The sequence below is a fragment of the Aplidium turbinatum genome, chromosome 11, assembly GCF_918807975.1.
Source record: "Aplidium turbinatum chromosome 11, kaAplTurb1.1, whole genome shotgun sequence".
Classification (NCBI taxonomy): domain Eukaryota; kingdom Metazoa; phylum Chordata; class Ascidiacea; order Aplousobranchia; family Polyclinidae; genus Aplidium; species Aplidium turbinatum.
The window spans coordinates 21929494-22001582 of record NC_137482.1 but is presented as its reverse complement, the minus strand read 5'-3'; the positions used below and the strand labels follow the sequence as shown (position 1 = coordinate 22001582).

General features: G+C 38.5%; 3 protein-coding genes across 4 annotated transcripts in view; 1 reads left to right on the top strand and 2 right to left on the bottom strand.

Annotated features, from left to right (window-relative positions):
- The window catches only part of LOC145780323 (uncharacterized), an 8045-nt gene extending 6154 nt beyond the window's left edge, over positions 1–1891 (top strand). The window contains exon 2 of the mRNA XM_082592025.1: positions 1–1891. This exon is cut by the window's left edge and continues 3197 nt beyond it. The gene's annotated coding sequence lies outside the window, so the exon portion shown is untranslated.
- Positions 1892–27182: 25291 nt separating this feature from the next.
- On the bottom strand, positions 27183–56645 carry LOC145779615 (uncharacterized). Of its 2 annotated transcripts, XM_082591252.1 has the most exons (30): positions 56496–56645; positions 55300–55381; positions 52641–52756; positions 50615–50743; positions 50038–50144; positions 49226–49373; positions 48988–49086; positions 48498–48668; positions 47993–48139; positions 47545–47619; positions 45731–45844; positions 42752–42898; positions 41559–42581; positions 41063–41296; positions 40155–40301; positions 39534–39845; positions 38813–38968; positions 37997–38144; positions 37521–37603; positions 35826–36095; positions 35191–35253; positions 33713–33905; positions 33158–33267; positions 32860–32971; positions 32253–32461; positions 31720–31853; positions 30792–30921; positions 29756–29935; positions 29121–29195; positions 27183–28087 (listed from the first exon to the last, which is right to left on the bottom strand). In XM_082591252.1, the coding sequence occupies exons 1-30, from the start codon at positions 56583–56585 to the stop codon at positions 28082–28084; spliced, it is 5010 nt and encodes a 1669-aa protein (XP_082447378.1). In that variant the 5' UTR covers positions 56586–56645; the 3' UTR covers positions 27183–28081. The 2 variants fall into 2 exon arrangements, with proteins under 2 accessions (XP_082447378.1, XP_082447379.1); XM_082591253.1 differs by lacking the exon at positions 47545–47619.
- An 11-nt stretch (positions 56646–56656) lies between these two features.
- LOC145779616 (kynurenine--oxoglutarate transaminase 3-like) lies at positions 56657–58836 on the bottom strand. Its single transcript, XM_082591255.1, has one exon. The coding sequence runs from the start codon at positions 58814–58816 to the stop codon at positions 57389–57391; it is 1428 nt and encodes a 475-aa protein (XP_082447381.1). The 5' UTR covers positions 58817–58836; the 3' UTR covers positions 56657–57388.
- Positions 58837–72089: the final 13253 nt, after the last annotated feature.

Here is a 72089-nt window from a genome sequence, read left to right as displayed (position 1 = left end):
AATCATCAACTCATAAATATAATAATGCTATTATTCATTTACCTATCCACTGCGACAGCTAATTCGTTTAATATTTGTGTGTTTGTCCAATCTTTATTTTGGAATCACCCTCTTAGGTAGGCCTAATCACGAACTATCCTCATCACAACATCCTCAACCACTGACAGACATGCAATCTGTATCTTTTTGTCATCTGCTATAACTTCGACAGGAATCGTATTAAAGCCTTCTAGAAGCTGTTGTGAAAATACAAACTACTCAACAGCTCAGCGGGTTTTTGACCCGGTTGCTGTACTGAGATTGTCCATGCTCGCGTAATTTCTAGGGCGACTTTTTTGTCACTAAAGTTACTTTTTTTGGTTGCCCCAATTAACAGAAGAAATGTAGAACCAAAATTTCATGGTTGTGAGGTCAATATTTAAGAAGTTATTAAGTTATCAGAAGTCACGTTTTTTGTTTTTAGGTTACTTTGGTCACTCTATTTGGCATACTTTTTTTGCCTAATTGCCCTATTTATTTATATTTCATTGCTACTGGGAAAATGAATTGACATTCTATGTAGCCTAATGTTAAGACTTTTAAGTTAATATATCTTCTACTATGGTAGGCTACGCAGGGGCGCCGGAACTGTTTTTGACTGGGGAGGGGGACAGGATAATGAAAAAAGGGCACTTTTATTGCTGAAAGGTCAATTGTTTTTAAAGTTTAAAGATGAGACATAGCAATAATGCTCATCCATCAGCTCATCATCGAGTAATGATACAAGTGTCCCCTATACAAAAACAATGGCACGGGAGGGTGTCATGTTATGTTGTGTAGGCTAATTAGGCTACCTACTGTGATACAGAATTTTGTGTTGTGAATATTATTTTGAGGCAGAAATGAAAGACTATAACTAGGCTAACAGCTGAAATTTTTATGTCGTATTGCAAAATGTGCAGAAGCTTACATGACCTTAAAAGGGCACCATCGCCCCCCTGCTGCCATCCACAAAAAAATTGAATGCAAGGAGCTACGTATTTTAGGTTTGCACGAGCCCATGCTTGTTTGTATCGCGTGTATTCCAGAAAACTCGTAAAGTAATTTTTTTGATGAAACAAATTGTGTTAGCTATATTTAACCATTTGCTTTCCCTGTAACAGCTAAAGTGAGTGTTAGATTGACAGAAACTTCCTACCAGAGAATGTAAAACACCTTCATATAATTTGAATGTGTAATTATCATTTGAGCTAAAATTGAAACTAATTTGGATGTTTTTTATGTTGAATATTGCTGCCATTTCTTTCGCTTTCTTGCTTTTGTTGAATAAAGTTACTTTTTGGTTACTTTTTGCAAAATTAAAGTCACCTTTTTGAGTTTTTTAGGTTACCAAAAATCGCCCTAGCTATTTCAAATCTTGTCCACCTTTTTTAAAAGTAACTCAAGTAGCTTTACCCGCATAAGCCTAACAGCGAAACCCGCATATTCTTCAAGCAATTCATTCAATAGGGTAATGTCTGTTGATTTTGGTGTGACTTTTATTATTATTATGGTGCTTGTGTTTTTGTCAATTTTTCATTTTTAGTGACAATAGTGGCGTAGCTTGACTCATTTGCTTTTTTGGACCTCTTCTATATTTGTCATATATTGCTTTTTTTCGTTGTGATGGTCAGATATAAAAACAAACTGAACTGAGCTTATCACCCGTGCAAACGTCACTTCAAAAGAGGCTGCTTGATTTTCTTTTCCAGACTGCATGTCTCCTTCAAACTTTTATCTATAACCATGCCACGAAGTGATACTTTGTATGGCTAATTAGTTATTCTATGCTACATATCAGAAAAATTATCTGATTTCATCGATTAATTGTTTAAAAAAATGATGTTTTCAACGACAATAAACCATTACAGAAAGCTTACAAAGCGTAGTCACTCGCCAACCTGGCGTATTTTAAGGTTAAAAATCAGCTCATCAAAATCATATCTCATTGAAAAGAGTCGGTTATTTTAAAATTAAAGTGAGTATTCCAAATACATTTATCTGCAATCATTTCACATCTTCTGACAGCTTTGCATTGCTTCTTTCTGTTCCAACACATCAATCGTTGTGTACACTAGCGTACGCAGGGGGGAGGGGCATTGGGCCATGCCCCCCCCCCCCCCCTTAAAAATGTTTTAGTAGTTAACGACGTAGATTAAGGCATTTAATATGTTTTGCATGGCTCTGTCAAAGCAATTAACGATATAGACTAAGCCAATATGAAATAGCCTACATGGCCCAATCCACCTACACCACCCCAGGTATGCCAATGTAGCATAGTGTTCTGTAAGCCTATTATAGTGAGAAAGAAATGGGCACGCGTGTGACGTCACGACATTGAGAATGATCCTTTCAGTCTCTGTATGCTTGGGAATGATGCTTCAGTCTAAAAAAACTTGCCTAATTTTAAACAACACTGCATTAAAAGAGCGAGTTTTGCCAATACCAAACATTCAAACATCTCATTCAGAAATTAATAACAAGAAAACATAGAGACTTATAGCTTTATTTCCGAAAAATGCCCAAGAAAACATGATTTTATCCTTTTGCTATACCACCTGACAGCATCATTTTACAGGAATATTCATATTAGATTCATACCCACATTTTTGTTGAAAATGCTCTCAGAATGCTCCAAATTCAAAGTAATTTTTCAAAATTTTATGGGGGAGGTCCCCCAGACCCCCCGCCGCTGGGTGACGTCTTGGGCAAAAACGCCGTCGGGCTTCACTCGCCGGTCGTCAACCCCCCTTTCAAAGTTCCTGGCTACACTACTCTCAATGCCCCCCCCCCCCTTGAGAAATTCCTGCGTAGGCCTACGCAACTGGTTGTGTAGATCTTGAGCAAGCCAGGACTGTGGAGTCAAAAAGATTTAAAGTCGACGAAGTTGGTAGAAAAGCTCGACTCCAATTCCGGGTTGGTACAAAACGAGGAACAATAAATTATTTAGCTCTTTGTTCACTCATTTCTCATATGTTTCAAAGCTACAGACTTTCCTTCTAACGGTTTTTTCCCAATTTAAATAATTGTATGCTTAGTGACAGATCGGAACTGGTGAAGTATTTCAAAATATTTGGTTCCATTTTGGCATAAAGTTCTTTGTTTTGGTTTCAGTTCAATAAAATAAAGAATGATTTGAACAGACATAGGCCGTCATGTGCCTTGCTGAAATAGAAAATATTCAACACAAACCAATTACCAACATTTGTGGGCCGAAACTACAGTCGCCCCAAAGTCTTGTTCCCTCATCCGCTATCGAGTAGATTAATATATTTTTTGATCAAATGACAATGAATTGAATCTTCACAGGGAATTACAAGTTTTGAAAAGACTGAGGGTTCATTTTTTCGTTACGGTTTATGCGCTTTTATTGTATGTTGCCACAACTGACTGCACTGACAGAAGAGCTGTTGATTTATTTGCTTGTAGAAAATAATACCTACAATACGCAGAAGTAGGCTAGTAGCCTAGGCAGAGAGGAGATGCCCAATGGAGATGTTAGCCTACTATATCTTCTGTAGCAGCTTATTTATTTTTTAAATAGCAGAAAAATAGTAAGCAAACTAAAATGAGTGGTCCCTAAACAACCGTGCCCTTCTGATGCCGGGGAGCGGTTAACACGGCTCTGGCCATCAAGCATTAGGCCTATTTTCATAATGAAGTCAGTACAGTGGCATTCGCAATCAAACTGCAAGAACTTATACCATTTTCAAAACGAAACACTTTCCTTTATTAAAGTAAACTTCACTTTCAAGAGAAATCTGTGATAAAAGGCCACATTTTGAATGGAATAATTTTCCTGCTAGTGCAGGCCCTTAGGGGAATCTTTAGGCTAAACGTGTTACACGTTGTTTTTTTGCATATTTTTGCAGTTGATCAACCAACTTTGATTTTAGTGGGTGCCGCAACTTTTTGGGTCACTTGATCACCCCCAAATCGGGGATTTTCCCAGAAATCACGTTTCAGCTCTTTTTACGTCATTTTTGTGCAATTACATATTTGATTTTTGTATATTTTAACTTAAAAAGCACATACAAATAAGTGAGACAAAATAAACACAAAATAATTTGATTGATGACGTCATTGTGACGTCATCACATATATTTTTTTGCTTTTTTAACCTATTTTGGTCGTTTGCTGTTGGTTTTAGTTGGAGTACCGGTTACTAAAACCATTTCACAATTCCTAAAAGTAGTTTCGTCATGATTGCATCTTTTATGACGTCATCATTACATTATTAAAACTAGACAACTTCAAATTCAGGAACCAAAGGAAAAGTTTATTCCGAAAAAAGCGATCAAATACTCTCATTATAAGTTTTGCAAATGCTTAAAATTTTACAATTGCAAGCAATAACAATAATTCCAGTACAGTATGACGCAATAACGACGTCATCAAGGGAATAACCAGAAGAGCAGCTACCAGGGGTGAATTTCCCTTTTGGTCATGCCACTTTAAAATTTAAAATAATATGTAGGCCTAATTATGATCTACAAATCAAATTAATACACGACCCCAGATGATGCAATGTCAGAGTCTTAAAGGGGTACTACAGGAAAAACCTGACTTGGCGGTTTTCCATGTTCTTTGTGTTTAACATGCTACCATAAAACGATTTTCAATAAAATTTTGCCCCATTGCGGTCTGATCAGCATTCCGCGCGTGCTTTTGTCAGAGCTGTCAAAACGGGAATTTTCGTGAGCAGCGAAGCGTGCGACTGTGCAGCCTACGTCATAAAGGCCAAGCAATCAGTTGATCGAGCAATATTTCTTACTGTGGGCGATTTAACTGTATGTATTCTCTCATTAACCAGAGTTTCTATGATTACAATCGGTAGTTTTTATACTTGAAGAATGAAATAATGTTTTGTCTAGTTCAAATACTGCATTCAAAGAAATGGCATAGGCCTACACATGATTTTGCACAACCAACCAACTCTACATAGGCTACTGTGTAAATTCACGCTAGTCTGATCACATAGGCTACTTTCTTGGACCAACAAAATGAGCGATTTTATGTAGATTTAACAGGACATTGAATTGCTTTTCATAGTTTAGTGCATTTTTCATTCGGTGCAGACTTACATATTACTAAGGCCATTTTAATTTAACCTAAAAAAATTCTTTTTTACTTTATTTTTACTGAACGGAATTGATAACTTGGAAACAAGTAAGACGATAGCAAGTCAAGTCAATTTATTTTGTTTCAACAGCGCCATATATTAACAAGCAAGCAGAGTGAATGTAATCATGCATGTCAATTGTCCATCTAGCATGTCTTTCATCCGTGCTGTATCTATCTCACAGTAGCACAAAGCTTAATGTTGCTCAACCATTGCCACACAGTGACAACATGAACACCTGTTGATATAAAATTGGTAATAATTAGGGTGATTACTTTTTTACTTGTCAAAAAAAGTCAAAAATTCATCAAAATTGTAGCGTTAAATCAAAAATTGTTCTCAAAGTCAAAATTGTTTACAAACTGCATTGTCGTGGTGTCGTAGAGGTTGCACTGTCAGTGAATTTTTCATTTTCCACCTTGTAGCCTACTTTGGCGCAGAGGGATGGTGTAACGGATGAGAATTGGACTCACCGAATAGACCCTCGTCTACATGTACAAGTATGCGAAACTACAGTACCAGGAATAACCTATCAAGGCTTTGTTAGTCCGAGGATAAAGATTCAAAACCAACCAAACTTGGTTCGAGTCCCAGCTTAAGCTGGTTGTTGAAAACACCGCTCACCTCTAGCTAGGGTGTAATAAATTTGGTAGGCATAATCGCTGCAGGAAAGGCGGCTGAGAGAAAGGAACTGGAACTGGCCACCCTACTTTCTTAGTGCCAAAGGCTTAGTACAATGAGTACCTATCTTCTCATACCCAACACTTGAATCAAGTATGGGATCACATCACTTACTTCTTCAACCACCGTACTATCTTCCTCTTCGTATTGGAAACCAAGAGTCAGAAATTCTCCAATATGACACAAAAAATTTATAGTAACCTACAGCACCTAAAAATTGACAACTATATAAACCACGCATACAATAATGATGTTATAATTAAAGTAACTTGCGTTCTTTTGGTGACTATAGTGTAGCGATCCATTATTTTGTGATATAAGTTTCCCTTTCTTTTACTAAAGTGAGCTACTTTAACTTAACCCTTACGAGGTTGGGCTCCCTGGAGTCTTGCTCAGTTTGGGGGGGGGCTGTCGATTCTTCTTATGCTTTAGGAGTGATATCTCTGTTATTTTTTAAGGCACGGCTTCAAACTTTGGGATTCACTTTGTAAAATTATTTACGCTGAGCATATCCGAAAATTAAACCTATGTGAATTTTAGAACTGCTCATAGACGTTGAAATGTTGAGGTGACTTATGACTTTTGGATTATTTTGCGATTAAAGCAATTGTAGCGTGAGTTTACACATTATTTTTTGGTAGAGTAATGAAGAACATGCATTGCCATGTTGTGATTAAATTTTTTTTACATAATCTCAATTTGAATCTATATTTTTCATGCAAAATAATAACTTTTCCCACGCTCAAAATAAAGCTCGCTTCTTGACTAAAAGAACAATGCTTCATCAATTACATGCAGTAATGAGATTTCTGAACGCGTGTCACACCAATTTGGATTATGATCTTGTGACCTCGGTTCCAAGAACAGCAACTCCTACGCTTTATTAACAAATGTAGACCAGCTGAAGAAGCAGGGTGGCGTTTATCAAATACTATTATGTAATCCACGAAACGAATGGAAGATCATGCAACAAAAAAAGCGGTTTAAATGCAATGCATTGTAGTTGCAACAGCGTCTCTCAATGTAAGTTCAATGTGAACTCGGCTACATACAAGGCTAGTACTAGGAGTAAGATTAACCGATAAAGTCGATGATGCTTTACATAAACAGAAGTCAGAAAGAAATTCAAAATAAAACAGTTACGGTTCATTAATTAACAGAACGTCACAACGCTTTTCATCAAAAGGAAAATCTGTAATGCCTCGGGTCATTTTCTTGTGGATTCAATAAGCTCTCTAAGATTCATATGCCACACACTAAAATCCAAACAATATTTAGATTTATTCAAAGTAGTATTTATTATGCGTCAAATCATTGTGAACCTGGAGAAATACTTTACAAAGAATTAGCTGCCTTTTTTTTTTTGCCTAATGGGCGTTTATGCGATAAAAATGTCAGTTTGGCAGCAAAATATTGATAAGTATTTTGATTTGGTTACAGCAATACCGGACTGCAGCAATTGGCACAAGGCTCTTGCAGCAACGTTTTTCAACTTGATTCAATGGTAAAGCAACCTGTGTTCTGTCAGGTTATGTACACACAAATTCAGAAATATTTAAGAATATGCAATGAGGCACATTGAAATTACAAGTGGCTGCACATTTACAGTTCGATAATACGAGAAATTGAATGCAACGCTAATACAATCATTTCGACGTGGATTCAACATTGCAAGACGATGTAAACATGCGCGGGTTTGCAATTAGATTACTTCTCTTCTGTCCTTGTTTGTATAAAAGTCATAAAATCAGTCGTTGTATCCGTGCTAAAATTCAGCTATGCTCAAACCGCATTATATTGATATTTTCTAAATAGAAAATGGATTTATAAAATATGAATACAATACTGTTTCAGCATATAAAAATGCTGAATTTTACATCGAATATTACGATTAGTTTTATGACCCACTTTTTATACAAAAAAGGATAGATGATTTTGATAAGCAATCTAATTGCAAAACCGCACATGTTTACAAGTATTCAACGTCTTGATATGTTGAATCAACGTAAAAATAGCTATCTGTCTAATAAAAGGAAAAAAGGAAAATCTCTCATTGAGCTCCGCGTTTTATTTAGGCTGTGGTTGAAGCCAAAGTTTATAAAACCGCAATCATTCAAATAGTTTATTCTGCGCAAAAGCAAACTTGACATACTCGTATGGAATGTGCAGGGCATAAAGGCTTTTCACAGCATTGACATTGGCCACGGTTTTTTGGTAGTTTATTTTTTGTGGCTTTGGCACCTTCTCAATAAGCAAACGCAGTAGTTGTCCACCGTGGGGACTTCGCTTTGCACGTGAATGAACCAACCCATCCTTTGGTCGATGATATCGGTGCCACCCTTTGTGAAGTCGTAAAGCTTATACAAGCCTGGCTTCTTTTTGCCGTCATCCTTGGTAATCCCCAATAGAGGTTGCATGGTCGTCAACATCAACACATTCCGCATGCCAGAATTCTTCGTTTTTACTACATAAGAATGTAGGCTGAGATCAGCCTCACTCGTCTGCCAATAAATTTCGTACGAAGATTTCTCCCTACCACTCACTTGCTTCACTTCCAGGGGTATTCCTCTACGTATAGCGTTGAGGGTTCCAGCTGACGTTATACCCCTGTCAAGCAACCACTGCGCGAGTGGTATGGAGGTGTAAAAGCGGTCATACAAAATATTCCGACCTTGAAGGTCACCGTGTTGTTCCAGGCTCATCACCATTCCTTTTACCAGTTCTTCTGTTCCACGAACGTAAAAATTAAATGGCTCTTCCTTCGGTTTACCTGAATAGACCGATGCCGCAAATGTGTATGGGAATCTGCTGGCGTTTACCGACTTGAACAGAAGGCCATATTTCGCAGGCTTGTTTGGATTATATTGCTTGAAGGCAATTTGTGTCCTCATGGGGTATAGCGTTTTGTCCAACGACAAGTAGTCACCTGGAATGACATGTTTGCCGCAGTTTTCGTTAAACATTTCGAAAACGACTCGAAATGCGGCCAACCGGTCATTCTTCCAACGATGCGGCCTAGTATTTTGGTCGTCGAACGAAATGTTCGAAAATAAAAATTTAAAGCGGTTCTTACTCATTGTTGCACTAAACACGGGATGTCCTTGCAGTTGATTGAACAATACATCCGTGGAATGACCAGCCTGTCCTAAAAGCCCCCGAAAATACTCCAATTCAACAAAGGCCAGCATCTCCTCGTTGTTGGTTGGGCCAAAATAGCAGTACCTGCTGTCATCTAAAATTCTCTCTGGCAATTGAGAAATGAGTGTGGCAATTTTTCTATTTGTTTCTTGAACAATAATGTTCAAATTGTTTAAAGAAAAAAATAGTTCCCACGCTTGCCGAGGGGTCTTGGCTTCTTTGGCTTCTCCTCTAACACCAATCGGGCCAGATATAATGTTAGCCCGGCCCCTTCTCCCATTGTGCACCGGTCTCGCATTAGACCAAGTAATGCTGACGCCGCCCTCTTGTCTGTTCTTTGGCTTTTCTACAAAAGTTGTATAAGACTTCAGTGTGTCAGGAAAACTCAACAGCATCGTAGTTGTTCATGTCGAGATAGGAATCTATGCTGTTCACCAGTCTTTTCGATGTTATAATCCGTCCTGATGGCGCAAACTCCGGTTGAACATCGCCCATGGAAGGTAACTGGTCGTCAATCTCGATCGGAATCGCTGTTGCGGAAGTTGACGGAGAAGAATCCGCTTCTTCATCTGAATCGGAGTGCCATAAATCCTCCAAATCATCCACCTGGCTTTCGTCGTCAGAATCCAGTAAAACATGTTGCAATATTTCTTCAGCACTGAATCCTTGCCTTGCCATGTTTTATTTAAAAGTGAAAAGGACGTAATTTTTTTAATAATGGCGTTGAAATACTAAAGAAAATGTATAATGAAACAAATTGTTAGTCCCATAGAAACTAGTTAGAAAAAAACTGTTACACAGAATTATAAAAATCGAGAATAAATCAAAACTTTGCAATATAATAAATTGTCAGACCGTTGTTAAAAATTGTTAAATATTTACTGATGATGAAACTATATGAATGCTATGGTTATCTATGGTGATTCAGATTAGCTTTTCGAGCAATGCTTCACGATTATGATAAACTACACGTAGAAGGGAAATCCAACAGGCGTTTGCACAATATCGTCGTTTAGCGACGTAGATTCGACGAAAGCGGCGTAATAATTAGTAGGCCTACCTGGTATCAATATTGGCTGTTTCTGCAATGTTGCGTTATGACCATGAACGCCACGTGGCTTGAAAAACAACATTATAACGCTGAATGAAACCATGTGCATGAAACTGATAATCTATCTAATAAAATTATCTCTGATGTAAATTCAACGATTGGGCAATGGCAAAGGCAAAATTACCAAATATTCCATCATTTTGACGGATAGAATGCATTGTTGAACCTAAACCGAAAAATATAGATGCGCTGTTCATTCAAAATTTTTGATATTTGTTTATATGTTTAATGAAAATAAGCTGTCATTCTTGTTATTATATTGAAAACGAAAAGAGCAGTTTGCAAAACGTCTATATTACCATGAATGCGGTTTCATCTATTTTGATTGTCCCTTGCTGTAGGCCTACTCAGGCAAGTTGTAATTATCACTTCACATGAGACAACTTGACAAGTAAATACACAAGTTTTCACAATTTATGACGAGTTATAGCACATGGAAATGTTACGCTACAATTGCTTTGCGAGGTACTGCATCGCGGTTTAGTTTATCAGTGACAGTGAACCTGGTACAAGAAGCCTCGAATATATTGATTCAACTAAGCTGCATCACGTATAAACGTGGTGGAACGATCGTCCTTTTCACAAAAGCGTGATGTTCTGGTTTATCCTACACAAATGAGAAGCGTATTGCATTTCAAATCTTTACATGTCGACTTGGAAATAAATGTTTACAAGTATATGTGAGAAGCTTTGGGAACATCGACGCCTTTTCTGCTTTTGATAGTGTGTCGGACAAAAGGAAAGATTTGAAACCAAAATCATAATATGTTACAGAGCAGCTTCTATAGTAGGCAATAACGTTGTAGCCTATGCTTTGTTTGATTGAAAGGACATAATTGTCTGCGAAAAACTATTCTCGCTCTAGATGCATTGGCACCAAGTCTTATGTTTAATTTTACGCAATTTCAACCGCAAGCGACGGTAACTCATCGTATCAAAGTTGAAGCTTTTCTTGTATCGACGTCGCTTATAAGCCGTGGTGAGAACAAAAGGTCCACGCATACTGTCAATTTCCTTCACGCTGTGAAGCAGTTAGGATTAACGAGACATGGGCCAAATTAATTACTTTCATCCAGCTGGTGGGAAAATTTTGAACAATAGAATATGAAATATTTCAGAGGATGTGCTGAGAAATGCCTTATATCTCTCAATTTATAACCTTTATTCGCTCAAAATTTCAGCTCAATAGAGGTGAATGAAAGTTAGGAAAAGTCAAGAAATCTCATAGTCGCAGCCTCAGTGGTTTTAGAGATACAACTGTTGATGCAAAAAAGTTGAATTGACAGCCCCCCCCCAACCTTCAAACAGTTAAATTTATTTCCTAGTGTTTCTGTAATTTTCCATGTAATCTGCTCCCGAAGTCAATAAGAAAAAGGGGACTGACAATAAAATGATTTGTTCGCATTTGGCGAGAGCTCAGTTAGACCAGTTCAGCTCTCAGAAAACATTAAATTGATTGTTTACTTAAAATGTAATAATTCGTGATAATGTTCTACTGTTCTGCAATTTCACTATTGTGTAATGTTTAAATTCAATTTGTGTTATAGACCTACAACATTATATGAACACCTGATAACTTAAAATTATAATTCGAATAACAATTGTGTGGAAATTAGTTCATGGAGTCAGATAGCTAAATTAGATAGATAGAACTTTCACCAGGTAGTCAGAAAGCCTTAATATCAATTCAAATATAAACAAACATTCTTATACGTTAAATATAGCCTAAATAAATATAACCACATTGGTGACCCCGCACGTCAGTAGGTTTTACAAAAGAAAACGTCAGAATATTGGTAAGTACTTGTATTCCTTATTTTTGTATTACGATCGCCGCAATATCTCTTGTTGTAGATCTCACAATTTAATTGTAGTTTTAGCCTTATATAATCTATATTATGGCCCCAAGAAAATCTCGACCCGAAAGCGAATATCGCGAACCCTCTACTCAAAAAATTAAAATCTCTCCTGGCGAAAAGTTTTGCGACACTTTTTGGAGAGATACCCCTAGGTTGTGGTTTACCATTTTGGAAAATAGATTCACCACATATCAGATTGATTGCCAACGTCTGAAAACAGACAAACTTGTATCGTGTCTGCCTTATGATATAATCGTAAACGTACAAGATTTAATTAGCGCCGGGGCAGACTATGATAAATTAAAGGAACGCTTACTTCAGCGTTTCGAACCGACGTTGAACGAACGTATCGCTGACGTCATGTCACTGTCTGAAATCGGCGATCGACTGCCGTCCGAAGTGCTTGCCGAGATGCGAGCAAAACTTCCTCAAAATGTCGCATCGACGGAATTAATTCGGAAATTGTTTGTAAATAAACTCCCGAATCAAATCAAACTTGTGTTGGCCGGCAACCTCGAAATGTCATTAAACGAATTAGCAAAAGCTGCGGATCAAATGTCAAAACTAACAAACGTTTCCCATGCCACAGTAAACGCAGTGCAGCATGCCACAGAACAAAATCCCAATGCCCAACTAATGCAACAGATTGATCGCTTACAACATCAAATGGAACACTTGTCGGCAAGTGTGTCTAATCTTCAATCTGACCGAAGCCGTCAACCTGTTAATTCCTTCCCAAACCGACATCGCACATCATTTCAGGCGCCCAGACCCAACGTTCCCCAAAGACAACAAACAACTTGCTTTTATCATCAAAGGTGTGGCCACGCCGCCTTGCCATGGCAACCAAAAATAAATACAAAAACATAGTTTTGTGCGCAATTAACATTAGAACATATTCTGCAAGTTTGGTGCCTGTAGCTTAATTGGTTTTTGAGTTAAGCTTGTTATTATTTTTTGTTACTAAGGCCCCCCCGTTGGTTACCATGGCAACCAAATGATTATGAACAATATTTTTCAAATGTACTTACCTTGTTGGTCACAGCGGTAAACCATAATCTCTTCGTGGGAAAATTGTAACGTAAGATTCCCAAATCCGTTCGTCTGCATGCAATGACCCAAAAATAAACACACTTTCGAAACGTCTATTCAAACAGTGTATTCCAGTAAAATTAGCCCGAGGCTATCGAAAATAGGTGTAACGCCTACACCTCTAAAAAAACTGTCACTACAATACAGATTAATTGGATAAAAGACGGAACTTTTGTCCAGCTAGCAAGCACTAAGCCAACAGTTAAATGTGCGGCCAACTTTCAAGCAATCATTTTACGAATGACCAGAATAGATATCAATATCTCAAATTCACGTAGAAAGTAACTGTGACGCAATAAATGAAAGACAATTATGAAGTCATTCCAACAGGTGTTTAAGCTGATGTAATATTTCCTGTTTAAACAGGCCCAAACAGGTCCAAACAGGTCTTATGAACGATGGTGCAATTTTGGCACATGCTTTAGGAATTTCCATGACGTAATATTCAGTAGACTTGAACGGTTTTATATGACGTTTGATTTGTACAGAGATTGGCCGTAACATAGCGGCCCCTAGTTATGACAGTCTAACATGGCATAACTAAAAAAGAATTGAAGGACAATCGTGAGCCAATGAATAAAACACACGATACACAAATTTTTTGAATCACTCACGTTTAAGTTAATACGCAAATACAAAGGGCATGCAAAGAATGAACAGCAATAAGAATAAACACGACGATACATGAAATTGGTACCATAGGTACACGCTAAATGACGCTATATACAATAGTTGCGATAATAACCGACTGTTCCGGGCTCAGACAAGTATCGGCCACCGCAGACAAAACCAGGCTCAAACCCTAACACTTAGGTGTTCTTTACGGGGGCGAGGCACGAAATATCCCTCAACACGTAGTCTACTTTTACTTTCCCCGTACTCTCATCATAGTTGCAGACGGCAACTTTGGCTCTACGAACCACAGGCTTCCCTTTCCTAATTTGTGGAACTACCTCATGCACCCTCCCAAGTTGATACTTCCCACGTTTACCAATGTCTTGGAGAGAACCTACCACTACAAGTTGACCAGGCTCCAAATTCTCGGCCATTTTTAGCCATTTTTTCCGGCCCTGAAGACCTGGCAAGTAAAAATCGATCCATTTACTCCAAAACTGCTGAGAAAGTGACAAATTGAACCGATAATCCCTTCTTAATTGGTCACGATCATGTGGTTGCCCAACAGCACAGTATGGGTCTAAGTATGGGGTCAAAAGTGAGGCAGGGGTGATGACAGTAAAATCCCTAGGGTCGTCACTCAAAGGTACCAAAGGGCGTTCGTTCACGATCCGAACGGCACTGCTGGTGTACATAAGCAGTTCAATAAAATTGGGCTTACGAATTGAAGAGTCCAAAATGTGAAAAAAGTATTTGGTCACATCAGCCATGAAACCAAATCTTTCAAGCCGAAATCTAGCCAAGACATCTGCCAGAGGGTTTAACAAGTCAGACAATTCAGGACAAGAAGACATTACATCATTTACACAAGTTCCTCGGAATTCAGATTGTTTTAAAGCCTTCTTCTTTAAATCAGCAGCTCTATCTGACGCCAACACAAAATTGTTAGGTAAATCAATATCTTCCTTCAACGGAACAGGTATCTCAAATCGACCATCTTTCAACTCAATATTCGGTTCGACAAGTTCTCTAGCCAAAATATCATTGCGAGACAATTCACAGGTTTCATTTTGCAAAGTCAAATCCTGAATGACTTTATTCAGGTCTGCTATTTCCATATCGCGAGACTCAATTTTACGCTGAAAGCCAGAGATGACATCCGACTCTGAAGACGTCTGCACTCTGCACACTTTAGCAACGCTTTCAACTAAGGGTGACTTACCACCACAAGCCAACCAACCGAGAGGAGTGAGCAAAGCATGCGGTTCACTACGATTGTCACCAACACGCTCTTCTTTTGCACACATCAAATAAGCGTTGTCGTTGCCAATCAGTACATCTACAGTACTACAATCATTCAATTGAAACATATTCACGTCATGAAAATGACGGAAACCACTTAAATCTTGTTTATGGGGTAAAGTTTTAACATCGTCAGCCCAAGCTGGGTTAACCACCGAGGTTATATCACAAAACAGTTCATCAGTCTCTAACGACTGGATGTTGAGTTTAACAAGGTCAGCACAAGTAGGTTTCTGACCAGCCAGAGTATCCATTTTAAACGACGCTTTATCATACGGTTTAAGACCAAGTTCGCACACCAAGTCACTCGAAACAAAGGTCAACTGCGAACCAGGATCATGCTGACAATACACCAACTTCGATTTGCCAGTCATTGGATTCAAAACACGAGCAGCAGTAACGCGGTTAAAGGCTGCTTTAACATTTCCAATCTTAACATTACGCACAGGAACTCTGGCACCAGCCTCATCTTTACCGACCAAATCCAGAGAATCACGTGACGTCACATAAAAATCATGCAGAAGAAAATAGTGTTTCCTATCGTTGGTAGGTCCACACTTACGACAGTTATTTGCATGATTACAGTCTCTAACCATATGCTGGCGCAAACAATTCAAGCATTTGCCAGCTTTCACAATGACATCTCTCCGATCTTTAGGTGTCAAGCGCAAAAATTCTTTACAATTAGACAAAAAATGATATTCAACTTGACCACGTGACGAACAACAAAAACACGCCGGTATGTCACTATGTCTGGCCACACCGCCGCGCGGTGCGCCAACAGCAGTCGAGTACTGCGAACTCCCTGAAATCACATTATCATGGGGTTTTACCGACGTCTGCCTAACCGGACATGAAGGCAATTTTCCTTTGCCAAACTTTTTAAAATGCTGCGACTCACCAGAATCGCCCATTAGCATAATGCTAAAATCAGTCGACTTGCGCGTTTCCTCCCGTACTACAAAATCAAACAAACTCTGAAAGGTAGGTTCCTCAGTGCTACCATACTGATCACCTAAAAAGTCAAGATAACGCTGCTTAGCGTCAAACGGGAGTCGCTTAGCCAAATCCAAAACAAAACGTCCTTCTAATTTATCACGCTGACCATAAGCTTTCGCATAAAGCAAACACTGCGACAATTCATCTTTAAACTCTTTCAAATCACTGGAAGAGATAGAAGTCAATTTGCTACCATAGCGATACTTTCTAATTTCTGGTTCTGCGAAAAGACCTCCACGAACTCCAAAACGTTGGGACAAGCGAGCTAACGACATTTCTATCCTGTCTTCCTCTGACAAGCCAGGAGTGTCAGAAACCAAATTAGCAATCGTTTGTGCAGCTGTTCTAACACAAGCTGCTTGCAACAAAGTCAAACGAGTTCCCTTAAAGGGCGAAGCTGCCATCAAGGCCATAACACGATTTTTAAAGAAGACAAATGGCATATTATTACCATCGTAACCAATCAAGGCCGCCTTATCGAAGAACGTCCTACTATTTTGGTATTCAAAAAAGCAATCCTGCTGTTGAGAACTCGATTTAGCGGGAGAAGACAAGCTATATCCCTTAAGGGGCTGAGTGGGCTCAGTCACATGCACAGCCTGATCACGATCCTCAAACACGTTAAAATCAGGAGACACGATACGCCTCTCACAACCACCTAAATTACGTGTAGCTGGGCGATCAGCAACTAGCGGCGCAGAAAACTTTGAAGGGGGCAAAGCATTACTGCTAATGGCGGCCCCGTGACCTGTACGCTCTGGGGGAGGAGTTCGGTTGTAATTTGCAGACCTTGGCTCTACAGCCTTCGGAAGACCCTTAGCCGCGGCCCCGAGACCTCCTGAAACAGCTGGAAAACATGTGGATTGTACAGGTCCACTTACAGATTGAACAGGCGTCTGGAAAAGGTTAGGTAAATTAAACTGCGATTGATGTTCACTTCTGGAATGCCTAGAAGAGCCCTTCCTAGAGCTACGCCGGGAGCCCAACTCAGAACGATATTCAGCTAAAGCTACCTCCTTACGTTGTTCAGCCCTCAACTGTGCGTCTTTGAGTGCGAACTCAGCAGCTCTCGCTTCGGCTTTCGCGGCAGCCTCAGCTCGTACGGCCTCAGCTCTCGCGGCGGCCTCAGCAGCTCTCGCTTCGGCCTCAACTCGTATGGTCTCAGCTCTCGCGGCGGCCTCAGCAGCTCTCGCTTCGGCCTCAGCAGCTCTTGCTTCGGCCTCGGCTTGGATCTGGAGCTCCTCTCGTCTTAGCTGTAGGTTAATTTGTGCAACTATCCGTGACGAGCTCTCAGACATCCTAGTGCTTACATTTGAGGTGCTATCCTCAGGATGTATGTCAGCATCTAACCTATCTGAGAAATCACTTTCTTTTTGTTCGAAGTTATTTTTTAACGAGTTAAATTCGGGATCTACCCTATCACGAAGTTCTGCCAAGATTGCAGAGTTAACAATTTTACTCAAAAGAGCATGGAAATGCCGTAATTCCTCTTCTAAAGTAGATAAGTTAGATCGAAAAATTAGCAGTTCCTGCTTATCACTCAAAGAACCTAGGGCCACAGAAAGTTTCCCAATTTGAGTCAAAATATCCCGTCTAAGATGCCGGGCCTCTCGAACTGACTTAGCCTCATCGTTAATGGGTCCCTCCCCAGAATGGCCTGCCCGACCGCAAAGAACATCATCAGGCTTAAACTCAGTCGAGTCGACGGCGGTCGAGTCCCTGTCACCACCGAGTGTAGACATATTAAATGTTAGGGCTAAATTTAACAATTAAAAAATTAAGTTACACAAACACACAAAATTTAAGTTATAAAAAACTTAACTGTAAAGACCGTAAAAATACAAAAAAGAATTTAAATGCACGATACCGTAGCTGTACGAGTATGAAGTCCTAAAGTCCACAAAACTTGCTTGGATTCTTCCACTTGAATCTTCAAGCACAGATGGATTGCCTTTAATCTTCTTTCTTGCCAATGAATGTCAAAGTTATTTTTCTTCTGTACCAAACTGAGAAGAAATGTCTTTACTTTTTAGCTTAAAGTTCTTCAGTTGCCTACCGAGAAGAAATGTCTTTAATTTTCTTTGCTTCTTTAGACTACCAACCAATAAGATCTTCTTTTATTATTTCTTTGCTTAAGTGCTTCTTGGCCTACCAACTAACTAACTTCGTCTTTTATTTTTTTTTTGCCTCTAAGTGCTTCTGTGCAAAACACTAGACAGAGAATCGTCTTTTATTTTTTTTTGCTTCTAAGTGCTTCTGTGCCAAACACTAGACAGAGAATCGTCTTTTATTTTTTTATGCTGCCTGTGCTTCCGTACAAACACTAGCCAGAGAATCGTCTTTTATTTTTTATGGTCACAGCGGTAAACCATAATCTCTTCGTGGGAAAATTGTAACGTAAGATTCCCAAATCCGTTCGTCTGCATGCAATGACCCAAAAATAAACACACTTTCGAAACGTCTATTCAAACAGTGTATTCCAGTAAAATTAGCCCGAGGCTATCGAAAATAGGTGTAACGCCTACACCTCTAAAAAAACTGTCACTACAATACAGATTAATTGGATAAAAGACGGAACTTTTGTCCAGCTAGCAAGCACTAAGCCAACAGTTAAATGTGCGGCCAACTTTCAAACAATCATTTTACGAATGACCAGAATAGATATCAATATCTCAAATTCACGTAGAAAGTAACTGTGACGCAATAAATGAAAGACAATTATGAAGTCATTCCAACAGGTGTTTAAGCTGATGTAATATTTCCTGTTTAAACAGGCCCAAACAGGTCCAAACAGGTCTTATGAACGATGGTGCAATTTTGGCACATGCTTTAGGAATTTCCATGACGTAATATTCAGTAGACTTGAACGGTTTTATATGACGTTTGATTTGTACAGAGATTGGCCGTAACACTTGTGTTATAATAATATGCATAGCAAACGAATGTCCATTTTCTTATAGTCTCAAAATTACGCCATTGAAATATGTCAAAATTAAGGCACATTACCCCCTTAAGTGTCAATGGCCATGCTCATGGAACACAGCACGTCCTAACAATCCCCATCCGTTGCAAAACAACAGACAGAAACCAAAAAACGAGGTGTCGGCCCTAAGGTAGGTATATCACACTTAGGGCCAGGTTTCAAAAACAACATGCTATTTCTTGAAGATCTAAATTCCCAACAGCTATTTCTTTGCGATACCGGTGCTGCTGTAAGCTGCGTTCAACCTACTCGATTAGAAAAAAATTCTATTTCATTTTCCAACGACATCTTGTATGCAGCTAATAATACTAAAATACCGACTTACGGCAGACGTACCATGGACATCAAAATTGGGTACGATCAAATAAAGACTTGGACATTTATAATCGCCGACGTAAAACAAAATATTATTGGTCTAGATTTTTTACAGCATTTCAATTTGTCAATTAACCCGAAGAATAAATGCATTATTGATGAAACCACAAAACAACGTCACGCACTGCAACATTTACGCAAACAAGCTAGTATCGCACCTATATCACTGACAAAGTACAACGAGTTTTCAGCAATATTGGACAAGTTCCCCGAGCTGACAGCACCACGTACCGCTGAATATGCCGCCCGCGTTCCGGTGAAGCACAAAATTATCACGTTGGGGTCACCAATGTAGTTATATTTATTTAGGCTATATTTAACGTATAAGAATGTTTGTTTATATTTAAATTGATATTAAGGCTTTCTGACTACCTGGTGAAAGTTCTATCTATCTAATTTAGCTATCTGACTCCATGAACTAATTTCCACACAATTGTTATTCGAATTATAATTTTAAGTTATCAGGTGTTCATATAATGTTGTAGGTCTATAACACAAATTGAATTTAAACATTACACAATAGTGAAATTGCAGAACAGTAGAACATTATCACGAATTATTACATTTTAAGTAAACAATCAATTTAATGTTTTCTGAGAGCTGAACTGGTCTAACTGAGCTCTCGCCAAATGCGAACAAATCATTTTATTGTCAGTCCCCTTTTTCTTATTGACTTCGGGAGCAGATTACATGGAAAATTACAGAAACACTAGGAAATAAATTTAAGTTAAAGTAGCTCACTTTAGTAAAAGAAAGGGAGACTTATATCACAAAATAATGGATCGCTACAATAGGCTACCACACTAGGTTGCGTTCTTCTGGTAACCCAGTAGCCTATAGTCACCAGAAGAACGCAAGTTACTTCAAATTATCAAATGCCTGGTAAACCGTTTCACTCTGTTTTTAACGATGTTATAGGCCTAAAGTGAATTCAATTCATTCAATTTTATTTTTTGCTGCTGGCGCAAAAATGTACAGAATGACAAAGTAAACATACAAATTTGACACCAAGCAATTTTGTGAAGTTGGTTTTTGTCGCCGAAAAGTGCTTCAAACTGTGTTTTAGATTTTTGATTAAAAAAATGTTTTTAATTCATCACGAAGATCAAAAACACGTTTCCAAACTTTGCCTCTGGACAACCATCTCACACTAGTGTGAAATGTGTTAATTCAAGATGAAAATCTAGCGGTTTTCGATGTTAAATTCCTACCATACGTAATTTGATTAAAAAAATTAGTGTACGACAAGTTTTTTCAAGTTACAAGATAGAGTTTAGAAAGCCAAAAGCATTTCTTGAATGATCAGTGTGGATTGGAGATGAAACGTCAATGTGGATTGAAGATGAAACATCAGAGAGGATTGGATATTTTGTGGTCGAATTGCATGTTTCGTACTCGCATGAACAAAGACTTGTGTATTTTATGGATTTTTTCTTACAGGAACATCGAGAGCCACAAGTAGACTGACAAAACGGAACAAGCTGATTTGCATCATTATGTTTCCAACCCCAAGCTAAAGGAGAAGGTAGTTGCTGAACATTTACGAGGCTTGATTTCCGTATTTCAGCTTGATGTATCGCTCTGCGTGTATGTTGCATCAGAGCAGCTGACGTTGGTGGCAGCTTTTCAATAGTGCAACCATTGGTAAACATCATATAACGGCATTCGTCTACATCCGTGATAGTAGGACCCCTGGTAGGACCATTGCCATAAAGAGCTATGACATACTTTTGTATGTCATTTATAGAACTAGGTGAGCTTGAGAAATTCAGAGAGTTAAATAAGCCACACATTGCGGTAAGATTAAGCATCCAACAATCCCAAGCCTTTTTTTCCAGAGACGAAACAGTACCACAGATTGTGATAGCATAAAACAAAGGTAAAGAAGTGCAAATCATCGGAGATTGAGGTAAAGATGAAACAATATCATGGATTGGAATGAAGCGAGTTTTTTCTCCAACTCCAAATTCAACCCATAGTTTACAGATTTCTAACTTGTCAAAACACGAAATTGCAATAATTACCACATTAGTATCTATTGTTTTGACTATAGCATCGGATTTTCCATGTTTCACATGGAGAAACATACGGGTGTCTGCCTCTTCGTGATCACATTGGGAAACCTCAGACATGTCCAATGTTTGATTGTTAAGAGCTGTATCTAACGATGTTACAACAATCGTAAACAAGTTTGGATCGACTGAAGTTATCACAGCTTGTTGAACCAGTTGATATAACGCAGTTTTGTTGCTGTCATTTCCCAAAAACTCAGACTAGTTGAGAGGAAGACGAGTATTACTTGTGACAGCCACGTAACATCCAGACCCTGTTTCTTGCAGAAGATAAGCCTCAAATAGCTACTGCCATCACAGAACATGCCAGCAGTGTGATGTCAGCCAATTATGAAGTAGTGAAAGAATCTGCCTCGAAAACCGATCACTACGTCCTTGATGGAGGGTTCTTGTTGCATCGAGTGCCATTGAAACTGGAGACAGTTATGGGTCTATTGCACAGTCGTATGCAGATTTTACCATTCGTCATTATCGCTTAGCAACGGTGGTCTTTGGTGGATATGGTGGTCCGTCTATCAAAGACAATACCAATCAAAGACGCGGCTTGAACGTCCACCCGGTTGTTCACTTTACTGTAGACACCAAGTTCATTGGAAAAAAGGAGCAGTTCTTGCCTCGAGCTTCCAACAAGGAAGGATTAACTTCTGCTCAACTGAGGAATAGAAACTGCAATGTGAGGAACGCTCCAGGTGATGCAGATGTTGACATCGTCAAGACGGCAGATGGACAGCCCTCATCAACATAGTACGACTTTAATTGGTGAAGACACGGACCTTTTAACTCTTTCGCGCCCAGCGATTTTGCACGGTTTGACCGCAAAACCCAGACATTTTTGCTATTATTTCTCTGACTTTAACGAGTTGACACGCGTGACACCGATTGTGTATTTTGACATGGAATATCTCATTGGAAAGATAATTTCAAGTTCTGACTATGAATGTTAGAACCTACTTTCCTAATACAACATATTTGAAGATGCAGTATTTTCAAAATGTGTACTTTTTTAACTTTTTTTTTTGTTAAAAATTTTGTGAAAATGAAGCATCTTACAAAAAAAATACTCCCACCTTTTGTGTAGAACCTAAAAAGATTTTTTTTCTTCAGTGGACTTCCTAATGATATAAAGTGTCAAGGAAAAATCAAACATGCCTTGTTCCTTTAGTACACACTTTTCTTTTAACTGTTGGCTAAAGTAACCACACTTTGTCAAATTTGAGCGAATTTTTTTTTTTTGAAAAACACGAGAATATCAATAAAATAAGCATTTTACAAGTGACCAGTAAATTTATAGATATTTTGCTTCAAAGACAAAGTTTTATATCACGCATCAAACAGCATCATTTTAAAATGATGCTGGGCCTTTCGCATTAAACCTCAAATCATTTTAAAATGATGCTGGGCGTTTAGCATTAAACCGCAAATCATTTTAAAATGATGCTGGGCGCGAAAGAGTTAATATTGATACTACGCTATGCTGACACTGACCCAGACATTAAAGACCTCTACTTCCGCTCCGAAAAGGCTTACGCAACCAAGATACACGACATCAACAAACTTAAAGCAATCATCGGACCAGACATAATTATGCTCACAACTCCTCTTCATTCATGCATTCACCGGTTGTGATTCAACGTCAAGGATATTTGGTATCGGGAAGAAGACGCTTTCAAGAAACTAGTGAAAAGTCAACCAATAATCAAAGAATGTGCAAATTGCTTTATTCTCCCAAATCAGACAGACCACATCATTAAGGATCTTGGAAACAAAGCTATGACCGTTATGTTTGGCAACGATGGCAGTAGTAACCTAGAAACACAGCGATACAATACATTGGTCAAGAAAATTAAAACAGCCAAATCCTGTGTTCACCCTGAACTTTTGCCACCTACATCATCCTATACCAAATTCCACTGCCTCAGAGTTTACTACCAGATTATGGTCAGGATGGGTAGGCTACTGAATATGGTATGGATGCTCTAGACTGGGGATGGAAAGTAGACAATAATCAGATGGTTCCAATCATGACGGACATGAAAGCTGCCCCGGACAACCTACTGAAAATGATCACTGCATTTGCGAATCGTGTTCACCTCACTGTAGTTGCCGGAGATATGTGCTACCATACCATGCTGGATGTGGACCATGCCAAACTGGTTCATGTGTCCATACAGCAATCACATAATTACAGACGATGACATCGAGAGTGACAGCGATGAGCATTAGTAATACTTGATCCATTTGCTTTCTTTACGCTGATTATGTCAAGAGTCTACATGTCCACATCCTATGAGCTCTTTATGCCTGCTCAGTTAACACAAATATATATAGAAATCCCTGTGATAAAAATTTACTGGGTTTTTTAATAAACAATACATTGTTATTGTACATTGTTAATTGTTTTGGCAGCCATCTTGGATTGCCATATTGAATTTATAGGCTATCAGATAATTTAACAATTCTGAGAATGGTCTCATTGACTTCACAAGGTATAAAAACCTAGATATAGAAACCAAAACTACACGTTTTGGTCATATGATAACCTAATAGTTATGGTCAATTTACTGTTATTTTAATGGTTTGGCGGCCATCTTGGTTTGCCATATTGAATTTATAGGCTATCAGATAATTCAACAATTCTGAGAATAGTCTCATTGACTTCACAGGGTATAAAAACCTAGATATAGACACCAAAACTACATGTTTTGGTCATATGATGACCTAGTTATGGTCAATTTACTATGTTATTTTAATGGTTTAGCGGCCATCTTGGATTGCCATATTGAATTTATAGGCTATCAGATAATTTAACAATTCTGAGAATGGTCTCTTTGACTTCACAGGGTATAAAAACCTAGATATAGACACCAAAACTACACGTTTTGGTCATATGATAACCTAGTTATTATTATTATTTATTTGCATCAGACAAGGTTGTCCATATTAAAACCAAAACACAAAACACAAAAAAGCACACAAAAAGACAAGGCGTAAGTAGTCACTTGGATGACATGTGCAACATATCATTATAGTGCTTAAAATATGTCGCTTTATAGAAAGCGTCTGAGGACATTAATGCTTTGATAAGAGAATTGAGAGACTTGTAACAACGTTGCACAAAGGCATAAACTGTTTTCCGCAATAGAGCATCAAAAGTTGTAACATTTGCATTGACTTGACATTCACGTGCACTAGTAAAGCGAGGCATATTGTGAAGTATTCGAAATGAGTCATTATATGCCATTCTAATCCGATTGATCGAAGAACGGCGATAATTGTGCCAAAGTTGACAAGCATAAAGAGATGTACAGTAAGAGCGAAACAATACATTTTTTACTCTTCGTGAACATTTACTATATTTATTTTTTAATTTGTTTGCAGTACAATAAAGAGATTTAACTTGTCGCAGTATGTCCTTGTCATCTGATAATGAGGACGTGATATGCACACCTAAATACTTAACATTTTCAACAAACTCAATCGGTTCTTGGTCAAGAATAATCCTTGGGGAAGCAGACAGATCGAAATGCTTGGACTTAAATAACACTCCAAAGGATTTTCTACAGTTAAAAGTAATGTCATGTTGCATTGCAAAGTCTTGGCAGATTTCAATCAATTCACGTAAACCAACAAGGTTGGGACAAAAGCAGCAAAGGTCATCAGCAAACATAATGTGATTTAGCAATGCATTCCCTACATGATAACCTAGTTATGGTCAATTTATTGTTATTTTAATGGTTTGGCGGCCATCTTGGTTTGCCATATTGAATTTATAGGCTATCAGATAATTCAAAAATTCTGAGAATAGTCTCATTGACTTCACAGGGTATAAAAACCTAGATATAGACACCAAAACTACATGTTTTGGTCATAGGATGACCGAGTTATGGTTAATTTACTGTTATTTTAATGGTTTAGCGGCCATCTTGGAAGCTATCTTGAAAATAACCACTTTCCGGAAGTTGGATTCCTTAACATTTTGAATATGTTAGTACTGACACTCAATACTAATCAAATCAGTTGAAAAACCATTGGTAACTTATTGTAACCAAAAAAGTAACACCAACAACAAACAAGCGACTACAATAAGAAAAAAACAAGCAAAAAATTAATACATGACGTCACAATGACGTCATTCATAACATAATTTTGTGTCATTTTTATCTCGTGTATTTTGTAGTGGCAGTCAGTCCAAATGTAAAAATAACGTATCTAATTGCATAAAAATGCCGTGAAAAGAGCTCAAAATTGACTTGGGGGGAATCCTCGATTTGGGGGTGATCACGTGACCCAAAAAGTTGCGGCACCCACTAAAATTGAAGTTAGATTCATCAACTACAAAAAAATGCAAAAAAACAACGTGTAACACGTTTAGCCTAAAAATGCTCATTTTTGCCCCTAAGGGCCTGCACTATGCAACAACACTTCAACATTCGGAAACTTCACTCTGCCACTCTCGGTAACCGGCCCTATGTCAAGAGCTTCTACAATCTACAAGTATGCGAAACTACCAGGAATAACCTATCAAGGCTTTGTCAGTCCGAGGATAAAGATTCAAAACCAACCAACCATTTTGAACAATAAATTTCTCGATTCCTACTCTCATGATTTACAGGAGTTTGAAAAATACCTGCAATAGTTTCGTCCATTTAATAGTGCTATCTGGACTGATTTCTGTCTCATTCTGTCTGAAAAATATGAGGATTAGGCCTGAGTGCGCTCGTAGATCAAGGTAAACCTCATACGGTACTGAGAAAACAAATAGTCTATAACTAAAGCATTCGATCTACGCTTATTTCACAAGAGACAAATTGTCACGCACTATGGCCACCAGCTCTCGACGACAAGACGGAACCTGGCGATGATGAAGCTTACGGGAATAAGCCTAGCCTACACACCAAGATGACGGGAAGACATTGAAGAAAATATTGGAATCACCTGGACGAGAACAGCGAAGGACATAATGGTGGGTGTAGCCAATTTAACAAGTCGAATTTCTGCCACTGAAAATGACTAGAATGAAACCGCCAACCAATCATTAGCTACGGTTTAAGTGACGTCAAAAACGGCGAAAAGAAGATGATAGAAAGCAAATTAAGTGATGGATTTTTTGTCAGGCTTAGGGGTTAGGGCTAGAAAGTAGTCATTTCATTGACGCGGGTTCAATTCCCACCACTGCTATTGCTCTTTTTCTTCTGTAATTACCAAATAAAGTTCAAAACAAGCATTAACTATCCGGATGAGTGCTAGAAGGGTCACAATTGGACGGTAGCCTCTTATAACATGTTCTGATTGGTTGGCGGTTGCATTACAGTCATTCGCAGTGGCAGAATTTCGACTTGTTAAAGTGGCTACCATAATGGTTAGGAGGCATATGTGGAGGCAAATCTGCCAGCAGTGGCATGACCGGCTGGTGATGGTGATATTGCATACAAATGTTTAATTTTTGGCATGGCATCATAAATAGTAAATTTTTAAGGCACATTGGACATTCCTTTAAATGATTGTTTGTTGTTTATGAACCAAAGACACATCTGGTAGCTTAAACGCGTGAACACAGGCAGGCTTAACGCCAAATTTGTAGGAGTAACCTATTTCACATCTCACGAACTACCGGTAGAGATGATAAAAAAACTGATGCAATTTTCAAAATGATTATTCCAAATGTCCTGAAAACTGCTAATATTTGATTCTCCGAATTGTGTGTTGACAAGGTCAAACAAAGACAAATAATGTTCAATTGTTCATCTTCTAAATTAACGCGCTCAGTTCAACAGCTAACGCAAATATGCTGCAATCAAACCAATGAAACAACACAAAGACGAATTCTGGTTTATTTGCACTGAACCTTGTGGACGTATTTTACATCCGCGGTCAAATGAACGTTACCTGACGCAAATAAAACTTTTCAATAGGTCGCACAGGACATAAAATAGACGATAAAACTATAACATAAATTGTGCATCCACCAAGGATACTTCTAATAAACTTTAAGGAAGGAAATCTAACCGACGGTTTATGGCACCAAATAATAAATTGTTCTACACACACTTTTTTCAAGAGTCAGGCGTCGATTTACAATCTCCTCCCATTTCAAAGACGTGGTCTCGAAAGGCGGCGTTATGCAAGCTATAATGAACACAACAGGCAATTGAAACGTTTAAAAATCATCTGTTGCCTTGTCTGAGCAGGGACGGTTGGTGTTCTAAAATCTGTTCTCGTGTTTCTTAACTAAAACGGTATTTGTCAATTGGCTTTATAGCAAAAAAAATTCATTGTTTTGTACCGACAAAATTTGTAAACTTGAAAGCTTCAAGACAACGAAATTCTTTTCAGCAGTGCAAGGCAAAATTTAATCAGTAAAATCTGAATGCCAATGTGATACATCATCACTCAAACAAGTTCCAAAGCGAAACAAGCTGATTCAACGATATTATTCTAAACCGTGAGTATTCGTGAAGTTGCAAAACAGCCGCATTCAGCACCAAAAGGTTTATAAATTGTGTGGCATCCCGTTAATCACATGCAGATAAAAACAGAGGTTGCAACGTTTGGCACTACTGTGTTGTGCCGCCAAACAACACAATTCCGCCCCAAAGAAAGCTAGATGTAAAGCGATTGAAAGAAATAGTAAATTTGTCAAACTTGAAACAAAAATTGCACGCTTTGGATCTGTTGGATTGCACTCTACGCATGGAGGACGGAAGAACGGTGACTTCATTTCTGCAAGACAAATGAAGTTTATTCTGACACAGAAAGCACGAAGCAACATAATCATTTTAAACCAAACTAGAAGAGGTAGATACACTCAAGCCTCGTGTGACCGGATTCCAGTTATCCGGACAGTATCTGGTTTGTAAGTTTGTGACAATTATTGATAGTATCTTCTATTTAATTCACCGTCACAAGTCCTTGTTAACAGTGACAACACGTTGTAAATATCATTAGCAAAACTACACTTTTGATGTCCTCAATCTTTTCTAGGATGGTTCCTTAGCTTTATTTGAGGTATTCGGCTCTAACTATGATCTGGACTGGTGCTTATGCCATTGATTTCGAAATCATGCGAGAGTCACATGTACTCGTCGTATATCAAGCTAAACCTTATACCGAGAAATTAAATATAACTGAATCATCCGCAACCAAGATCACGCGGCGCTGGTTCGACACTCGGGATGTGCGCTTGAGCAACGCATTCTAAGGACAGTTCTTCATTCAGCGGCACCTAATGGATGGAATAATTCTCGGCAACAACACTTCAACAATCGGAAACTTCAGTCTGTCAATCTCGGTAATTGGCCCTGCGTCAAAAGCCTCCACAAGTATGCGAAACTACCAGGAATAGCCTATCAAGGCTTTGTCAGTCCGAGGATAAAGATTCAAAACCAACCAATTCAAACTACAGTAATTCCACAAGAGGAAAATTCGACGCTTTATTGTCTCCAGCTCTCGACAAATCGCTCCTTCTCAATAAGAAGCATCTTGATGATGATCTACACCGAGCACGAGGAATCACGCGAGAAAACATTACAACGCAAAAGTACTAAAATCACGGCGATCTGATAGATATAGGCTCGGTTTGCAAAGCAATTTTTGATGTTATACGACTTAAACAAGCAAGTCGATTTAGTTTTGTGGCAAACACAACGCGAAGGTTCATAACTGTAGGTGCGTTGCACCAATAAATCACGCGAAAGTTTCCAACACGATCATCCGAACTCACTCTCAGCCTCGCCAAACCTAGCAAAAGCCTTACCCCGTGCATTTCCAGGATCTTCTGTGCTTCTTCAGGGGGGTATTGAAGTAGAACAACCAATACTTTCGCCATTGTCTGCAAATAATGGAATGCGATAACTATGTATCTCAAAGCCACTTGGACATTACAAACTTCCAGCGATTACTTATTTTCCGAGAAAGATTATTTGGTAGAAACAAGATCTGAGTTTTAGTAAATTGCAAATACTTTTGATGAGAACTGAATTATTGGAAAGTATTTGACGAAAAAACAATATTTTCCGGTGTGTTTTGCAGGTTCCTCGTGTTGAGTACGTATTCAACGAAGACAAAAATAACTGAATCTCCCTAAGGTTTTTATACAACACAGGCTGAGCTTCAAAGTCACATTCGCAGTTTGGGCAGAACTAAACAACAGATGGACCAACAACAAACTTACCTAAAGGAACTACTTACTATTCTTCAGTTTATTTCGGTGGTTACGTTTTTAGCAAAGTTTGAATTGACAGTACTTTCAAATAGTAGTTTTTGATCGTGGTGTAAAAACGATTCTTCTTTACTGTCATGGTTAAAAAAAAAAAACGTTTGGCCTGCACAGTCGAAACTCATTATGCAAAAAGTTGGCTGATTTCCGGATGGGATACAAGCAGCACCTACCTTGCCTTCAGCTCCCACCATGTATTGGTACAATACTTGACGAAGGTACTTGAGCTTCTCAGGGTCAGCCAGGGGGGAGTTGTGGGAAAGCTTCATACTGGCGGCGTCTAACTGGCTCGCTGTCTCCCTCTGGTGTTGTTGGGATTGAGACAATTCTTTGGATAATTCGTTAACTTGGAACTAGAAAGAAACAAGAATGCCGTTATTTCAATGTTGTTTCACATTGTTTCTAGGTGTTATTTAGCAGATAGTTGACCAAACTTCAATTCTTTTAATTTTTCTATGTCCCGGTTTCGAAGGAAAGAAAAAGGCATAATTCCATCAACAATAATTTCGCTACGTGCAGAAGTCTTTGCGACAGTTACGTCAATAAACAGCCGGACCGGTAGTAACGGCAAGATCAAAAGTTTGCACTCCACAGTCCACATTCATGAACACGTTCCATCTAGCGGCACTTAGTGGATGGGATAACTCAACAACATCAACAAGTGTAAGCGGAAGCTTCACCCGTCAATCTCGGTGTGATTGAACGTGTGTTTTTCAAGCCTCCACAATAGGGTGTCCCACTTTTAGGCGACTTTTCAGGAAAATTAGGTTCGGGTCAAATTCTGACTGGATTTTCGTCAGTGATTTCAAAAATGACGTTATTCTTTCATTATGACATCATCTTGATGTACCAGCTAGCAGATTTTTGCTATTTTGACCTTATCAGGAATATGGTAAGAGCTAGAGAGTTGGAACTTGCGCCAAAATGGGACGATTTCCTATTTGTTGTCAATACAATATGAAACGCTAACTTCAACAAAAAAGGCTTTATCAGTCCGAGGAAAAGATTCTCACAATTAATTTGGAGTTTTATCTAGCGATGTATTCAAACAAAAGTCAAAAACACATGTTTTAAACAGCTAGTATTATCTTATGCTCCAGTGGCTCTTTAACCGCTGAACAACCGCTGTTACAGTCTATTGGATTAGATAACTATCGTCAGCTTTCGGAGATATCAGTGACACAACAACACCAAGAAAGAGAAAATTACTTGTAACTTTTTGATTGAATCTTCGAATCCGGCTTCTTCGAGCCTTTTCTCTGCGGTCAAGGCTCTGAACGTGGCTTTGTCCACTTGCTCCGACATCTCAGACTCGCGGGTTTGTAGCTCCATTTCATGTCTACACAATTCGATTTAAATAACTCACCATCGAATACTTAAGTCTGATGTTGCATTGAGATTATGATTTATACGTGTTGGATGATTTTGATCCCAGATGATCAGTTCGATAGTGGGAAAAATACCTTGGAAAAGTTGTCCGAACAAGCAAACCTGCTTTACCAAATCATGGCTAATCAAAAAAGTCGGATCTTATGGGTCTCCTGTATTGTCGGTAAAAAGTTTAGGTTATTAAGTGCACGGTGTCAAGCGTAAACCTTTCTTCACCAAATAGAACAGAACATTGGAGTGCAGAAACACAAAATGTCAAATTTGTTAAGGGACAGAGATGTTTGGAAGAAGCATGTAAATGGTGCCCCGGTACGCCAGAATGGATGATGACGATTAAGTGCATTGAATAAGAATTTGAATTTCGGGGTTAGTGAAATAACAAAAACTGGTCCATGATTTCTTTGAAACATAAACGCAGATTTTTAAAAATAAATTAATATTTAAATAACCATTTTTAGTGTCGTTGTTGGCTCTGAATAAAAGCAGTAAGATCGCTTGAACAATGAACGAAAGGACGTCGGTTCGACACCGACCGAGATCACTTGGCTGTGTCCTGGCTAGACACTTAAAATGACATGAAAGTGACACCAAGATTGGCTTTCTTGTCCTCGCGTTACATTTTTTTAAATAACAACCAGGCAAAAGACTGTATACAACTAAATGAATCATTGCGAAACATTCACCACACCAAAGAAGATTCACCACATGAAAAGAAATCCTACAGCAAAAAGGGCGTCATTAAACTTACGCTTCAATGGCAGCTTCCATCTCACGTTCGTACTTGGCTATCTCCTTTTGAAGCGTCAGCACCTCGTGATGATGCTGCTCTCTGACTAATCTGTCCGATGACGCGTTCCTGTCGCTCGCCTTCTCAAGCTGTTCCTATGGCAACAAGACACACAATACGTCAAAAATGTCCTTTTCGACGTAAAATTGAAGTGATTGATCTATGACCGAGTGGTTGGAATTTCATGAGAAATCCCTTCTAGGTCATTTCTTTGGACAGTTAATTTTCAGTACCGATTATAAAGAATAGTTTGAGCATTATTGAGATGCGTTGATCATCCTGCCACTCGCGCAGGGCTTCATGAGATGAGACGACACATGGTTATGAGAAACACAACAGGTACAGGGGGAATATCGCATAGCTCAACATCTGATAACATTGAATTGACGTAAAACAACGACATGTGTGACTCACTACCCAGACAGCAATATCAATCATTTTCACATTGAACCAATGTAAAAATGACGGATTTTATTGTTTGGGAAGTAACTTACCTGATGTTTTTCTTCCATTTTCATATGTTCTGTCTCGTATTCTTTTATCAACCTCTTCACTTTTTCTTCGTGCTCCAACTCTTTCTCTCCTATTCTTCTGTCGAAGTCTTTCTTCAATTCTTCCAACATTAATTCAGTCTCGACACTGGCATCTCCAGATGAAGATTGATTCAGAACCTCGAGTTGTTTCTTCAAGGAAGATACTTCATCTGGGAAGTAATTGCTTGAGATCGAAACTTCAATTATAATAATTTAAACAATAATTCAAGATAGCATTCCAATCAATTGCTGTTTGGAGACATTTGAAAGTTATCTTCAGTAACGTGATTGGATAACGATGACTGATGTTCGGAAGGCCGTCAGTTCGGCGCTCACCGAAGGCACTCGTTTGCCATTTAGCAAAAACTTGGTACATAGGATTCATTTTCCCATTGTCAACGTTTTAGCAACACAAATGCATTAAAGCTTCTGCTGCGAGATGGCGCTGATACGGTTCTACGTTTTAGTTCGAAAAATAGCAGAAGAACTTCGGTGATCAAAGCTCCGCTCATTATATTACTATTAGCCAACCTTAAGTCAATGTAACTAAAAAGCAACTTCCACTTACTGTGCAAGATCTGCTTCTCTTCTCCGTCCAAAGCGAGCTGCTGTTTCATTTTAGATTTGAGAACTTCACGATTTTTCTCTAGTTTTTCGATACGCTTTTTGCTGACTTCAGCCTAAAACACAGCGATCTGTCTTGTGAAACTGCGGAGCTATTACCTTCAGCCTCATTGTATCAAGTAAAGCCTCCTTTCTTTTAACGTGCTGCGTCATCAACACATAAATTGCACACAAAAATCTATTAAAAAGTAAGAAAAAAAATCACAATGTCAAGTATCTCAGATAAAGTGCAGAACTCAAACCTCTTTGGAAAGCTGTTCTTTTTCTGCAAGATAGTTTTCTTTTTCCTTCTCGCAATCACTTTTCATAGCATCCAGGTTGGCTTTAAGTTCGTTTATCTCGGCCATGTGTTCTGTAGCGAAAGAAAACCTTGTCCGTAAGTTTTATAAAGCGTTGTAACGTATTATTGACATCTCTTGAATAAACTTTCGACATTATGATTGTTTCTGAATGAAATCCCCAAACTGCTGGTGCTTCAATTGAGAAACTGTTAATGAAACTAACCATTGGCTATCAATACACGTTGCTGTATGTTCTTGGCATAAGAAAGCTATCGCAGAGAGGCGATCACACCATGGTAGAGTTCATTAAACTTTTCACAAGACCCTAACACGAAAAACCTCATGACATCCACTCTTGATGCCTTAAAGCCTAATTCAAATACTGTACCTCAAACAGTCAGTTCAGATAAAAAAAAAAAGACCAAGGGACTTTTTGTACTACAGTTGTATTGGCCACTCTCGTTAACGGAGTGACCACGATGGTTCTGATTTTAAATGATCTTGGACGAGACGAACCTTTTTTTGTCGCGTCCCAAGCTGTTTCCATTGCAGTGACGTCACTTTGCTTCATGAGCTCTTTGGCGAGGTTTGTTTCAGCAAGAGATCTTCTTTCTCTTTCTTCTTTTAGAGCAAGTTCGAAACGATCTTTCTCTTCTTGCACCCTGACATCGATCTCCTCCGCTTTATTGTGGGACTCAGACAAGGCAGTCTAAAACAAGTGAACGAATGACTTCAAAGTTGCTTCTACGTACAAGTATCAATTTAAACCAGGGGTCGGCAACCTTAGGCTCGCCAAGGAAATCATCCGGCTCGTAGCCCCTTTTCAAATTAAAATATTATATGACTTGGCTAGTGGTATATTTTAATCGAATGGGCGAACAAGTATATTTTCATTAATTATTTGGGTAAGCCCACGGTGTTGATTTGCAGCGTTTCTGTTTCTGTAAACAAGGAATTCAACATAAAGCGCCATTATGAATAAAAACATATTAGTTTTTCACTTTAAAGGGCCAAACAAAGAACGGTAAAGGTAATCAACGCAAAAATAGCTTAAAACGGCAAATTTCTCTGTTACAAAGGAAAGGAAAATCAGTGAATCAGCAAATAGTTCTTTTGCTAGCTACAAGGTAGCACAATTAAAAGCAAAAGACAAGAAATCGTATAGTGATGGAGAATTTGAGAAAAGATGTATGAATTGATGGATGTTATTAAAAACATATGTCCAGAAAATAACGAACTATTGTTCAGATATAAGTCTTTCAGCAAAAACCGCAACTCGACAAAAAGAAGAGATATCTGCGAACGTAAAATCTACCAAAAAGATTCTTGAAGATCTACAGTTCTTCTCAATAGCGATAGAAGAGTCCACACACACGAGAGATGCAGCTGAGCTGGCAGTATTTGTGAGTGGAGTAAAGAAATATTTCGATGTTGAAGCATTTGATCACCCGATTCCTGTCAAGGATATTACCACAGGAGCCAATATTCTGAAAGCATTATTACGTCAACGCCTTGAAGCCATGAGTCTGACTATCAAAACTGGTATTAGTAGGCTACAACTCGCCAAGACCATGTAAAGTTTGGCTTTGGCCCGCTGTTAGAAAAAAGTAACCGACCCCTGATTTAAATCCTCACCAGGCATACTGCCCTTCATGCACATTATAAACCAGCGTTTCGCAACGTTTTCTTACACCTGCATCTCAAAAATACTGTTAACATATTAACTATTACAGTGTATATTGTTTTGATGAAGTTTTTCATGATTCGCATTTGGCTATATTATCACGTATTTTGTTAGATAAACACTTCACAGCGCCCTCGAAAGTCGATTTCAGCACCCCCTCATCACCTTCAGTTGAAAAACGCTGTTAAAGGTTAATCTTAAGGGTTTTCCAACCCATTTTGAAGCGTGTTAATATATTGCATACTGCAGCTAGTATTTTTTTAATAGGTTAACAGAAAAAAGCAAAACATCATTCACTAGACTCACATACCTCTAGGCGTTCTTGTAATTGACGTTTCTCTTCTTCAAACGTTGCTGTGACGTCTGCCCTGGTCTGCAAGCAACATATTATTTCAAAGCAAACTATTTTGAAACTCACATCACACCGAGCAACGCGGCTGTTCCATTGATCGTGAGTTTGTTAACGATTCTGCAGTATGCATACCCAGACAGCAAATCAACCGCTTTTTACATTGATTCAACGTCAGCAGACGTTGAATCAATGTAATCAATGTAAAAAGTGGTTGCTGTGCTGTCTGGGTATTAAATTTCGAAAAGTTTAGGTGTTGTTCAGGTTTAGTATCCTTTCTAGTAATAGTTGCAGCGGTCATCTAATGAATGCAAAAGCAGAAACATACGAGTTGTTTTATTGCTTCACTGACGTTTCGCACACCATGACAATGCACACATTGCTAAAAACATAGCTGTGCATATTATTCGGTCACGTTTTACGAAATAAATCGTAATAAACTTCATGTATCTGTAATTAACCAAACAAGAATCAAAGAAGAAGAATCAACCAATTAACCAAGAATTAACCAAACAAGAATCAAACATGTGAAGCTTAACATATCAATAGCACCGGCACACCATTCATACGATCATGCAAAACTTAAAACTATTCACCTTTTCAGAAATGTCTTCGACTATCTGCTCCAGTTCCATGATCTTGTTTTCCAATTGTTCTCTCTCAACTTTGCATTGTTCTTCAATTGATTTATTTAAATTTTCATTATAACGTTGATCTTTCTCCTTCAATGAGGCCACCTCCTCCTCCAGGGACACGTTGGCGTCAGTCAGAGCCGATATCTTACCGAGTTTGTCTTCCAGCTGGCTCCCGAAAGTCTTCTTCATCTGTGCCAACCTCTGCTCGGCCTTCTTCTTCAATTCATTTACCTAAACGTCGTATCGAGTCAATGACGCAACCTTTCCAATTTTCAAAGTGACCTAACACGCAACACCATCACCACAAAATTGCATCTGATTGCATTGATTCAATGTCTGCAAACGTTAGATCAATGTAAAAGTGGACAAATTTCGCTAGTTGGAATTGCCTACTGCTTTTGGTGTTGGATTTTTCAATTGTCACAAATAGAGTTTTTGAATCACATTACAATATTGCAGACAAGAAAGGGTTTTTAAGTTGGAGAATCACTAGTTTAAATGCAGGAACATTCTTTAGCAACTGCTGCCTTATAATGAAAAAATATATACATAAAACCATGGCAACCTGTACGACGTACGTGTTTACACACGCCATGACAGCGTGCAAGCTTTAAAATTGACTGGAGGCCGAGCCGAAGGAGAGTACCGTATTTACTTGATTGTAAGCCGCGGCTTATAAAGTTTTTTTTTCCATCATGTTTGCGGCTTAAATTCAATGGCGGCTTACAATCAAAGGCGGCTTACATTTTTTCTTTTTTCTTTTTGCCTTTTTCCTTGTCGACTTTGCCATAGATGTTTTGCCGTACTGCGTTATCTGATGCCGACAATTGTGAAGTTGTGACGTGCATTTTAAATTGTCACATGCATTTATGACGTGCATTTGAAAGAAAAAAAGGAGTTGTCAGTTTTATTTATGGTCAATAATGAGCGTGAGAGTTAAAATAAACCTGTAAACAGTTTCAGCTTTGCGTGTAAACAGTATTTGCGGCTTACAATCAAGGGCGGCTTACATTAAATTTTTAACACTATCACATGCGGCTTACAATCAAGGGCGGCTTACAATCAAGCGCGGCTTACAATCAAGTAAATACGGTAGTTAAAACCATCGCTAATATAAGTTGATAAAGTCCTTAACTTTGAGCTGTTTTTGAGGTATAGTTGCCACAAAAATAATAAATTAAATTTTAGAATTTGTGCTGGCAACTGGCAACACTGGTAACGAGGAAAGATTTATCATTTTTCAATGTAAAATTAGGACTTTTGCAGTGATTTGAGATGCAATCACACTTTTGCAATTTGGATCTTCAAAACTATTACTTCAAAACGATATAAAATAAATACAACATAGAGTTCAAAATTGAAATTGCATCGGTGTCTACTTCGCACGTTGGCAAGGCTTGTATAATGTATGTAGGTCGCTATGCCTAAACCCAACTTAAAACGTATACTTTCAAATTTAAAAGTGCGACGTAACGAAAGTAAATGCTCATTGATCACGTGATTGCGGCACTGGGCGTATTGCCAGTCTAATTTGAAGGCATAGCTGCTCGCGGACATTACTGTACATTCAAATGTATGGTGAGTGGGGCAGGCGTTTGCCTCCTTGTCAGCCGTTCTGGGTTCGACTCCCCACAAAGCCGGTTACAATGTACCAACCTTAGTCTGACTCTCTTTGTTTAATTCAGCAACAGCTTCTTCCACACGTTTCTTCGCGTCGGCTTCTTTTGCTGCTGATTCCACTAAAACAAAAAGTCGTTTTGCTTTTGAAATAGCTGATTTTGTCGCTGGATTTTGGAAAACACAATGAACAACTTTGGTCAAACCAATTATCAATACAAAAAAGACAAGGTTTGAGAAACATCAAACAAATTTAGCTTGCTTCGTTTTTATAATATTTTTAATGAGTAAACAATATTATGGGTGACTTAAACATACGAACATGTTGCTCAAAGAAAGTGGCAACTTAATACATGATGTAAGAAATTTTCAGCAAAGTTCAACTTTTTTGTGAGGAACGATATAAGGCATGGAAAAAGTTACTCTAGAAGATAAACTGCATTCTCTCTTTGGAGATTGGGCTGACAAAATCAACCCGTCGTTGTAACTCGGTAAAAACAAGGCTTTGAACTAACTTCTGATGGATTCCATGTCACTTTTCAGAGTTGTGATCTCTTCAGATAGCAGATGACCAAATGCCACCGCTTTCTCGTGTTCACGCACGGCTACATCCCGCTCGGTAGAGGCAGTAAAGAGTTCGGCTTTGAGCTGAGTCGTTACTTTCTGCAATCGAAACAGCGATAAAGACGATCAGCTCAGCAGCAACATCGCTTTTTCAGAGTCAATCAGGGGAAAACATAACAAAAAAAATAATAATTCATTATGTAACAATAATACTGAGTTTTTTATGAAACGCTGTATCCATTGCAGATATGCGTTGCTTTTGACGCTTTCCCAAGCAGAGCGTCAGCTATATAAAGGGGTAGCGAAATAGAAGCGCACCCGAGTACATTATTTACATTGCCGAGTAAAAGCAGGAATAAGGTTTATTACCATTTTTTGAAAAGACTGGTCAGTGGTATGCTACTTTGGTATAACTCCACAGGGTATCGAACCCATGCCTACCGATTCAGAGGCAGACACTTAACAAGTAAGTCACTGAGCCGAACTTAAAAACCACACTTTACGCTACATCATTTTAAAAATTTTGATTCTACTACAGATTACAGAAAAATAAACGCATCAACTAGAATGCATTCACACACAGAGAAAGCCGACCATTGAATCTTGAGCTGAATTTGGCACCAACAACTTCTTGCTTATGAGACAAACGACTTAAAACCAACTAAATTGTTGTACCGATGAATACACATAAAAATACGAAAACTCATATCAAGTCGAAAACCTGGTACAAAATTATAGCTTGACAAACACCTTCATTAAAGAAATACCTCCAGTGATTGCATGTTGGTGTTTGATTGCTGAAGCGTTGAGTTGAGTTTGTTTATTTCTTCAGATTTCTCTGTCACTTCAACATTGCAGCGCTCCACACGCTGCAACGCATCGCGGAGGTTTTCTTCACTCGCGCTACATTCGCCCGATTTCGACTGGAAAGAAAGATTCGGTTGCAAGCAACTGTGCAGTGTTGTATGGCGTTGCCCCCTAAACGTGTGGGGTTGTGTTCTTTTCTAATACAGTAGGTAAACTTGCTTTTGATTCATAAAGGTAAAGGTGGGTCCCATACTTGATTCAAGCTTTGGGTGATGAGCAGATAAGGTTCTCATTGTACTAAGCCTTCGGCACTAACGAGAGTAGGGTGGCCAGTTCCTTTCTCTCGGCCGCCTTTCCTTCAGCAACTACGCCCACCCAATTTATTACACCCTGGGTAGAGGTGAGCGGTGTTTGTCAACAACCAGCTGAAGCCGGGAGTCGAACCAGGTTTGCATAATTGGAAAGCCAACGCCTTATCCGTTGTGCCATCCCACCGCCCCACATATTTGATTGATACAGAAGATCAAATCCGCTAATTTCCAATGTCTCAGCTGGCAAAAGTTGCTATTTTAACATATCTGATGTGAAAATAGCAACGTTAGTTTAACCCATCGATACATCTATTATCCAGTAGATAAAGCAACAATTACATGAAAACTAATATTCAATGGTAACACAAACCTTCACGAGCGATTGCAATTCGATTATTTTCTTCGACATTGCTTCGGACTTATTTTGCATATTTTCCAATAATTTTGATTTCTCAATTAAAAGTTTCTGAACTTCATCAAGTTTTCTTTTAGATCGGATGAGTTCGTTGTTCGATGACTCAAGTTCTTCTTTCAATTTCTTGACATTGGCCACCTCGCCCTGGTAAAGTGAGTTAATTTCTTCTCTGTGTGAAGTGAGTTCTTGCAGGGAGCGTCTTGCAGCTTGCAACTGGCCGGTGAGCTTCTCCGCGTGATTGGATCGTCCTTGGAGTTGTTCATTGGTCTGTGGAGACGCAAAGCGGTCACAAGTGCAAAAAAACGTGTTTATGAAAGTTATAAAAACTTAGAAGCTTTACAAACAGCTCCAAACAACGAAAAGTCACAGCAAGCTCTATTCAAAGAAACCTAAGAATAGAATCTCAGCTAAAAATGGGGACTGATATAGCGTAAAACTCGCCATCTTTTGGACGTTTTTGCTACTAATTACGAGTAGCTCTTTCATAAAAACAATAATAACAATAGAATATTCGAATGGCAGAATTTACTGCTACAACTGCGAGGTAAACTGTAAAATTTAAAACAACTAACATGCCTTTTCAAAACTTTGTTTTTCTGTTTCAATCTTTTTGATAGCGGCTTCGGATTGATTCTGGATAGATGAAAGTTGATTTCTAGAATCTTCTAACTCCGCCTGCAATTCCTTTGTCTTCTGTTGAAGTAGAACAATCCGTTGTTCCGCCTGCGAGAAGAACACGGTATTGAACAAGAATCCACAGAATATTTCGCACTAGTAAAGATTACCTCTCAATGTAGATACTAACGACCTGTTTTAGCCTGATGCTGCGGGTTCGCAGTGGTAGTAGCGGTTTGCACTAGATTTCGTAACACAGTTTCTGGGCATGTGCCAGAGTGTCATTGTTTTATAAGGTTTTATTATAAACCTTATAAACAACACTCTGAGTCTAATACCACTCGTTATTGCACATGACTAAGGAACTGTGTTCCAAAATCTAGTACAAACCTCTACTACCACAGCGAAACCGCAGCTTCAAACAAAAACAGGTCGTTAGTATCTACATTTGTGTAGTAACAACGATCATGCTGCTAAAAGCGAAACTCAATCTATTGCATAATAAAGACTACAAGATAGTTCACATCACCAGGTAGTAACAATAAGCGAATAAAAAATAAGGAGTTGCATTGTAAGAAATTTTCGACAGAAAGAACATAATGATTGTATCAACTCTAAATAAAACAAGGCTTTTAAAATATTAAAATCAATCGAGCATTATCTATAGTAGATAACTAGATATGCGTTACTTTTAACAGTATATGGAGACAGATTGAACCCAACGCGTTTCTACCAGACAAGCCAGACCTTTTTACTTTGAACCAACATTTGAAGACGTTGGTGTGTAAAATTGGACCAATTTTTTCGCTGAGGTCGAATGCACATAATTATAACCTCGTGAAGAAAAACTATCAATTCTTCACAAATACCTTGCGTTTCAAGTCTCCGTATTTGGTTTTCCATTGTTCTTGTAGGGAAGCAACCTCAGACGAATGCTCTTCTTTCAATCTGGTGGACAACGTTGATTCAAGAGCGCTCTTATCTTCCCTGGATTTAGAGGAAAGCCGTTCTTTCAGTTCCTCCTCACGTTTTCCGTGCTCTGCTTTTAACTTCGCTTTTTCATCCATGAATCTTTTATCGAGATTTGCCACTAAGGTTTCTCTCTAAAAATATACGTTGTTGCAAAAACTTTATGAATTAAACTGCAATCTGTAATTTTTTACTGTACTGTGTTCAAAACGATTAGAGATACCAGTACGTTAAAAGCAACATAATTACTTTGAAAAACAAAAAAACAGTTTTTGGTTTGTTTAGATAAGACAATTTAAAACGAACCAAATCCAATGCATTATTTCGTTGTTTTTAAAACGTTCCTTAATTAATCAAGAACTTGAAGAGAAACTGCAGCATCAAATTGAAAGTCACCTCAGTTGTCATTTCTTTGTTTTTCACTTTCCACGCTTCTTTCAGCCGAGCCACTTCTTCTTGGTAACTTGCAGCTTTTTCTTCACTTTTCTTGGTTGTTTCCTGTAAGGTTTGAGTGAGATTATGAAATTCTTCATTTTTCTGTTTAACGTTTTCTCTTAATTCAAGAATTTCAGCTTCTCTGTGCTGTGTGAGAGTTCGCAATTCAATCAACTCAGACTTTGTGCCTTCAAAATCTTTTATCAGACGTTCCTTTTCTGACTCGACGAGAAGCAAACGTTCATTGGTGACGGCAAGGTCCTTTGTCAGTGTTTCCAAGTTTCTTTCTTTCGTTTTTGTGTCGTTGTTCATCGTACTTAGTTCATCTTTGTATTTCTGAATATCTGAACGTGCTTGGGAAAGATCGCTTTGAACGTTGACACAGTCTTTCCGAGCAGATTCACAATCTTTGGCTTTAATTTCTAACTCAGCCGAGAGTTTGTTGTTTTTCTCCTCGACTTCGCTGATCATTGATTCCTTTTCTAACACGGTAGCTTTGAGACGATGAACATTTTCCGTTTTTGTGGACACAAGTGTTTGTAATTCTTGTAAACGTGAGAGCAATGCAGCTTCCTTTTCAGAACCCTCATTGTTTTCGCTAGTTAATGCAGCCTGTTGTAGTTCCAATTTCTCACTGTTGAATTTCTGCTGTAATTCTGAAGTGAGCGCTTCTTTGTCCAATGCAAAAACTTTTTGCATCTCAGTACGCGAGTTGGTATTTTTAGTATTGAATTCCTCAAGCAGAGAAGCTGTTAAAGCATCAATTTTCTTGGAATGTTTTAGCTCATTATCTTGTAGTAAACGTTTTAGTTCCTCAGAGTTTATTCGCTCTGCGTCCAAAGCTTTCTGTAGGTCGTTAGACACATTTTCCGCCTGGTGTAAGTTATCCGCGTACCGTGCATCCGCTTTTTGAGTTTCTTCTTTGAAAACAAATAACCGATATTTCAGATTTTCAATCTCCGATCTAGCTTGATTTAAAATATCCTGTAATAAATGCACAAAGATTAAACCTAAGAAAACAATTTAACTTGGTCACGGTTGCTTTGCTTAAAGTTAAAAACGCATTTAACAAACTAATTTTTTTATTTAAAATAGCAAACAGTACCAGCTTTTATCCATGTTTACAATTAAAAGAAAATAAGAACACGGTATACCTGGAAACTCAACTTTTCTTTTTCAAACTCTTCGGTTTTCAATGAAATTTCTTGGCGAGACATTTCAAGTTTATTAGATAAACTTTCTATGCTCTTTTCAGAATTTTCTTTCAATTTCTCCATTTTAAGTAAATGATCTTCAACCAGCTGAATAACAAGATAAAAAAATCGATAAAGAGAATGCACCAAGCACGTAGTAGGGGTGGTGGGGGTGGACAAAATAAGCACGCAAAGTGATGTGCATAAGAAAAGTAGTCCCAATAGCAAAAGGTAAAGTCTCATACTCGGTTACTCCACGGAATGGCCCGATTCGGTGAGTCCGATTCGGTGAGTCCGATTCGGTGAGAGCCTTTTTCGGTGAGAGCCTTTTTCGGTGAGAGCCCTATTCGGTGAGTTTTTTTTTTAAATTATTGCGCGCCGTAGCCTAATTATCATTGCCGTTATAGGGTTAGGGGATAGGGGTTAGGGGATAGGGGTTAGGGGATAGGGGTTAGGGGATAGGGGTTAGGGGATAGGGGTTAGGGGATAGAGGTTAGGGGGTTGGGGGTTTTTGGGGTTAGGGGTTTGGGGGTTTTTGGGGTTGGGGGTTTTTGGGGTTGGGGGTTTTTGGGGTTTGGGGGTTTTTGGGGTTGGGGGTTTTTGGGGTTGGGGGTTTTTGGGTTTGGGGGTTTTTGGGGTTGGGGGTTTTTGGGGTTGGGGGTTTGGGGTTTTTTGGGGTTGGGTGTTTGGGGGTTTTTGGGGGTTGGGGCTTGCGGTTTTGGGGGGTTTGGGGTTTTTGTGGGGTTTGGGGGTTTTTGGGGGTTTGGGTTAGGGGTTTTTGGGTTAGGGGGTTTGGGGTTAGGGGTTTTAATTAGGCTACGGTACCCGATAATTTTCAAACAAAAATTCAAAAAAAAAAACACAAAAATCCCCAACCCCAAAAACCCCCAACCCCTATCCCCTAACCCCTATTCCCTAACCCTATAACGGCAATGATAATTAGGCTACGGCGCGCAATAATTTAAAAAAAATAACTCACCAAATAGGGCTCTCACCGAAATAGGCTCTCACCGAAAAAGGCTCTCACCGAATCGGACTCACCGAATCGGACTCACCGAATTGGACTCACCGAATAGTAGCAGACCCGTTACTCCAGGTAGCAAAAACTTTTTTTTTAAATTGATTCAACGTCGACAAACGTAATGTAAAAATAAATCAATCTAAAAATGATGGATTTTGTTGCCTGGGACTGAGCCTCAAACAATCAGATAAAATTAGCATTGTATCCGGCCATTTGCACCAACGAGAGTAGGGTTGCCAGTTCTTTTCTCTCAGGTGCCTTTCCTTCAGTAACTACGTCCACGTAATTTATTACCCACTGGCTAAAGGGGATCGATGTTTTTTCAACACCAGCCAGTGGTAGCCAGGTATCGAACCAGGATTGCATGATTGAAATTATGAGCACCACCACAAATATCAACACAAAAAGGAAAGCTCTTATAGGGAGGGGCTTCAATTTATCAATCGACATTTCAATCAATAAAAAAGGAAAAAATCTCGAAGCTTATTTATGCAACGGCAACTTGTTTGGCAATTGATGGCGATGAAAAGTACTTTAAAGGCATTGACTTTCTTGAATAAATAGAGTTCTGAAGCTATTTGTAAACTTTGTAAAGCATATTTGAGAATTTAAATGTAGGACGAATTTGCGAACACTACTGAAAAAATTTTTCAAAATTTGGAAAACCTTGAAGGAAAAACATTTTTGTCACAGATGCAAGAAATTTGAAAGAATTTCTATGTGAAAATAAAGATAAAACTGTTCCAACTTAAAATGCATATAAACGTCTTGAATCGTTCATAGACATTGCAAGCGGAACTGCCTTCCGTGCTTTAAGTAAAGCACCGAAGGCAGTCTTAGCTTCACCATGAAAACGTTAGAAGTGCCCTGAAGTGGTACCTTCAAGACGAAACGACAGCCGTGCAATTTAACACATCAAGACAAATAGGTGTTACAAATGCAGCTAGAAGATGTATATCGCTGCATTTACTTCCGTTTTGTTGCACTTAATCATTTATCGCTATTTAGGTGCAAGTTAGCCCATCACAATAAATTGACACTTCGGACTTCAAACATCACGTTTGGACTTCCCATTGCAAGAGCCGACAATTATGGGCAGATAAAACCAAGCAACCACACGGCATTTAACATCATACAATTAGAGTGAACATAAAACTATAAACTACGAACGTTTTCGGCCATACTCAAGTTAGCCCTTCTCAAGTAACGGAAATAACTGATTTTACAATAACATCCGTTACTTGAGAAGGGCTAACTTGAGTATGGCCGAAAACGTTCGTAGTTTATAGTTTTATGTTCACTCTAATTGTACGATGTTAAATGCCGTGTGGTTGCTTGGTTTTATCTGCCTATGGTTAAAGAAAGTCACCTCTCTACTAAAATTGTAATTGGAAATATCCAGCCTAAGATTAAACAAAACCTAACAGTTTGTATGTCTTTTAATTTCGTTTCTGATGCAAAGTTCGGTGGTTATCCACCTGTACACGACATCTGGGCGAGCCCAACTGGGCGAAACCCACTTGGGCGAGACCGTTATCAACTGGTTACGCGTTCAATCTTATACAGAAAGGTTTTCTTGAAATATTCTCTGAAAGATTTTTAATGGCTATAGAAACACGCATGCCAAGCACACACACTACACACACTATGCTTCCTTACAGTTTTATGTGCAGATGAGATTAAGCAAACACTAAAAGAAAATATTTACTGTGTCTATATTGTATGAGAAGATAACGGAATTCCAGTACCATCATATTACATCACCAAATCCGAAACACTAAATCGCAATCTCCGATCAAGCAGGAGCTACAGGTATACGCATTTGTGCTTAGCATCAATGCAAAATGGAAGCTATTTGTAAAATAAGGCACAATGCAATCTTATCGCAACGGTAGATGGGGCATAAACTAAGCAAATACCTTTTGCATGTCTGTCTTTGAAGATTTGTGTTCTTGTAAAATAGAAGCTTTTTCTTCCTCCAATCTCTGAACGTTCGCCAATGCAGCTTCCAGCTCTTCGAACATCGCGTTTTCCTGTTGAAGTTACGTTCAAGGTTAAAGAGCATGGAAACATGGTAGATGCATGTCACAGGATACGGATACCCCACAAGCGCATGCACAGCTGGAAATTTTAATAACTTTTGTGGTGTTTCCGATAGAGAGAAAATTTGTAGAATATAAGAAAATCAATGACATCTTTTTATTGTTAAACCAAGTTTTTTAAAAGCTTCCATACGGTATATTCTCCATCATTGGGCTTGGGGCAACCGTTAGCACTACAGCTTCCACCTTTATAAGTACGTAAGTTACATACACGATTCCATTCATTTTCTTAATGCACCGCACAACAGCAGCACAATAATATTCATCTGAAACAGAGTAGCTTAAAGACCACACTAATGTCACAAACAATCTCGGTACAGTGATAGAATGATTCTCACTACCACTGCGTGTGTGAATGATCACAAACTTTCCTGTGTAAACAAAAGCATTGATCTATCAAGCTGAACAAGAGAAAGTTATGACAATAGCTTTGGACACAAGCGTTGTTATTAGGCCTCAAATTTATAAACAAGATACCATTATAGTATAATATATTATACAAATAATGATAATATAATACAACCACCAAGCACCCAATAAAATACACTTTACTCGGAGAAGCATTTAAATCACCCAGTGCCACAGTGTGGGTGCCTACCTGACATGCACCTACGCGGCTGCGCCAACAAGTCGTGCTCCGCCACAAATGCTTTTCGTGGAAATTTTTTTTTGATTGTGCGTTTTTGTTCTATTGGTATGAAACTGAACTGCTTCTCAACGCGTGTACACATTACAATCAACATTATCGTTTAATTTAAATGAAATAAATATGTCACCATTATGTGTTTTGTATAATTACTACAATAGCATTAAAGCTGATATAAGCAGTAATGTAGACTTGTGAAAGCATGCAAAGTGTAATAGTTTGGTGCAAAAACGAACTACGCTTACAAGTTCAACTAAATTTTCACAAAATGCGATTTTACTGAACTGCGGTGACAAAATGCGAAAGGTTGGCTTTTGAAACATTACTGATTGGTTGATATCATAGTTTACTGAATATACTACACAGCATCAACAAGCAAACTGTGCTTTGGAACTTATCTAACTCTCAAAAAATCGATGTTAACTCAAATGTTTAGGTTAAAAGTCAACTATGACCTTTGACTCTCTTCGAAATGGTTTTTAAGAATCACACAAAGACCCACAAGCGCTACGTATTCTCGTGTGATTGATAACCTGAGCTTGTAAGCAATCAGCTTTGTTCTGAACAAACAATTGCACTAACCAGGCATTCTACCAACATGTGTGCTGCTGAGCCAACATGCAATAACTCAGACAGCCCAGACAAAATCGGTCGTCTTTACATTGATTTAACGACTACAGACGTTGAATCAATGTAAAAAATGGTTGGTTTGCTGTCTGGGAGAATCTACAAAGACGCAAAAACTTCAAATTACTGAAGAGTCAGATGCGAACTAAGAAATTGATATCTGGCGATGAGCTGCATTAAAAAGTGGGTATCGATAGGAGCTGGCACAACGCAAGCCACAAATAAAAGCAATTTTCCATATCAGTAAAAATTTATGCAAGAATTGTTTTCGATGAATGTGTATTTACAACTAAGCATTCGCAATCCCTTTAGCATCATAAGATTTGTAATGTCAGTAAACATGCAACAGCACTCCTACTTTATGTCCATTTGATTCCTTAGCTTGCAATCTATCTTCGGTGGCAACATGGTGCTGTGGTTGCGAATGTTGCAGCTAAATTATAATAGACAGTATTTTCTAACTGCTTGCTAAACAAATTATGTTGCAAAATTAAACAGTGAATTGCATCTACTGTAATTTCTGTGGGCTAAATCAAACCTAAGTCATAGAAAATCAATGAAATGTTTAAAGTTAAGAAAATCTTTATGTTAAATACAGATTTTCGTGAAATATTCATCAATGTTCAAAGTCCATGCAGTGAAGTTTGTGCAATGTGCAACTGTGACAAGATTTGATGCTGTAATTGAAACTTTTTCATACATTTAGCAATTTCATGTGCTTTGATATAACTTGTGAAGAATCAAGAATCATCATTTGATGACATTGCATACACACAATAGCATGACAACAGTCGAGATGGCCAAACCTGGACATCTTTGACTTCAGACGCTTCATGCGACAATCTCTTGGCTTCCGCAAGAGCCATCCCTTTGTCTTGCTCCAGCTGTTCAACCAATGATTTGGCTTGCTTCAACTGTCGTATCAGCTTTGACTTTTCATCCAAATGGACTTTCTTCAAATTAACAAGAGGTTTAAAAGGACCTTTACTGTTTAATTATGAAGTACAGCTACTCAAGATTACTTTTCCTGTTTGGGATTTATATAGTTTTAACAACTACTTAACTGTGCAATGTTGGCAGAGGAGCGTATCTGTACTGCATAAAATGAAATACCATCAACAATGCAATTTCTTTCACTAATTTCGCTTCAACTGTAAGAAACTTCAAATTGTCAGCACCGGTGACTGCGTCAATGGTAAAAAGCCTCCGCCACCATAAGTATGCAAAACTGCCAACGTTAAGTTCTTATAAAAGACTTCCTTAGAAGAAAAATATTTTAAAATCGACCGGAAGGGCTAACAGGGAAAGCACCTTTATGTTGTCAATATCTTGAAGTTTAACTTCGAGCTGTTGTTGTAAGGACAGCGTTTTCTTTTTCTGGCTTTCGAACTTCGTTTTCAGTTGGTCAACAACACCTTGAGGCGTTGGCTCAGAAGTTTGCTTCTTTTGAGAAGGATCTTCACCGCTCTTTAACAGCTTCACCTTTCAGATGGATTCATGTATAGTGATGACTGGTGACTAATTGAGAGGTAGCCTAATGACTAAGTTGCTTCATAGACAGTGTCTATATATACTCTATAATAAATCAACCACAAAGTCCACAGACAGTGGACCTTGTTTGACCAAAACAGACTAAATCTGCAGTGGATTTTGTGTTCTTTACAGTAAAGCCCACTATTACAAACATGTATTTGGCATTGTACCGGTGCCACAATTTAAGTTTATTCCAGTGTACAAATGTACTAATGTACTATTCTGGCGCCAATTTAAAAAACTCCTAATGTACAGCAGTAGGACCTACCTGAGTTTGTAAGACTTCAATCATTTCTAGCTTTTCTTCAATAGACGCATTCAATTCTTCTTCAAGATGCATTTTCGCTTGTTTATCTAACTCAGCTGCCTAAAAGTAGCACAACATAAAGTTGAAATCAGGATCAGATGTCTAAGTATAGCACAAAACATAACGATGAAATATTCAAATGCACACAACACAACTCACAAGATCTACACACGATACAAAAACAAGCGACAAGACCCACCTCGTTCATTTCGTGAATACGTCGGATGTGTCTTTCCTGCAACTGCTGCATGACCGACTTGATTTTTTCGTTGTCTTTGTTTGTAATTTTAAGCCTTTCCATCAGTTCGGAATATCTTTCTCTATACTTGTGTAGAGTCTTTTCAAGCCTTTAATTGGTAAAGAGATCCTGATAGCCGAATACTTAAAACTTTTAACATCATTGATACATAAAGTTCGAAATAAATACGGGATGCAAGATAAAAAGCCCAAAACAAAGAAACGTTAAGCATACGTTCCAAAAACCATCCTGCTTTCACCTTTAGTGCTTTAATTCAATTGTTACATTTAAATACAGTCGAATTTGAAAAAATCACTTTGCGTAAAATGCGTATTTTAGCTTAGTATCGTCGACGACGAGCTGAGAATGTTGATTTTACTAAAAACTGACATTAGTGTTAAGTTTTTACTTTTTATAAAGTGAAAACCAGTGTTTCCACCCAACTGATGTAGCCTACATAATGCAGCATTTCAAAAATTCCAAAGTGTTTCTGATAAACTAATATTATTCAGAAGTATGATCCTTATGACTACAAAGATGTATCATCTTTAGAGAGGCAAACCCAAAAAGATTAGTTGTCACAAAGCATATAGAGCAAGTTGCTGAACACTAAATTTAAAGAAAGGTGCAGACTAGGTGCAACAGTTTGGCGGCAGGCCCGTTTGCGGTCGAGACGATGTCATGTCGAATCTTGATGGCAGGTCCTTCTTTAAGAGTCTTAATCAGGTGATAAAATCATATTTTTAAAGTAAGATTAAGTTTTAAGATGGCACCGCAATATCTTGTTAACCAATTGCTCTTTAGATACGTCATTGGCATCGATCCCAGGCGTGTCGCCCCCACCACTATGAAAATTGGAAGTTGGGGTAGCTTGCTGACTCTGAAAATACATTTTTCAAGGAGATACTTGTTTTATCAACACTCCTCCTGACAGCACAATCCGTCATTCCTACGTTGATTCAACGTCTGCCGACGTTGAAAATGACGGATTTTGCTGTCAGGGGCGCTTGCACTGCAGCAATGTCAAGCAAGTGTTGTAAGGTACAAGTGAACGTAAGCTGCAGTATCGTTAACTGCGCAGGGTACTCTTCAATACAAGCGCAAAGTTTTCAGTTTACTTCTTCACATACCGTAGCGATTTAAAAACGTGGAAAATGAACGGTTGAACAGATTTTTAATAAAAATGCTTCACATAACAAGCAAGCTACTCTATTAACACCGATTATTCCAAAATTAACCAATCTTGTTTGAAGGCAAGCACAGTGAAATGTTGTTGATCATCAATCTGTTTGTTCAAACGTTCTGCCAAGAAAGTCAAAGTAGCCTAACTCCAATTCAACGAACGCTTACATCATGGCCGTCCTTGGCTTTGGTCGGTGTTTTGTGGTTTTCAGCTTTTTCAAAAGAATTGTTTTCTTTTGATGTTTCTTCACCGTCAGAATTTAAAGAATCTCGACTTTCTGTCAACTTAGCAGTTACCTGTAACAAAAATTATGGTTACATTATGAAAAAAACTTTGTCAAGTCGTTGCAGTAACGCAAGCTTGGTAGCATACAAATGATCTTAATCATTGCTTTCTACTGTTTACAAATAGTCAGCAAAGGCAACCCTTTTTACAGCACATCGTTTGTTACGATGCAAAACGGCAACTTTTGTTGGCTGGATAGAGCAGAGTTTCTCAAAGTCCGTGTCGCGGCAGGAGAGCGTGGCGTGAGTGCCACGAAAATGTGCGTCTGCTGATTTGAATGTTGAAGTAGCGCAAAGCGGCGAAGCACCAAATTAGTTTAAAAGCAAGTATTCACTTTCTTGTTACCACAAATTGCCAATCAGTTAATTGCCAAAATTGGTTCATCATCACATCACTCCCTCCGTTTCACTGCGTGATAAAGTAAAAGCATGGTGAGTAAAGGCTTTCGCATAATTTTTCACAATATTATATACAGGTATCACAATAATAGTCATGTAAGTCTACGTTTTTGATTTTACCGAACCGTTATTTGATGAACCAGACTTTTCAAAGATAGCAATAAAAGTTTAGTTTATGCAAAAAAAATATGTTATACGAGTAACAATAAATAGTTGGGCAGTGATAGACGAGAGACGGATGTTTGTGACAAGGAAGTGCCCTCCCAGGGTTGACCGGTTTAAACCGCCCGGTTAAAACCGGGCAGTTTTGACCACTTTTTACTGGTCAAAACCCCTTTAGTGTATGAATCAAGTTGCTTTTCAATTGAATTAAAAATATTACGCTCCATGTTTAGTAATGATGTTCAACTATATTTCGTTTTGATCAACAATAACCTAAATGCTGGATTTGGAACAAAAAATATTCAAATTTCTCTGTTTTTTTTTGATATTTCAATCAGTTGGTTATTTTAATTATTGAGAAAATTCAAATTCTAAAAATAAGTTTCTGATGAACCAAAAAATTCTTGGTACAACGATGAAACATTTGCACAGCCAACTGAAGTACAAGAATTTATTCCAACAAATTTTTTTTTTATGAAAAACATTTGCCATCAATTTTGCCATAAAATTTGCGCAACATTTGCCCTCCCATTGCGAAGCACATAAGATGTAGCATGACATGTAATATTAAGGTGGTAGTCTTAACGCTGTTTGATGTCTTGTTTTTGGCGGCGCTGAAACAAGAGAAAAATCTAAGATAAATATAATCTTCCGTACGAATTTTACAGGCAGCCCTGTGGCTGCCTGACAGGTCGGTATTGGCGGCCATTAATGAAAGTTCAGTTCAGGTTTAAACAGCTATTTCGAGGCCTGCATATCAAAATGGTCACAACTGCTTTTATATTTCCTAAATAGCCCATAGCCCAGGCAGCCGACCATTTACTACATAAAAATATTTTTCTGGGTTTTGACCGGTTTAAACCTAGTTTTCACCGGTTAAAACCAGGTTTAAACCGCTTAGCGGTCAAAACCAGTTTTGACCACTTAGAGATCAACCCTGTGCCCTCCAAAAGAATTCAAACCAGTTACTCGGCACTTAGTCGGCAGTATAGCGACAATTGCAATACCGACTTCGTAGCAATTTCTATCAAAAATTTGGTGAAAAGCAATCTTTCTGAAAAAACATCGACGTAGTAAGTCAATGTGCCGTGGTAGATTCCGAAAGTCTTTGGTGTGCCCCAGTCCACAAAATTTTGAAAACCAATGTGATAGAGACATAATTTTGGAAATCAGAGTTCATTAACTAAAAATTAATGTACTTCAACGTTCCTATCAACATTTAAGCAAACTAAAATGCAGCGAGCAACAATGCAATAAAAACAGTAAAACTACCGTGTGTAGTCAAACAATCACCCACAAAAACGTAAGTACTGTAGATATATAATTAGTTTATCACATTGCTTCGTACCTGGTCTCGCAGAGGAGACAAAAATTCTAAACGCCTAAAAAATCCACCCGATTGACCAGACGTGTGCTCAGGTGTCTCAGGCTCGCTGTCAGATTGGTCTGTGTATCTTCCATTTCCTAAGAACATTTTTATCCAGACTGAGTGGCAAGAGCCAAAGAGGGGTATTTATACGGGTCTGCTACTATTCGGTGAGTCCGATTCGGTGAGTTCCTAACCTCTAACCCCTACTAACCCTAAAACGGCAATGATAATTAGGCTACGGTACCCAATAATTTAATAAATAAAATTGAAAAAATCTCCCGTTAAGGGATCGGACTCACTGAAACGGGCCATTCCGATTTATACAATACAAAGGTTCTCAACCAGAAGTCAATTTAATCTACTTAGTTAACAACAGAGTAATTTTAATAAAGCGGGAAATTTATCTTTGAAAAATTGGAAAGTGGTGAAAAGAGGAAAAATTTTGGAGTCTCTGGTTTGAAAGGGTGTTAAATTAAATACAGTCAAGACGGATTCAACACGACGATTCAAACTAAAGTTTCGTCACAAATAATTTATTTATATAATACATATTATATATGTGACAAAGTTGGAAATTTTAATGATAAATTTCTTATGTTTTTCTGTTGACTGTAGGCTGAGCTACCACACGATAATGACCAGCTGGACGTTTCGTTAGTGAAAATAACTGACTTAACTGTAGCAGAACAGGTAAAATCGATTTGGCTAGCAACAAAATGGAGGGTCCGGTCCACGTGTGTTACGTGCAGATAGCTAAGTGCCTGCCAAATAGGTTCGCACACTGTTGCGTCATGATATGTAGGTGCGGCGCCCCGGAATGGCCCGTTTCGGTGAGTCCGATCCCTTAACGGGGGATTTTTTCAATTTTATTTTTTAAATTATCGGGTACCGTAGCCTAATTATCATTGCCGTTTTAGGGTTAGGGGTTAGAGGTTAGGAACTCACCGAATCGGACTCACCGAATCGGACTCATCGAATAGTAGCAGACCCGCGGCGCCCGGTCATTTAAAGGGCGGGGAAACCCAAATTAACTTTTTGCGAGTTTTTTGTTTCAGTGTGATGTCATTGTGTACAACATGCGTTTTAGCAAAAACAAAATCCAAACTTTGTTGCCCTTGTCTCGCTAAGGCCGCTTTTGTTTGATACCCGTTTGCGAGGTCTCGCGCGCATCAAGCTGTGATGCTGTTCGCTGAGACGTCACAAGGTACAAATAGTTGTGGCCAAAATTTTAAGACCAGACTTGATTTATGACCATTTTTGCATTACTTCAAAATAATGCATCAGATATTGTTTCAATTGCATCATCTTCATGCATCATCTTATATCTGATGCAGTATTTTGAAGTAATGCAAAAATCGTCATAAATCAAGTCTGGTCTTAAACTTTTGGCCACAACTATATGTACCTTGTGACGTCACAGCAAACAGCATCACAGCTTGATGCGCAACGAGACCTCGCAAACGGGTATCAAACAAAAGCGGCCTTAGCGAGACGAGGGCAACAAAATTTGGATTTTTTTATTGCTAAAACGCATGTTGTACACAATGACATCATGCTGAAACAAAAAACTCGCAAAGTTAATTTGGGTTTCCCCGCCCTTTAAGCGCCATTCCGTGTGTCAACTTACACTGAAAATTATTTTACACCCATAATCAATTTTGTCAAATTATATCCAATTCCAGTAAGAAAATCCTGCGTACGCCATACCGTTCGCCACTGAATATACCCTCAATACGCGTGGTTCACTGGCTTGACTGGCTAATCTTATACAATATAACTTGCTGGTTATAATTAGCAAATGGGCAATTTTTTTAATTTGTTTTCGATTCGAAAAGCATTTCCAAATGGTCCCCCAATGAGAAAATCCTGCGTACGCCACTGTCTGCAGTATTATCATCAAGCACCTAATAAAATAGAATTTACTGAAAATAGCACCTAAATATCCTGACGCAACAGTGTGCGCACCTATTTGGCAGGAACCTAAGTGTCTGCACCTAAAAGACGGGCTCTAAAAATGGAACTTCAGGGAAACAAACTGACGAAACGAAGAATCTTAGCAAAGTGAAACGTTTAAAGGCGCATAGCCACCACAGTATTGATTGACAGACCCCAACGTTGCGACATTAGTCAGTAATCAGAAGGCTATAGTCTATAGATCAGTAATTTCATTAATTTGGCAAAGTTTGGTTACTTAATGTCACTTGAATATAATGTGAGTAAAATCCTATTCATAATGCTAAACATGTCCTTACGAAGCTCTGAAGTCCATCTTTCAAACTATTAACTAGGCAATAAACTCTAAAGAACACTTGTGGCATTTAAAATGATTTTGTCGCAACTGATCAAACTAAAATTGCTGTAGATAAAAGAGAAAAGTTTGAGGGTGGGCTTTACCTGGTATAACCCCTTGAAGAAGTGAGTTGGACTGATTGGCAAACCTTAGATGGCTACTGGCTACTTATTCTACGACATCTTGTGAGTAACCTAGTCTACTGACACCAGAAAAATGCAAGAAATTATTTAATTAGATGCTTGGTTAGCAGTCTCATTCTGAAGTAACTAATTTTAAGGTTAATACAAAACGTTACTTTCAAACACTTAAGCAACTAGGCCTACTAAAGCATGACGAGTAGGATACCTGGGAGAGGTTTGGTTGGTGTAGCTCCAGGTGGAGTCTCCGCTGGACTTTGTGGAATCGAATTTCCTGTTTCGTTTGATGTCTGAAGAAACAATCCAAAGTCAAGTGTGTGCCGTGTATTCTACTCACAATCTTTTTAAAACAAAGTTGTTCTCAAATACCCCAATGCTTTAAATATATGGTCTTTCGCTGCCATCCTTGTTGCGCGAATTATTTGTGTTTATTGTGTTTTTGCTTTTTGTGTCTTTCTTTTTCGCCAACAAAACAAAAAATAAACTGAAAAAAAAAATATATATATATATATGATATTATATTCTAATATGAATTCAGTAAAAACATTAAAATCAACTTCAGCCAACAACAAGCAGATAACTTCACTCTATCAAGCTCAGAGACCGGGCCTATCTCAGTGGTTCAAGCCTCTACAAGTATGTGAAACTGCCAGCATTAAGCTCCCAAAGAAGATTTCCCAGTCTGAGGATAAATATTCCCAGAATCAATTAACAAGTCGTGGACCCAAAAAAAGACACTTGGTTGGGTACAATATAATAATCAAGTTGTTAAAAAGGCTGGAATATAAAAAATCAAGAGATGTGATATACAGGCTCAGCCAAGCAAAATTAATGATGATGACCAAGTCGACTCAGACTATGTCATGGAACTGGGTTTTTTTTTCAGTCATTTATAGGTCATTGATCAATTTTTTAGAAAAATGTCTGAAAAAAATAAATTCGGTCAAAATGTCCGAAAAAATATATAGTCAATTTGGTCAAAATGACACGACAATGCTGTTTCAAAGTTTCGCTAAGAAACACGACAATGTTTCTCAGTGAAACTTAATGTTGTAGCTAGTCAGGAAGTGCAAATTTAGGTTTGTATCAGCTAGGTACCTGTACTTGAAAGGAAATATTTTCATCAGAAAAAATGACCGAAATAAATAAAAAATGATTGAATTTTTTCAAGTCATTTCGGACAAATGACCTTTAAGTCTCAGTGAAAAAAAAACCCAGTCATGGAAAAATGTAAATTAACATCTGAGTGGTTAACGAAGTACCTTGCATTTTACTGGGAAAATATTGAAAAAAGTATCCTACACCCAGGATACAAGTAGTACAGTTGGTTACATAACACAAATATAGCATAATTGTCTGATTTATGCTCTACCATGGACACATAACAATGTAACACTACGGTACCTTTTTTAAACTTGGGGAAGTTCCCTGGTCACTTGCAGGTGAACCACGTCGGGTATCATTTGCAATGCGATCCTTAAGTCCTCTGAACATGTTTTTGTCAGATTATTGTCATTCTAAACAATAGTGCAAACCCCTAGTTGGTGGTATACCGGTAGCTGTAATGCAACAAAATGGTATTAATTCACCTTCCAACACCTATCACAGGGCATGATAAAGAATTATTTTATAATGAAAAAATGTCAAAAAGAACAAATGCAATGCATGTTTATACATTATAATATATAATAATGAACATTTCTAAATTTAAAATTAATTTAGCTTAAATAAAAAGCAGAGTAATAACAGAGTGATTTCTTTCGCAAATCAGCAATGGAGTAAACAAGCTTGACACTCTTCTTCACTGATGCAACCTCTGGAAATCATGGATGCTTAGATAACATTCAGTTTCATTAAATTGCTAACAACAACAAAAACTACAGAAGCATAAGGTACACTAAATAATAAATATGCACCAGTAAGTCACATACACAACAGTATCACTTGCTTAGAGATGTCAATTGAATTACTAATGCTCAGTGACAAGGCCACAAATGAACTACCAAGAGTGCTTTATCAAAGCACATACAAGAAGAATGAAAACATCAAATTAAAGTTTCCACTCTAAAATGAAAAGGCAATAATGAAAGTGACAAATCGCACAACATGCATTAGCTGGGTTAGATTTAGCAAGTTTTTATGTATATCCAATTATCCATATTAGGGGCAGAAGTAAGACTGTAGTTTAACAATGAAGAATAGCAACGAAAACAATGATATATATATAATACATGTCTTAAATTGGTGTTTAAGTTACATGTTAAATCAAAATTATAAACAAGCTTATTCTTGCATAATTAGGTATCTTTTTCTATAGACTTGGACCACTCTTTAAAAATATTTGCCATTTTGTTTAGAGTGTCATTTTCTTTAGCAAAACAAAATCGGATGTATTTTTCACCCATAGGCTTGTGCTCTTGGCAATAAAAGGCAGAATTTGGAATTGTTGCCACTTTCTTGTTTATGGTTAGCCACTTCACCAGTTTGTAATCCCACGAATCACCAGGGTTGCCAAAATCACTTAAATCTACTTTCATGTTAGAAGCATCAGCCAACATGAAATAGCCTCCATCGGGGATAATTGGCTTCAAACCAACCTCAATTAATGTCTGAGCAACCATTTCCCTCTTTTCTTTTAGCTCTTTTGATAAAATTGTGAAGTAACTGCTTTCTTTTCCAAGGAGTGGAATCTCTTCTTCCAGGCCTAATGCAACAGCTTCCTGTATTGCAGTAGGGCAGGCATATGTACTGTTCTGCCACACAGTTTGCAGGTGCTTTAATAAAGAATTTGGTCCAATAGACCATCCTAGTTTCCAGCCAGTAACACTGAATGTTTTGCCTGCACTACCAATCGTGATAGTTCGATCCCACATACCTGGCAAAGACCCAATGCGCACATGCTTATGGTTATCATACAGAATCCACTCATACACCTCATCAGATATGCACAAGCAGTCATGTTTAATGCACAAATCTGCAATTAGTTGCAGTTCTTGACTTGTAAAAACTTTTCCTAAGGGATTGTTAGGAGTATTTACGATAATAGCTTTAGTTTTACTGTTAAACATTTCCTCCAATTCCGCAGGATCTAAAGTCCAATCACTGCTGCTTGAAATGTCATTGTTGCTGTTTTTTCCTGGACGTAATGGAATAAACCTTGGCTTTCCCCCAGCTACTTTTACCATGGGTTGATAGCAATCAAAAAATGGTTCTATGATAATAACTTCATCACCTTCATCAATAAATGCTTGAATCGCACAAAACAAAGAGCCATATGCTCCAACTGTAGTTAAAACTTCTTTGTTAGGGTCAATATCTCTTCCAAACAGTGGACCAAAAAGAAGTGAAAGAGCTTGCACTAATTTTGGATGGCCAAATCCTCTTGTATACTGATGGATCATGTCATGACCAGACACCGCCCTTTTAAGAGCTTCTTTAACGTGTTCTGGAGGACTAAAGTCAGGAAATCCTTGTCCAACATTCACAGCCTTATGCTCAGCTGCTAATGAAGAAAACTCTACCCAAACATTCTTATCCACTCCAATAAGTCTGTCTGCTGGAACAAGCTTACTTGAAGCCATTCTCTTTCCAGAAGTATGATAAACACTTAAGGAATGCAAAAAAAAATTACTTCTCAAGAAAAGTGAACTTTCTGCAGTTGAACTTTCAATCACAAGTGGAATGATACTTGACTTTAAGGGTGCTGATTTCAAAAATCGAAGCATTACAGTCTGCAAAAAAATTGAAGTAATTTAACCAGAATGCTATGAAGTTAAAATGATTTTAGAAAACTAAGAGTAAAAGTTATGTAAGTTTTAATATCTGAAGGCAGTAGTTTATAAGGAGTGCAACCTAGTTCGTACCCTGAACAGTTCGTACCCTCAGTTCGTACCCTGAAAAGATCGAGAGAAAAAATTAAAAAAAGCCGAAGTCGCTGATCGCAGTTTAATAGCATAAAGCCGAACTCGCTGATTGGAGTTTCGGCAAACAAACTCGAGGGTTAGGGTTAGTGGAAACTGCGGAAAAATGAAACTGCTGAAAAATATTTGCGGGAACTGCGATCAGCGAGGAGAGAGAGAGAAACCTTTTATTTTGTCTGCTGCGAAAAATAGGGTTAGGGTTAGAGCATAGATTACTCTATGGTTAGGGTAAAGGTTAGCGGAAACTGCGGAAAAATGTTTGCGGAAACTTCTATCAGCGAGGGTTAGAGAGCATAGATTACTCGATTGTTAGAGTTAGGGTTACAAGCGAAAACTGCGATCAGCGAGGGTTAGGGTTAGAGCATAGATTACTCTATTACTCTAAGAGACTAGAGTTAGGGTAAGGGTTAGCGAAAACTACGGGAAAATGTTTGCGGAAACTGCGATCAGTTAAGGTTAGAGCATATTAGTCTATGGTTAGGGTTAGCGGAAACTGCGGAAAAATGTTTGCGGAAACTGCGATCAGCGATTTCGGCTTTGTGCTATCTTTCTTTCGATCTTTTCAGGGGGAAAATTTTAAAATGTTTGCGGAAGCTGCGATCAGCGACTTCGGCTTTTATTAATTTTTTCTCTTGATCTTTTCAGGGTACGAACTGAGGGTACGAACTGTTCAAGGTACGAACTACTACGTAGGTTGCATCCGTTTATAAGCTAAGATAGCAACTACAATTAGCCTAGTCATGACTAAGTCCATAAATCAAAGCGAATTCAAACTTCAACCATTGGTTCTTTTCTCAACTTTTGTAAGCAATTTAGCATACTGGTAAGTACCCATATTATTCATTACTTAATGAATCAAAATAAAAAATATACTCCAGCAAGAAAAAGTGCAACATAGTACGATACTGTCATCTTGTGTGCAATATTTCTGGGTGCTCTTCCACAAGACGCCCTGTTGGTCAACCAGACAAAATGATGACGTCATAATACGTCACATACAATGGAATGAACTATTATGAAGGAGGAAATGCGGGGTGGAAATGCAACGAAACACACCAGAAGGAAATTGTCTCCCATTTATTCATTTGTTGTTCAATTTCAACAGATTTGCTATCGTTGAAAAGCACAAGCATAGATCTAACCAACTAAATTAATACCAAGTCCCAAAACACTACTAGCTCCATCTAGTGGCCACCTAAACTTGATCACATGCAAACCATTGCATTTCAATGGCGAATCGATCGTCTTCCAGTTCACGCCCTGCATGTTCACGATAATTAATTGTCTCCCATTTATTCATTTCTTGCTCAATTTCAACAGATTTGCTATCGTTGTAAAGCAAAAGCATAGATCTAACCAACTAAATTAATATCAAGTCCCAAAATACTACTAGCTCCATCTGGTGGCTACCTAAACTTGAATAAATTCAAACCATCACCAAAGCTTCATTTTAAATGATAAACAATCTAAATTAAATCCAATTAAAAGAACATGTTACTGTTTATTGGAGGGTTAACTTTCATTTTTGTATCTTATTTAATATGCGCGTAATCGTTGTTCGAAGACAGCCCCCCAACGAAGCTTTTGCCCAATGCATTTCAATGGCGAATCGATCGTCTTCCAGTTCACGCCCTGCATGTTCACGATAATTAATTGTCTCCCATTTATTCATTTCTTGCTCAATTTCAACAGATTTGCTATCGTTAAAAAGCACAAGCATAGATCTAACCAACGAAATTAATACCAAGTCCCAAAATACTACTAGCTCCATCTAGTGGCCACCTAAACTTGATCACATGCAAACCATCACCAAAACTTCATTTTAAATGATAAACAATCTACATCAAATCCAAATAAAAGAACATGTTACTGTTTATTGAAGTGTTAACTTTCATTTTTGTATCTTATTTAATATGCGCGTAATCGTTGTTCGAAGACAGCCTCCCAACGAAGCTTTTGCCCAATGCATTTCAATGGCGAATCGATCGTCTTCCAGTTCACGCCCTGCATGTTCACGATAATTAATTGTCTCCCGTTTATTCATTTCTTGCTCAATTTCAACAGATTTACTATCGTTGAAAAGCACAAGCATAGATCTAACCAACTAAATTAATACCAAGTCCCAAAATACTACTAGCTCCATCTGGTGGCTACCTAAACTTGAGCAAATTCAAACCATCATCAAAACTTCATTTTAAATGATAAGAACATTAAACGACAACCAAATGAAAGAACATGTTACTGTTTATTGAAGTGCTAACTTTCATTGTTATATCTTATTCAATATGCGCGCAATCGTTGTTCGAAGACAGCCCCCCAACGAAGCTTTTGCCCAATGCATTTCAATGGCGAATCGATCGTCTTCCAGTTCACGCCCTCCATGTTCACGATAATTAATTGTCTCCCGTTTATTCATTTCTTGCTCAATTTCAACAGATTTGCTATCGTTGTAAAGCAAAAGCATAGATCTAACCAACTAAATTAATACCAAGTCCCAAAACACTACTAGCTCCATCTAGTGGCCACCTAAACTTGATCACATGCAAACCATTGCATTTCAATGGCGAATCGATCGTCTTCCAGTTCACGCCCTGCATGTTCACGATAATTAATTGTCTCCCATTTATTCATTTCTTGCTCAATTTCAACAGATTTGCTATCGTTGTAAAGCAAAAGCATAGATCTAACCAACTAAATTAATATCAAGTCCCAAAATACTACTAGCTCCATCTGGTGGCTACCTAAACTTGAATAAATTCAAACCATCACCAAAGCTTCATTTTAAATGATAAACAATCTAAATTAAATCCAATTAAAAGAACATGTTACTGTTTATTGGAGGGTTAACTTTCATTTTTGTATCTTATTTAATATGCGCGTAATCGTTGTTCGAAGACAGCCCCCCAACGAAGCTTTTGCCCAATGCATTTCAATGGCGAATCGATCGTCTTCCAGTTCACGCCCTGCATGTTCACGATAATTAATTGTCTCCCATTTATTCATTTCTTGCTCAATTTCAACAGATTTGCTATCGTTAAAAAGCACAAGCATAGATCTAACCAACGAAATTAATACCAAGTCCCAAAATACTACTAGCTCCATCTAGTGGCCACCTAAACTTGATCACATGCAAACCATCACCAAAACTTCATTTTAAATGATAAACAATCTACATCAAATCCAAATAAAAGAACATGTTACTGTTTATTGAAGTGTTAACTTTCATTTTTGTATCTTATTTAATATGCGCGTAATCGTTGTTCGAAGACAGCCTCCCAACGAAGCTTTTGCCCAATGCATTTCAATGGCGAATCGATCGTCTTCCAGTTCACGCCCTGCATGTTCACGATAATTAATTGTCTCCCGTTTATTCATTTCTTGCTCAATTTCAACAGATTTACTATCGTTGAAAAGCACAAGCATAGATCTAACCAACTAAATTAATACCAAGTCCCAAAATACTACTAGCTCCATCTGGTGGCTACCTAAACTTGAGCAAATTCAAACCATCATCAAAACTTCATTTTAAATGATAAGAACATTAAACGACAACCAAATGAAAGAACATGTTACTGTTTATTGAAGTGCTAACTTTCATTGTTATATCTTATTCAATATGCGCGCAATCGTTGTTCGAAGACAGCCCCCCAACGAAGCTTTTGCCCAATGCATTTCAATGGCGAATCGATCGTCTTCCAGTTCACGCCCTCCATGTTCACGATAATTAATTGTCTCCCGTTTATTCATTTCTTGCTCAATTTCAACAGATTTGCTATCGTTGTAAAGCAAAAGCATAGATCTAACCAACTAAATTAATATCAAGTCCCAAAATACTACTAGCTCCATCTGGTGGCTACCTAAACTTGAATAAATTCAAACCATCACCAAAGCTTCATTTTAAATGATAAACAATCTACATCAAATCCAATTAAAAGAACATGTTACTGTTTATTGGAGGGCTAACTTTCATTTTTGTATCTTATTTAATATGCGCGTAATCGTTGTTCGAAGACAGCCCCCCAACGAAGCTTTTGCCCAATGCATTTCAATGGCGAATCGATCGTCTTCCAGTTCACGCCCTGCATGTTCACGATAATTAATTGTCTCCCATTTATTCATTTCTTGCTCAATTTCAACAGATTTGCTATCGTTGAAAAGCACAAGCATAGATCTAACCAACTAAATTAATACCAAGTCCCAAAATACTACTAACTCCATCTGGTGGCCACCTAAACTTGATCACATGCAAACCATCACCAAAACTTCATTTTAAATGATAAACAATCTACATCAAATCCAAATAAAAGAACATGTTACTGTTTATTGAAGTGCTAACTTTCATTGTTATATCTTATTCAATATGCGCGCAATCGTTGTTCGAAGACAGCCCCCCAACGAAGCTTTTGCCCAATGCATTTCAATGGCGAATCGATCGTCTTCCAGTTCACGCCCTGCATGTTCACGATAATTAATTGTCTCCCATTTATTCATTTCTTGATCAATTTCAACAGATTTACTATCGTTGAAAAGCACAAGCAAGGATCTAACCAACTAAATTAATACCAAGTCCCAAAATACTACTAGCTCCATCTGGTGGCCACCTAAACTTGACCAAGTTCAAACCATCACCAAAGCTTCATTTTATATGATAAACAATCTAAATTAAATCCAATTAAAAGAACATGTTACTGTTTATTGAAGGGTTAACTTTCATTTTTGTATCTTATTTAATATGCGCGTAATCGTTGTTCGAAGACAGCCTCCCAACGAAGCTTTTGCCCAATGCATTTCAATGGCGAATCGATCGTCTTCCAGTTCACGCCCTGCATGTTCACGATAATTAATTGTCTCCCGTTTATTCATTTCTTGCTCAATTTCAACAGATTTACTATCGTTGAAAAGCACAAGCATAGATCTAACCAACTAAATTAATACCAAGTCCCAAAATACTACTAGCTCCATCTGGTGGCTACCTAAACTTGAGCAAATTCAAACCATCATCAAAACTTCATTTTAAATGATAAGAACATTAAACGACAACCAAATGAAAGAACATGTTACTGTTTATTGAAGTGCTAACTTTCATTGTTATATCTTATTCAATATGCGCGCAATCGTTGTTCGAAGACAGCCCCCCAACGAAGCTTTTGCCCAATGCATTTCAATGGCGAATCGATCGTCTTCCAGTTCACGCCCTGCATGTTCACGATAATTAATTGTCTCCCGTTTATTCATTTCTTGCTCAATTTCAACAGATTTGCTATCGTTGTAAAGCAAAAGCATAGATCTAACCAACTAAATTAATATCAAGTCCCAAAATACTACTAGCTCCATCTGGTGGCTACCTAAACTTGAATAAATTCAAACCATCACCAAAGCTTCATTTTAAATGATAAACAATCTAAATTAAATCCAATTAAAAGAACATGTTACTGTTTATTGGAGGGCTAACTTTCATTTTTGTATCTTATTTAATATGCGCGTAATCGTTGTTCGAAGACAGCCCCCCAACGAAGCTTTTGCCCAATGCATTTCAATGGCAAATCGATCGTCTTCCAGTTCACGCCCTGCATGTTCACGATAATTAATTGTCTCCCATTTATTCATTTCTTGCTCAATTTCAACAGATTTGCTATCGTTGAAAAGCACAAGCATAGATCTAACCAACTAAATTAATACCAAGTCCCAAAATACTACTAGCTCCATCTAGTGGCCACCTAAACTTGATCACATGCAAACCATCACCAAAACTTCATTTTAAATGATAAACAATCTACATCAAATCCAAATAAAAGAACATGTTACTGTTTATTGAAGTGCTAACTTTCATTGTTATATCTTATTCAATATGCGCGCAATCGTTGTTCGAAGACAGCCCCCCAACGAAGCTTTTGCCCAATGCATTTCAATGGCGAATCGATCGTCTTCCAGTTCACGCCCTGCATGTTCACGATAATTAATTGTCTCCCGTTTATTCATTTCTTGCTCAATTTCAACAGATTTGCTATCGTTGTAAAGCAAAAGCATAGATGTAACCAACTAAATTAATGTCAAGTCCCAAAATATTACTAGCTCTATCTGGTGGCTACCTAAACTTGAATAAATTCAAACCATCACCAAAGCTTCATTTTAAATGATAAACAATCTACATCAAATCCAATTAAAAGAACATGTTACTGTTTATTGGAGGGCTAACTTTCATTTTTGTATCTTATTTAATATGCGCGTAATCGTTGTTCGAAGACAGCCCCCCAACGAAGCTTTTGCCCAATGCATTTCAATGGCGAATCGATCGTCTTCCAGTTCACGCCCTGCATGTTCACGATAATTAATTGTCTCCCATTTATTCATTTCTTGCTCAATTTCAACAGATTTGCTATCGTTGAAAAGCACAAGCATAGATCTAACCAACTAAATTAATACCAAGTCCCAAAATACTACTAACTCCATCTGGTGGCCACCTAAACTTGATCACATGCAAACCATCACCAAAACTTCATTTTAAATGATAAACAATCTACATCAAATCCAAATAAAAGAACATGTTACTGTTTATTGAAGTGCTAACTTTCATTGTTATATCTTATTCAATATGCGCGCAATCATTGTTCGAAGACAGCCCCCCAACGAAGCTTTTGCCCAATGCATTTCAATGGCGAATCGATCGTCTTCCAGTTCACGCCCTGCATGTTCACGATAATTAATTGTCTCCCATTTATTCATTTCTTGATCAATTTCAACAGATTTACTATCGTTGAAAAGCAAAAGCAAGGATCTAACCAACTAAATTAATACCAAGTCCCAAAATACTACTAGCTCCATCTGGTGGCCACCTAAACTTGACCAAATTCAAACCATCACCAAAGCTTCATTTTAAATGATAAACAATCTACATCAAATCCAATTAAAAGAACATGTTACTGTTTATTGAAGTGCTAACTTTCATTGTTATATCTTATTCAATATGCGCGTAATCGTTGTTCGAAGACAGCCCCCCAACGAAGCTTTTGCCCAATGCATTTCAATGGCGAATCGATCGTCTTCCAGTTCACGCCCTGCATGTTCACGATAATTAATTGTCTCCCATTTATTCATTTCTTGCTCAATTTCAACAGATTTGCTATCGTTGAAAAGCACAAGCATAGATCTAACCAACTAAATTAATACCAAGTCCCAAAATACTACTAGCTCCATCTGGTGGCTACCTAAACTTGAGCAAATTCAAACCATTATCAAAACTTCATTTTAAATGATAAGAACATTAAACGACAGCCAAATAAAAGAACATGTTACTGTTTATTGAAGTGCTAACTTTCATTGTTATATCTTATTCAATATGCGCGCAATCGTTGTTCGAAGACAGCCCCCCAACGAAGCTTTTGCCCAATGCATTTCAATGGCGAATCGATCGTCTTCCAGTTCACGCCCTGCATGTTCACGATAATTAATTGTCTCCCATTTATTCATTTCTTGCTCAATTTCAACAGATTTGCTATCGTTGAAAAGCACAAGCATAGATCTAACCAACTAAATTAATATCAAGTCCCAAAATACTACTAGCTCCATCTGGTGGCCACCTAAACTTGACCACATGCAAACCATCACTTGTCGATTGTTGTAGAAAAATTAAATCTTCGTGTTTCTTAATAGTTGCACTGAGGTCTCCACAGGGCCTCTGAGAAAAATTTTCAGTAAGGGTACGAAGAGTCATTCCGGGTCCCCCTCTCACTCCGGGCCCTCTTTGTCTTTGGCAAAGCGCGTGATTTTACTTAGGCGTATTGCACACCATACAACATTTTACTGCAGAATTGGTCATCTGTGCGCAATAATAGCATCAGGCTGCAATAAAACTATTATTTAGTGTTTTGTGTTGTGTATAGCCTATCATGTGATCTGTCCCTCGCCAATTTGCGTAGGCTATCCTGCATTGGATTCGTGTGTCAGTTGTTGATGCCGGTGCTGTTGAGAGGTGTCGCTTGTAGCTTACAGCTTTAATGCAAAATTTTCAAATTCATTCATTTATTTCTCTTAGATGTAGCCTATAATTAGTCCAGATGAGGACACTATGATTTGGTGTCGAAAACGTTGGATTTAGTAGTGTTTCTTGTTTTTTTGTGTGTTTAATAAAAAATGTTAAATCCACTAACGTTACTGAGTGTTATATGTATCTGGTACAACAAGTCAAGCTCTCTACCAAGGCTCAAACATAACATCTTGTCAAAACATCATCAAATTAATCGTCTGACCAATAAGCTTTCTTCATTAACTTTTGTATTCACCACATGCCTAGCAGAGGTGAACGAAGTTACTTTTTTTTGACTCGGTTCCGTTCCTGCTCCGAAATTATTGACACCGGCTCTTGCTCCAACTCCGAAATCCATTTTGAAGTGAAATAAGCGTGAAACTACCTTTTTCAAATAATTTTTAAAAAACACAAAAAAGCCCAAAATCACCCGAGGTTTTTAAAAAAGCCAGGGTTTTTCTCAACCCTGCTTTTGCTTCCCTATGTCCTCCCCCCCCTCGAACAGGAGAAAAACCAACTTTTACGATTTAATTTTGTGTGCTTTAAAACGAAACATTTTTGCACGTAAAGCATTAAATCACCACTTTGGGCCCCTAATTTGCGTGCAATGCACTCAATTACTTTTCCGGGCCCTTTTGCTACATTACGGGCCCCCAGGACTAGAGGATAACAACTTTTATGCTTGAATTTAGTCGTTTAGGGTGGTTTTAACCATCATTTTTTCGCGTAAAGTATAAAATTACAATTTCGGGCTTCCCAACAATCACAGGCCTGGGCCCTCAAGGGTATGCCGTACCCTCAGTACCCTCTTCTCATAGGCCCTGAGTCTCCAAGCAAAATATTCAAACACAAACGGTTTTGAAACAACAAATATTCGTGCTTGTACGAAAAGCATACTATGTGGCTTCAGGCCACATCATCACTATTGATGAACACGAATATTTGCCATTTGTTGATAACGTACAGATCTGTTCGGAGGATTTGTTGAGGAATCAGCATCAAATCGGTGGACCTGGCCAGTGGCCACATCGTCGCTATCGGTGAGTCCTTGGTGGCCAGACGAAAACGAGGAAATTCACAAGGGCGCCCAGTGCCACAGCAGTGGATCTTCGGTGGGATTGACACCACAACAAAGTAAGTTATATAATATGTGCATGTTTACGCACTACAACTAGGCCTACGCCTAGTCAACTACGTTCGAGCAGGTGAGCAATATCACTTGGGCTTGGGATTTGAAGGAATATTTGACACTTTTATTTAACCCACCCTACTTAGGGCACTTTCTTTTGCTTCTCAATGCCTGTAGATATCCCTAGTAAATTGTGCTATTAGAGAATGCTTCATCGTAATGGTACCGCGGCGGGACAGGGCTACACTGGAGGCAGAAATTCTACGCCACATCGCACAGGAACAGAGATTCATTCCGATGAATGGGGTGCATACTCTAATTTGTCTAGTGAATGTTTCTTGTAGTTCTATTTTAAAATGACATACACTAACATGTAAACACTTAACGTGGATTATGTTAAACATTAAATGGATTAGATGAAGTACATAAAATGCATGTAGATTAAACATTTGTGTATACTAGGTGTACTGAGAGTAAAAATGTGTAGGGGAGATGTGGCACCCATGGGACGAATATGACATTATTTCTAATAAAACGTTATTTTAAAGCAAATCATGAACTAAAGCAATTTTATTGCAAAGTTTAGTCATTGTTTCATAACATGAAATCAAAATAGCGATGACTGTAGGCTAATATTCTTTATTGTTTTTTTTATCATCATTAAAAAGTGTCAGACAACTGTCCCATAGGTTGCTTACACACATGATCAATGGGACAAGGGGCTATGTCCCAGGGGACACTTTGCTAGATAGGCTACATCAATTGACTGTCAAGGGTATGATGGAATGAAAGAGACTCAAGAGAAAAGAAGCAGAACGTGGTTTCTTGGTTTTCATCAATAAATAGACCCGCTTTTCTTTTCAGACATGATAAAATAAGACACTTTAAAGGTTCAATGAATTGAAATCTAAAAAGGTATATACTTTTGCCATGATCTATAGCAAAGTGTAGTGTAATAAGGCTTTTTAAGATTGTACAAAATAAAGCAGTAGCTCTTATCTACATTCCTAGTGAAAAATACTTTTTAAGTGAAAAAAATTCCTTTCAGCCTTAAAATAACGTAGGATTATGTCCCAAAAGTGATTGCTTGCACAGTCCCATTGGTCATTCAAACACCAGTTTGTGTTTAGCTTGTCTGAAGACATATCACAGTACAACGTGTACTTTTCTGTTGTGATAGCATCAGACCCAACCATATGGCTTAAACTGTCATGCCAGGTCCCACTTGATACAACTTATTCATAGTGTAGAAATTGTTAACAAAAGTTAACCATTTAAAGTTACTTTGGGAGCAGAAAAAACAATCAACTGACCTCGCCACTTAACTGCACAGCTCCTTTTCAAAAAGCACGATGGCTCATGTCAAAAGAATTTGCATCCAATAAAAATAAATTTACCAATTTAACATGTTTTTGTTATTTCTATTTGGAAACCGTTGCAGCAAGCATTTTACGCTGAAACTTATTTAAAGTTGCTTTCGTATTTTTTTAGATCTTGGATATCGCCACCAAACGGTCAACCATCACCATCATTATGGTTCGGCCACAGGGGTGTGGCACCACAAGGCACATGATACCTGGGTATCTTGATGAATTTATGTGGCGACATCAGTTTCCACGGGGACGACATTTTCCGGAAGTTCTCCGCGTCATAAGGGAGTCCTATCCCTTACTGTAGCCACCACATCGTCCATTTGCCAAAAAAAACAGCCCTTTTCAGGGCTACCTAATGATAAAAAAGAGTTGCTGCCCACATACTTTGTGATATTTATTCTAAAACAAACAAACTAGGCTAACAAAAGTGCAATGTCAGATGAAACAAAATAATTGTTTTAACTTACGGTACGTTTGTAACATGATTTTTGTGTGTCAACGTTTAAGGATTGGACCTATGAATCATTTTGTTTACACGCACGGATGCCTTTGGGAAAACGACTTCGTGTGGTAATGAAAGGACACGAGAATGCAAGCCCAAGTCATTTCATTACGGTTTCGTTACTTACCTTTGATCCATATTTAAGCCTAAGTTCATTAGGCTTAGCCTATGTGTTCTGAAAAAATTTCTTGGCTAAGCTTTGAACAAAACATAAGCTAAGTATCCGCACCCACTGTCTCGCTGGTTGTTGTTGCTTTTTATTATTTGCAGAGGTTTCTCCATCCAAATAGGAACAATTTTCTGGCTCCTGCACTTGGAGCTGACATCACTTGCTTCCTCAACCGAGCTTTTCCAGTTGATGTCGACTGAGGGCCGAGTGACAAGAATTCTTCCACCACCTCCGAAAGGATCAAAGTTCTACACCGCTCTAGAGCATACATCGCTTTCCTATTGATCAGTGGGAGGAAGACAAGCACCTTCACGTGGTCCCCCCCGTCAGTAACATACGAAATTATACAAAATACGTATGCGAAACGAAGCTTGTCAAACAAGAGCTAATGAGACTGTTCAGCGCAGGGTGGGTAGGAAAATGCCCTTTTCAGGGCACGGCAGTGCTCGCACTGTCGAAAAGTACCGACGACCCACCGTACTGCAGCTGAACACCGAGGGCATCACGGCCAGCAAGCTCAACATCATCGAGCACCTGGCCACCAAGCATCAAGCCCTCATCATCCTCCTCCAGGAGACTCACTGTACATCTGTGGATAAGTTGGTAATAACCAACTTCACACTCGCAGGCGCAACCTGCAGCAGGAAACACGGCCTCGCCACGTTTGTCCATGACCGGCTGAACTGGTCCTTGGTTGACCAATCCCAAGCTCAATCGGAGATCGAGTGGCTTTGTGTAGATATAGCAGGCTACAACATCGTCAATGTCTACAAGCCCCCACCTTCGCGGATAACATCAACAGCCATCCCAGTGTTCCCCCACCCCAGCCTCTACGCTGGCGATTTTAACTGCCACCACACTGACTGGGGATACAACTCCATCAACAACGACGGAGATAGTCTGGCCGCTTGGGCAACCAACAACAACCTCGCCCTCTTATACGATCCTAAGGGCGCACCGAGCTTCCACTCCGGTCGTTGGAACACTGGCACGAACCCAGACCTGGCTTTCGCAAGTGATGACCCCGATGATCGCCAGCCGGACAGACGTGTGTTAGAGAAGTTCCCAAGGTCTCAACACCGACCCTCGCTAATCACGGCCCCCTTACTTGCCACACCTATTCCGAGCAAGCCTGTCAAGCGATGGAACTTCAGAAAGGCCGACTGGGAATACTACAGCTTCCTCACAAACGAAGCTACGCAGTACCTCCCATCCCCACACACCATCAAAGTGGATGAAGCCTACCAGGACTTCTGTGATGCAATCATATCTGCGGCAAAAGACTCCATCCCGCGAGGTCGACGGAAAAACTACATACCTTGCTGGGATGTGGAGTGCGACAGGCTTTACCGCGACTTCCTCCGTTCCCCCCAGGGTACCGCCACCACCAACTCAGCAACAGCCCTGCTGGCAAGATTGGATTCAAAGAGGAAGAAGCGCTGGACAGAAGCCATAGACTCAATCGACTTCACGCACTCCAGCCGCACAGCTTGGAGTACACTCAACAACCTCACTGGCAGATCACGTGCCTCTCGTCGCCAATGCCCCATTTCAGCAAATGCCATCGCCTCACAACTTGTGAAAAATGGAGTGCACAGAACGAGAGACCGTGAATCAGACAAGTCCGTCCTCAAGGAAATGACGGACCTCTGGAAGGTCCCAACACCTGTCGAGGGCAACATCTCTGGTGAGTTTACCCCAGAAGAATTTGCCTCCGCCCTCCAGCACCTAAAGCCAGGCAAATCCCCGGGCCTTGACCACCTATGCCCGGAACTAATACTCCAAGCTGCCCCCTCTATGAGGTCCTGGTTAAAAGAATTCCTTTCCTGCTGCTTGCGTCACCTGCGCATCCCAAGAATCTGGAGAAGAGCCCTAGTGGTTG

Bases quoted from the DNA above. Each gene is read 5' to 3' on its own strand.
- LOC145779616 (XM_082591255.1), bottom strand. From the start codon at position 58,816: ATGCTTCGATTTTTGAAATCAGCACCCTTAAAGTCAAGTATCATTCCA.
- LOC145779615 (XM_082591252.1), bottom strand. From the start codon at position 56,585: ATGTTCAGAGGACTTAAGGATCGCATTGCAAATGATACCCGACGTGGT. The intron at 41,297-41,558 runs GTGACTTTCAAT...GTATATTTTTAG, and splicing joins ACAAAGAAATGACAACTGAG to AGAGAAACCTTAGTGGCAAA. The intron at 39,846-40,154 runs GCATGTTAGTTG...GCGTCTCCACAG, and splicing joins AAAAACAAAGTTTTGAAAAG to ACCAATGAACAACTCCAAGG.